This window comes from Bidens hawaiensis, unplaced genomic scaffold, assembly GCF_021521415.1.
Source record: "Bidens hawaiensis isolate Kalapana, Puna unplaced genomic scaffold, B.hawaiensis_p1.1 tig00045232_1, whole genome shotgun sequence".
NCBI classification, from domain to species: Eukaryota; Viridiplantae; Streptophyta; class Magnoliopsida; order Asterales; family Asteraceae; genus Bidens; species Bidens hawaiensis.
The window spans coordinates 32,595-104,683 of record NW_027498024.1 but is presented as its reverse complement, the minus strand read 5'-3'; the positions used below and the strand labels follow the sequence as shown (position 1 = coordinate 104,683).

At 38.9% G+C, this 72,089-nt stretch overlaps 2 protein-coding genes and 5 pseudogenes across 3 annotated transcripts; 3 read left to right on the top strand and 4 right to left on the bottom strand.

The window, feature by feature from the left end:
• Positions 1-37,573: 37,573 nt before the first annotated feature.
• On the top strand, positions 37,574-38,915 carry LOC143595463 (F-box/FBD/LRR-repeat protein At1g13570-like; annotated as a pseudogene).
• Positions 38,916-43,572: 4,657 nt separating this feature from the next.
• Positions 43,573-44,969, top strand: LOC143595466 (F-box/FBD/LRR-repeat protein At1g13570-like; annotated as a pseudogene). The gene is made up of 3 exons (XR_013146533.1): positions 43,573-44,178; positions 44,244-44,369; positions 44,502-44,969. The product of XR_013146533.1 is annotated as an F-box/FBD/LRR-repeat protein At1g13570-like (transcript).
• Positions 44,970-46,366: 1,397 nt separating this feature from the next.
• Positions 46,367-48,488, top strand: LOC143595465 (beta-1,6-galactosyltransferase GALT29A pseudogene; annotated as a pseudogene).
• A 6,031-nt stretch (positions 48,489-54,519) lies between these two features.
• On the bottom strand, positions 54,520-55,478 carry LOC143595462 (cytidine deaminase 1-like). Its single transcript, XM_077074467.1, has 2 exons — positions 55,060-55,478; positions 54,520-54,703 (listed from the first exon to the last, which is right to left on the bottom strand). The coding sequence occupies exons 1-2, from the start codon at positions 55,467-55,469 to the stop codon at positions 54,520-54,522; spliced, it is 594 nt and encodes a 197-aa protein (XP_076930582.1). The 5' UTR covers positions 55,470-55,478.
• Positions 55,479-56,097: 619 nt separating this feature from the next.
• On the bottom strand, positions 56,098-56,469 carry LOC143595461 (cytidine deaminase 1-like). The gene has a single exon (XM_077074466.1). It carries the CDS (start codon positions 56,467-56,469, stop codon positions 56,098-56,100), a length of 372 nt encoding a protein of 123 aa, XP_076930581.1.
• Positions 56,470-60,302: 3,833 nt separating this feature from the next.
• On the bottom strand, positions 60,303-60,725 carry LOC143595460 (cytidine deaminase 1 pseudogene; annotated as a pseudogene).
• A 628-nt stretch (positions 60,726-61,353) lies between these two features.
• Positions 61,354-61,776, bottom strand: LOC143595459 (cytidine deaminase 1 pseudogene; annotated as a pseudogene).
• Positions 61,777-72,089: the final 10,313 nt, after the last annotated feature.

The window sequence follows — 72,089 nt, the reverse complement described above, 5'->3', positions numbered from 1 at the left end:
TCTTTTAAACATATGTCAAACAAAGTGGTTAATGATGTGATGTGGAAAAAAATGGGGTTTTTGAAAAAAATCTGAAATATGATGTGGCGATTTGACGGTTTGTATACATTTGCTGTTGTAGATGCTCTAATAAAGCTTTAATCTTGGATTAGATATAATAAGATTAATAGATGTTGGTTTCAAATAGTCTGCAATGCGCAAGGAGAAAGTAAAGTAATCTTCTACAACTAGATTGAATTTTTATTATCTTTATTTAATCACTAATTAAATTGGAAAACATGATCTATAAAACATAAACAAGGACGTTCCTGAGAACCATTAAAAATTTTGGGCCGAGGGAGAGAAAAAAGTTGGGCATTAAGTAAAAGTGTTATATTATTTTATTTTATTATTATTATTATTTATAAAAATGAGCTTATATAATTCCATTGAGAGACAATCTCTAAGTCAGTCAACATAAGTATGTTTGGTTCACAACGAGGACACATTTGAATCATACCTCTTATCCATTAAGTTTGATGCTAAATGAACAAAAATAACACTTTGTCCCTTTATCTGTCTTTGTAACCTCAGTCGGCCACTCACGCACCTCCTGGTCGACCCGCCAATCAGGCCTAGCCAAGTCAAACCTCTTACTGGCTTAGAGTCTTTACCTAGACATACCTCTTATAGGTTTAGCACTTACTGACGTAGAGGTTGCCAACACCAATAGCCTCCAAGTCGGAGTCAAAGGTTCTAACAAGATAATTGAAAGACGTTGAATACAAAATGGTTATTATTAACGTTCATCTTCTAATATTCTACAAATGCAAATCTTCCTTCCACATCGACTGTGAAGGCCAGAAGTATGAAATGATGAACTGCCGAGTGAAGAGTCAATTATACGAAGGGACGAAACTATTTCTCTGTTAGAATTAGTGAAACTGGAATGACAGCAAAGGGTAAATGATGCAGCGATGAAACGATAACGAAGATCGATTCACGTTGATTCTAAAAATACCCGTGAAGAACTTCCCAAAACTCCCAAATCTCACCCAAAGATCAAGGGAAAATTGAAGAGAAAAAAACTTTATTATCCAACTTCAAGTCTAACTTTTCAGATTACATTACTAGCATATAAAAAGACTTCCAAATACGAAATGGGCTCTAAAAAGGCCATGGGCCAAACACAAACACAAACCTAAAATGAAAAATGCAAAAACTGACAAAAAAACATAAAATGGCCAATAACTTTATTTTGGACGTGATTTTGGGCTTCGGACTTGGGCCAAGTTTGCCACAATATGCTCCTCGTCTCAAGCTTCGATTTGACTGGTAATGGGCCTGAAACGGAGCTTCGTGGGCCAAGTTATGCTCATTTTCGTGGGCAACCTTTGGAAGCACGATCATGGGCCTTCAAATATAACATGACACGTTATTCAATACTTGGGCCTCAATCAGGGTTATTCAATACTTGGGCCTCAATCAGTAAACAACGTGGAACTGTGGAAGGAAGATAAATGAAAACAAAAGATGGACGTTATTAATAACCATTTTGTACTTCTAGGCTTCTAGCCTTCGCTTTTCCCCGTTGAAGTTTGAACATCCTCTTTGTGCTGGTTTACCTCTCAAAAACTTAGACCATATCAGCTTTGTAACAGGTACTCTCTTTCTCATATATGTTAAATCATTTCATAGTTACTTAATTTCAATACACAATATTAATTACATTGTTGATTGCTGATTTGTGTTAATATTGTATGACTTTTGCATTCCATTTTAATTTTTGTGAATTTATTAATACTTGTATGCTTTTGTGGATAACGTTACTGCTTATCTATCAATTGTGTATATGTATTTTTGAGTTATCATTAGATTATATTAATTGTTGATTGAAGTTGCAAGAGTATATTTTTCTATTCCACAAATGTTCAATTTCGTGTATGTTTTCATGGTTGCTAATATTGCAGCATAGTTTCATAATGCTGCAGAAGAGTATCCGAGTGATGGACAGGATCAACAAGCTTCCTCCAACTACAATAGAAAATATGGATCAGTCTAGTACCAGTAGAAGATATAATAGAAAATATTCTGTCTTGTACTAGTTCAACTCATCATGTTCAAGAGGAAGCAAGGACAAGTATATTGTCAAAGGAATGGAGGTACCATTGGACTAAAATTCCTAAACTTGTGTTTGACGAGGATGCGTTTCAATTATCAATATATCAGGATGAACTATCTGCCCTCAAGGTAATGTTTAACAACAATCGAAGTCATAGGAAGTGGATGATCATGAAGAGGTGTAAACTTTTCTATGCTATATATCAAGTTATGCTAAAACACGAGGGTGCAATAGATGAGTTCTCTCTTTCGATGTAACGTTTATTTGTTGAGAAACAATACTGTCAAGAAATTATCACTTCATATGGTAGGGGAGGGGGGTATAGATTACTTTTATTTTTTTTCTTGTTAAATCATTTAACGGATGGACTCACACTATTTCCTCTAGAATCGTTGTATTAGGTTATTCACAGTTTTTAAGCAAAGAAGAAAAGAAGCATGGAACGATACAAAGGAAGATATAAAATGTGTCGGGGTTCGATACAAAACTAACACAAACCCATTTAGACTAAAGTCAAATCGACGAATTTTGTGTTTGGGCACTCTTTTGTACTTGTGTACGCGTCATGTCAAGAATTTACACCGCAAAAAATAATCCCAACGTGATAGGGATCCACATTCATTTCACATCTTTATACATTTACATTAATAGTTAGTTTTCCAGTAATATCCTCAGTCGGCGGTAAATATACCAAAACCAATGGGCCTGCATGAATCAAATGATTCATGGTATGTTATAACTAGCAACTACAACAGGAGCAACATGTAAAACAATGGAGTTAGCTCAAACTTAGACAGAGTCGTAAGCATAATTTATTTATTATATCTTAGCAGAAGAAAGATGCATAAGGAAGATTTATAAAAAAAAAAAAAAAAAGGTTAAAAATTGCATCAGGTCTAATGTGTCACATACTGTTATAACTTAGGACCAACTTGGTTCAATCCATGTATGAGGGAAACAATGATGAATAGTATCCGATAAATTGACACCAAAACTTTCTTGTATATTTTTGTCATTGAGTGTGTGAAACCTGCATGTTTCGAGAGAATAGAATACTATCTCCGTGTCATTGTTAAGCAATACTCTTGGAAAGTAGATCTTGTTCTCCATTTCTGATGATTTGGCTTCTAGGCAAATACATGACGCATAAGAAATATAAATCATGTATTTTCCTAAACTATATTTTTTCTCCCACTCTTTTGTAGAGTGGTTTAGTTTGAACACCTCAACTGTTTCTTCAACCTTACCCACAATAACAAGAAAAAGATGTTGATCACATTCTGATAAGAAGTACTCTGTCAAAGATGTGCTGCAACTTCTAGGAATTTCGTCTGCAACAACCACCGTAGAGAATTTATTTTCGCCCATGTCTCTAACGGCTTCATTCTTTCATTGTTACACAAGACACACATCTCGGCTACTGAATGTTGGAATGGGATAAAAATCTAGATCCTTACTGCAAGAATCTAAATCATATCTACGCCATGATGGTTCCTGAGATACAAAGTAGATGTTGACTACCCGTGGCTCAAATGCAGCAACAATACATTCAGTGGAAGTAGGTGGTGCTGAAAAACAAATGCTTGCTATACCACAACAACGCAGCGTTGGAAGTTTACGAATATCACTTGTAAATGGGTTAAAGAAGCATAGATTGGATGTTGTATAAGTACGAATCAACAACCAACCAAACCTGGAACAGAATATCCTGCAATCACCCTTCAGTTCTCGAGGTGTTTTTATAAAATACTTGTCGCCGCATATTGGATCTATAAAAGTGATTACGCCGCGATAAGTGTCTAAAACCATTAACCATGGTGAAGCAACTGAGCACATCTGACATCTCCTTAAGGTTGTTTCGCTGCTCCATTGAATCAATGGTGCGGCTAAATGACATCGTTTGCATGTAGCACGAAACTTCATGTATTCAACACCAACGCAGTGCTTCATAATTTTCTCCAAAATATGACAGGGAACATTGAGTAGGCGTGGCTCAGTTGTTATGCTATCAAAGTCATTTACGTCAGGCTTAACTGATCTTACAACTAACTCAGTGTCCTTGCCCTTTTCATGTTGCTTAGATTCACGAAGATCAACATAAAACCTACACAAACATTAAGTCTGGCTATAATTAATGAGTTAAAAGAATGTACCTAATTAAATAATGCAAAATAAATACCCGCATTCAAGTATTGGCCACACCAACGCTTGGTTTTCTCGTACAGTACATGAGACTGAAGACCGAGAAATAGTTCTATCTTTGACACAGAATGAGTATATTATTTTTTCCATGTGATCTAGAATATGTATATAACCCCCTATCTCTGCAACAACAGACTTGTAAAATACGGAGCCTGTGGATAATTCAAGGAAAAATATAGCATCTTTGAGGTCTTCTACCTTCTCCCACTTCAAACTAGTCATATCAAGTTTAAACAAACTCACCATACCGATTCTCGTTTGATCATCTAAAAAACACACCACGATGTAGAACAATTCTCTACAAGATCCTTTCAAAAAAAAGTCTATGGCGCAAAAACTATTACGAGAAGGAAAGAACTAGATAAAGCATGAACAGGGGTTTTCACAAATGGCAATAGACCTATCACAACTTCTGTACCTTTAACCTCAATGTCAAACTGTATGACATATGAATGATTCACATCATTGGTCTTTGCACATACCTTACCATTGTAACAAGTTGGTTCTATAAGTTGGTCACCATTTATGCCGCTCATGCTCAGGAGTTGTTCAGCATATGACATCTTAGTCCATTTTAATCTCTTTATTTTATGGTCTAGTTGACAAAATACAAAGCTAGGAGTTGTGTCCGATAACAACACGAAAACCGAATCTTTGTCACCAGGAGGAGATGACAAACAACATTCGTAAGATTCCTCTTCCTCTTCCTCTTCTTTATAAGTCAAAGGTGGGAGACAGATCAACTTAGAGGTGACTGGGTTCCAAAGAGACCACAGGACACTGTCGGTAATATGGCTGGAGAGAATCACCCAGCCATGGAAACATGCTTTGATTTGTCTCCCCTTGAGCTCATTGCTTCCGCGTTGATCAAGAGATTTCAGGTTTTGAGTAATAAACGACTCGTATCTTGCAGGCGGGGAAGTTGACTGATCGCAAGAAATCACCTCCATCTATAATATGTTCAATCATAACAATTCAAACGACATTTAAACATGACTATTCTAATCTTCACACTTAATCATGCATAAAAAACAAATTTGTATGGATATCAAACTGATGGGCTTGGCATAGTTAGTTACCTGTATAAAGAATGGAAAAGCAAACCAACCGATGGCCGAATCACGGAGCGTACGTCCAAGGCTGTGAATGCCGGATAACAAGCAGCACAACCGTGCAATCGTATCTTAAATAACCAAAGCAACCAAAATTGTTCGTATCTCACAATGGTTCTTTTACTTATTTTGATATATTATTCTCTTTCCTTATAATTCTAGCTAAATTCTTGTATTATGAAATTGAAAACAAAACATGCTAATAACAATAAAAAAACGTGAATTAATGAACAAGTAATACCAAATATATATATACATTCGTATCTCACTTAAAAAATATCAAATCTGATTCCTTTAAAGATTTTAATTGCATTCATTATATTGAAAATTTCTTTGTCTTTGGGTTATAACTTATAAGACCATGTGTAGTCATAAAGTCACACCTCTGGGCATTATGCGCAATGTGGCGTCCTGTCAGAGTTATGGTTTTTTTGCAAAAACATGGTGTAGTCATAACTCTTCACCCCAGAAATTTTGCGCCACGTGGCGTCCGGTCACTATTATTATTAAATAATAATTCATTAAATATGTAAATATAAAATTAAAAAACTACATTAAATTAAAAAAAAATACAATAACAATAATAAGACTAAATGTTGTATTTTTCAAAAATTTTATTTTGTCGAATTGCTTTTAGAGATTGGATTCTCGGGTCGTCTTCGGATAACTCGATTGTTAAAACCTCGATGTCGTGGTCAAATTCCTTCCTTTTAAGTACTTCGACGGCGTCCAAATTTACTTGAAGACATTGAGCTAAAAGTCCTTGTATACCTTTGAGTCGAGTGTTCTTTTCTTTTAAATGACTTTCCATTTCGGCATTTGAACCCATTGACGACGACGCGAACCATTCCATCTTTCCTTGCTTCTTCTACCCCCCCCCCCCCGTCGAGGGATCTCGGCAACATCCGCATAGGGATTCCCGTCTTCATTATCGCTTAAGTTGAAGTTTCGAGCATCGGAACTTGGCGTTTCTGGATCAACCGAAGAAGATCTTTTAGACCTTTTGTTAGGTCTAAAACTTTCGGTGTCCGTAACAGGGGCCCCACTCAGGGTGAAGCCTCAGGTGGGATTTCCAACAGTTAAAGTAGCCGAAGTTCCCCGACTTCTGTTGATACTCTACCAACGCCCTTTCCATGATTTCTGTGTCAGAGACACCGCTACGTCACGTTCGAGTCATCCGAGAGTGAACCGCATGGTAAACCGTGCATTTGGTGTTTATATCGGTCCATTTCGACATTACCGAATCTTTTTCCCTACGCGAGTCCCCGCCAAGTTTGTTGAAAAAATCTTTAGTTTTATTCCAAAATACGCCCAATGCTTGAAAGTTCGCTAAAAAGATAAAATATTACAAGTTCGATGTTTGTTCTAAGAAATTTAAAAAAATATATATATATTTCTTTAAAATTAACCGCACTCGGGATCTTCCGATATCGCGCACCACGCCCGAGCAAGTAGTTCACACTCGTCGGGTTTCCACGGTATAGTGGTATTTTTAGTCCGAGGTTCGCTGGCGGGTTTGTTTACGTGTTTTCTCCCATGTCCACCTCCACGTTGGCTCGAACCGCCGCGAGTCTTCGGAACTGGTTGTGGCTCCAGTTGATTTGTGTCTCCGGCACTGTGTCGTCGTCGGTTTGGGAACCGGAACCGGCCATCATATTCGTGGTTGGGTTTTGGAAACCGGGGGCGCACCATATTTGAGTTGGGCCAGAAACTTAGATATTGTATGTACGAGACCATTTGCGGGTCGAACGGATACAGGGTTTGAGGGGTCGGGATTGTTGGCATCAGGATTGTAGATGGGTTCGGTTGTGGATTATTTGGGTCAGGATTGTTTGCGTTGCCTTGTCGGCCGTATAGAGGCAAAACCGAGTGTTTGGTTGTTGTAGGGAAACATATTGGTTGGTGATCTAGAATATATATTTGAGTGTTTTAAAGAGAACTAGTAGATGAAGTGTGTATAAAAATTGAAGTTTGAGTTTGTTTTTATAGGGTGTTAAAATTTTAAAAAGGGAATTTTTTTAGCAAACGATAAAAATATTAACAGTCATATTTTTAAAAAATTGTGTCGTTCTCGCGTTATACACAAAACGCTAAACCAAATTAAACACCCTAAAACGGCCGGGGTGCCCCCGGCGTTTTAGCTCATAACGCGGGCATATCGCCACCACTACGGGTGGTCTAAGGGTTCGAGCCAAAACAACATAAAACTAACGGAAAAAACCCCAAAATAGACATTTTTGACAATGGTTTTTCACAAATAGCCCAAAACCAAACAAAATACCTAAACAAGCCAAAAAATTCCGTTGGATCCGACTAAAACCATTTCTGATCCGACTGAAATTTTGGACCTTTAAAATTGCGCCATGTGTCAACGTTTTAATGGATCCGACCGAATTTCTTAAAATTCTGTTGGATCCGACTGAATTCTTTATCTTGTATCTCTCAAACCCTAAACCTCCATAACCAACATTCACCTCCATCTTTCTTATTTCTTCACAAAATCAAGCAAATCAATAATGCAAATCGCTTAGTTTTTCGAGGAGAACACAACCATAGTGTTTAACTTCACTCCAGAACTCAAATCAAAATCTCCCGAATTGAAAAATATAGGGATCGTTGGACAAATTAAACAATCGGATCCGACGGAATCATGAACTGAACCGTTGGATCCGACTGTCATTTTCTTCGACGGTTCTTAAGGCTAATCGGTCACCCGGGAGGTTAAAGCGTCATATCCGACTTAAAACATCTGGCAACATGGCGTGTCGTGATTGGTTCTAAATTCCGTCGGATCAGTTAGTGTTTTGGTTGGATCCGACCGGAGAATATTGCTCGTTTGGGATTTTGTTTTGGTTTTTGGCTAGATTTGAAAAACCTTGGACAAATATGGCTATTTTGGGGATTTTTCCTAAAAAATAATGAATACATGATATAAAATGTAGCGTTGAACTTAACACATACTACTTTTGTGTTTATTTACATATGTATCAATCTTTTAGACCTTGGCTCTCAAGGGTTATTTTTTACCATAATGGTGGCTTTCCTCCTTGATTTTGTTCTTGAGTGAATCAGGCTTTGAGCGTCAAAATCGGTTAGTATAGATGGTTGGAATCTCGCCTCAACTCACTCGGGGGTATCTGAGGTAGTTGAAAACGCTATTCAAAAGAAAAAATAACAATAGCACAGAAGTAAAATGATTCGAACAAATGAATAAATCATTAGTGTTTGACGAGGCTTCATGTTTTGTATCTCCCTTAAGATGAACGTGTGTCTCACGTGACGTGATAAACAGTTTACAGTTATTGTACCGCTGAAATGGCTCACGAGTCACGCGTCTGAGCTACTACTTGGCTTTTTTAGTATTTTTAATATTTGTGGAAAAAGAAGGAATGTAGTGAGATGTAGGAACAATTTTTTGAGAGTTCGCTGCTCTGTTCTTTTAAAAAATAAAATTGGTTTGTCGTTGGTAAATAAAAAAGAAAATGAACTTACAAGTTCTAATTGCTCGTTGCAACAATAAATTTCGTGCCACTGGCTTTGTCTTTTCTTGAGTTCAAGGCACTGTAATATTGACAGTAGAGATAGGATGTTGGTACTTGGTAGGGTGATGCATAAATTGATTGTTGTTGTTGGACTTAATTACCATCCTTGAGTCAATGAGGCAGGTTGGGCCCACTCATTGAGTCTATAATTAGTTGGTGTCTTGTTTAATTATCAAGTTAAGTATGTTACTTGGTTTAAATGAAATATATTACTTTGTGAACAAGTCGAGCCAATGATTTGAACGAAAATGAATTTATTTCTTGATTATTATTTAAATTTGTTTTTACTAATTAGTATTTGAGTATGATAAGTGTTTGTATTCTAGTCTAATTAGGTTTTAAAGTTTAAACTAGTATATATACCCGAACTTGTGGTTATATCATTAAGAAGAATTAAGTATTGTAATTTTTGAGTTAATGAGAATTACAAAGAACGAGCTTATGATCTAAATATTTTTGTGTTTCGATTCTGGTTATCAATCATAAGTTGCAGGGGTGAGTAGAAAACCGCACTGAAACCAAATTAACCGACATAATCGAACCAAAACCCAAATAACTAACATATAACCAAACCATACAAAAATCAAGGGTTCGCTTTTTTTTTTTTTTTTTTGAAAACCAAAGTTTACGATTTAGTTTCGGTATGTGTTTTCTGAAAACCGAACGGAATAACCTAAAAACCAAAAACATATTGACACATGTTTTTTTCTTTGATTGAAAATAAGCCATAAAAATTATTGCTATTGGTTTCGATAATACCGATCGATGATGGTGTTGTCATTGTGCTATCAGAACTTGTTTGCATCGACAATGCACATGTACGTTACAGTTTACAATAACGTATATTAGTCGTAGTCTAATTATTATTACAGTTAAAATTACTAATTTAAACGTAAACAGGACCAGACCCAAACCCGGCAAATTAACTCAGCCTATCAGAAGTCGCCACGTGTACAAATGTTCTGTCGCATCCGACAAAAAAATCATCTGAGTTTCTAGTGATGAACTGACATTAAATTAAACCATCGGTCCGGAACAGATTAATCTTCCATTGAATTTCTCTAAATTGAACTCAACGGATTGTCACTTTTTTGCGTGAATTTCTCGACAACAAATGTGGTTCATGGGAAAATAAACACCATGGTTGTGTTCTTCTCGAAAAACTAAGCGCTTTACATTATGGATTTACTTTATTGTTGAAGAAATAAGAAAAATGGAGATGGAGGTTGGTTATGGAGGTTTAAGGTTTGAGATGTAGAAGATGATATATTACGTTGGAAGATGAAAAAATATCGTCAGACGACGAAAAATCTTCGTATTTCATTAGAAGACCAAACAACATGACTCGTGGCGAAATTTTAGAGGCTCGTCTAATCCATCGGAGAAAGGTTTTATTTACGTCGGATCCGACAAAAAATGGCTATTTTGGGTATTTTATTCAAAATCATGACTAAAGTTGCAAATTAGGGTAAGAAATGGCTATTTTGAGAATTTTACCTTAAAAATTTTGTTGTATATTTCTTATGGTCCGATCCAATTTTTACGGGCAGTTGCTGCCAAAAACCATGAACTAAACAATTCATTGTAGTTTTCATATTTACTAATTAACATAAGTTGAAACACAATGAAGTATCAACCGAATAACGCACCCAAATTTGTTAGTTCGTATTGGTCATTACCAGTTACCGATATCATTAAAAATTAAGAGAGAAAAAAAAGGAAAGAAGAAATTGGAGTTAATTGAATTTAAGTATAGTCACATGGATCATGGTATGAAAATTGGAGTGGTTCGTGCATTGTAACATGGTAGTTATGCAAAATTGAAACAAGAAATTAGAGTTAATTGAATTTAAAGTATAGTCACCTGGATCATGGTATGGAAATTGGAGTGGTTTGTGCATTTCAAAAAATTGGTACGAGGGCTAGTAGGTTCATCCGGAACGCCATGTGTACCATATAGTCTAGTATATCCTATCATATACAAAACAATTTAAATAGATTTTTGTAATAATTTTTATAAGTTTCTAACATAAGTTAATTAACTTTATATAAACTTATTTATGGTTTAATCTATAAATAACATATATCTACAAAATTAAAGGTAAACTTTAATAAAAACTCAACTTCATGGGTGAAAAGTGTAATTTTTAAACAATAAATTGTCTTAGACGTTACTAATTTCTAAACCTAACGCGTGTTCTTCTCCTCTGTCGTCACCGCCTTCATCCACCGCCGCACCCTCCTTAATCTACCAAATCAAGGAAGTTACTTTGTCGGATGTTCGTCAGGCGTAACCTGGTAAGTCTTTAATAACATTTAATTTTAGAAGATGAAGTTACTTTGCTATTCAATCGGTTAAAAAGAGTGTGAAACTGGTTTTTGGGTTTCCGGTAAGCAATTTTCACGATCCCAAACACCAAAATCGTTTACCGGGAATTCGAATTTGATGAAATTAGCACGCTTCCTTTATCAATCGTACGGTTTATTTTTCCGATCCGGATAGAGTACCACTGGCGATCGATTTTATTCTTTAATGCGATCCGCTATGGACGATTTGGATCGCTTCGTGAGACGATCTGGATTTGATTCTAATACTACCTTGTATCAATACGTTTTAGAGGATTTGAACCAACACACATAAATACTTTCCTCACTCTTTATATATAGATAAATATCAATTATTATTAAATGACTATATATTTTGTAAAAAGGTATAAGTATTCACGCAAAAAGGGTGGAGCATATTCACATTTTGATGAGTTGTTCAATTAACAATTTCTTTGTATCTGATGAACGATTACCTGAGACCTATAGTTCGAAAATAATAGTTTAATAATTTATCTAGATCGAATGATCTAGCCTATAGACATTTACTCCGATTATAGCTTTAACATTTATAAAACATTTCTTTTAATATAAAAGTCATTTTTATTCAAAATGATTACTTTAGTTCGTATGACGTTTGGTGTGGCATGTTTTGGCATAATAGGACCGAACACTCTCATGAAGCTCTCTAGAAAAGTAAACAGGTCTCGCGGTTGATTAGGATTTATACGAATTACCTTCTTAGAAAAAGGCTAGACTACCGGTATTGCCACCCTTCCAGTACGTTACTACATGCCCGTCATGCTTTTCTGTTTTATTATTTATGTTATGTTTCATTTTCATTAAGAACATATTTGTTATAAATATCTTCGAACATATATGTTATAAATATCTTTCATCACAAACATTTATGCTTCTTTCTCAAAAATAATCGTCAATTGACAATAATATTTTATTTTTGTAAACATTTATTTATTAAAAGCTTAAATATATATATAACAACTTTCTAAGGTTTAGGCTATACCCTAGACTAAGGTTTAAGCTATATATTGAAGTGACTTAAGCATAACTTATACCTTAAAATGGGTATAACTCTTAAGGACAAACAACAACACTTCGACTATGCGTAGGGTACCATTAATTGGGGTATGAAATGTCAGATCTCCTGAATGGAGTCGGTATGGCACGAACTTTGAAAAAGTGAGAGTGTCTTTGTGTTTAGGATGCCACAAATCAGCAGCCCATGTCTGTTTGGACCGTCGCTTGCCACCATTCACTCTTGTGATGACACATGTCCTTTCGTTTTGACATGTGGCCACATGTTATTCCATCTGATTAATCATCAGTCATGTGTAGTTTTATCTGATTTGTTATCAGCCATGTGTAGTTTTATCTGATTAGTCATCAGCCATGTGTTGCTTCGTGTGCCTTTTATATTTTTATTTTAGCTAAATGACTAACTACTCTCTTAACTTCCTTGTCAAAATTTGTATGAAAATTTTCAGGATGTTACACCAATGCTTTAATTAATGTAACATATACTTGTCAAAAGAATGTTAAATATTATAAGAACAAGTGATTATACTTGTTAAAGAAGGTTATGACAAGTTTGCATTAGTTGCTTCCACTCACCTTGAGGTAGGTACATTAATCTACTTGGTTTATGATGAAGAGGGTTGCATTATAATGTTTGCAAAAACCCATATATATATATATATATATATATATATATATATATCATTGACTTATAGACTAAGTGTTCTTAACCTTCGATTTAGAACTTTCATGTTGTTTCATAAACATGTAGGTTAGTGTTTAGGAGTTTTGTTTTAATGTTCGTCTATTATGGCTCTAAAGTATTATAAGCCACTAGAACAGTAATGATATTCAAAGAGACATTTTGTTATATTGGTAAGAATGTTCTTCAATAATATTCCCTATTGAGTATAACATTTAGCATTTAGCAATTAGACAGATCTAATGTATTAAGTATTAACGCGTCCATTCAGATTCAGTTTAGTTTTGAACACTCTTTTGATCTTTCGGGCAATTCAACCAAATCTCAAGCGTTATAATGATTAATGGAGTCAAATTTATCAATAATAGTTTTATTCCATTTAAAAGATTGATTTATGCTTGTTAATGCTTCTAAGTTAGAGATATGATCGATTAAATTTTCTAGTATTCATTTCAAGTTCAACCACATAATCATCAAAGTTAGTGGGTTTATTAGACCTAGTCCTAAATGACCTCATGATTGAATATTGGGTTTATAATGTGTTTTAATTTTAAGGTATATTAGGAGCATTATAGATTTTTTAAGTGTCTATGAGTTGGTGTAAAAGTGGTGTAATGAGAGTTAATATTGGAGTAAACTTTAATGAGTCCTCCCCCCACTCCCTTTCTGGCAAGTCATTATGTCATGATAATGCATGACTTTCACTTTTACCACTCCTATTGATATTAGAAATCTTTAGGAATTTAGTGTGCTTAGAGTCAACAATATATTCTAATAGAGAAACAACTTTAATATGTTTACGTTAGTTTCTGTAACATTACGTAAAATTCGGGCCAAAAATGTCAAGTTTCCATAGTCAAGGGACCATTTCTGCCAATCTCCTAACTCCAGGGACTAAAATGAAAAATCTGTTTTCTTGACCCATCGCGCTACGCGACAGGTCAAGAGAGACACCCATCGCGTATCGCAATGGGGTGTCTGACAGATTGTAACACGTGTGCCACGTGACACACGGTGGCAACGGTTGCCGCCACGTGTCACCACGTGGCAGCACATTCGTCACATGTCGCCACGTGGACTCGGTGACTGCCACGTGTCAACACGTGGCAGGTCTACTATCTGACACAGCAGGCCTATATCGCGATACGCGATAGGCTTGCCAAGTGACCCATCGCGTATCGCGATAGGGTCCAATTTTGGCTATAAATAGGAGGGTTATGGGATTCATTCCTCACATCTCAAAATCACATACAATACTCTCTCACTACTCTCTCTCTAAACCTCGTAAAGCGTGCCCTCGATCCGTCTCGATAACGTATCCCGAAACCTCGTTTTTTGTGCCTAGTATCTAGATATTCGTGCCGCAACCCGACGATATTCCAAAGAAGGTGTTGTCCCGATGTCCTGACGATTACCTCGAAGTGCGTGCCGAGAAGTAAAGGTGTCTCGAAAAGCGTGCCAAATGAGGAGGAAGAGTTTGAAAGAAAGAAGGGTTGATTGAGCGGTTTTGAAGTGCTGCCCAAGTGTCTAGGGTATTTCTAAGCCAAGCAAGGTAGGCATGATGCCCGACCAAAATAATAATAAAATATTATAAAGGCTTAATACCCAAGTCAATGTTATTCTCGAAAAACAAAGAAATAAATAACAAAGAAAATAAAGAAAAGAAAGATAATATATATATATATATATATATATATAAGATTATTCTTTGTTATGAAATATATTATTTAAGTATAATGAGTATACTTAAATAATAAAGAAAAGAATACGTTTCTTAAAGAATAAGAAACGTCGGGTTTTATAAATAAAAGGTTTATAAATCACTATTAAAACTAAGGGTTTTAAAGTAAAAAGAGATTATGAACTAAAGGTTCATCGAGATAAATAAGACTAAAGGTCTTAAGCCGGATCATGCATCCGACTAACAAAAGTTATACTCGTACTATAGGTGCGAGATAGCAAGAGGAGAACTCACGGACGGTGTTGGAAACCGATCCCTATCAAAAGGTGAGTACGCCCCACTTTTACAAACTTGTTTTCAAACAATCAAACGTGTTATGTGTAAAACTTTACATGAGGCTACGTGTCTATAAAACATTGTAAATAAGAGTATAAGCCTAGCCCTCAGGCTGTGGTATACGTTTGTCTGGATCCTTACATATGTGGTATGCGGTGGGCACATCGCACCACGCCTGGCCATGACCTCCAGCCACGATGGGCCGAACCAAAGTATGTTCGAGTGAGAATGACCTTGTGTATATTTATGGTACCTAAGTTATGTCGAGACGATGCGGTGTCTTGCTGAGGTGACCTAGTGTAGAGACTCGAATTTATAATGATTGTTTAACTTGATTATTCCTAAGCCAAGATGGGCCGAGGCTTACATGGTCTCTAGGGGTAATTAAGTAAAGAAAATATTTTTAGCGTCAGCATATTCACCAGCATTCGTTGCTGACATATTTATAATAACATTTTGCAGTTAACCAAGACTAAAGCTTGAAGGACGAAGAAGCTCAAGAATCCGATGGCTCGGATAATTTTGTGTAAATATTAAAACATGGTGGTTTTGTAAAACTTATAAAACAATTAAAACTAAACGAGACATTCGTCTCGTCTTTTGTATTGTAAATATTTATAAATATGATCCTTATGTTTTTATAAAGTCTTCCGCATTAACTCGCTACTCTGATTTATTTACAAATATGGTACTGTAGAGGTAGGGTACCAAAACGACCCAAATACCCTTAAGTACCACCCGCGTGTCACAGAGAATCCTCTTATAAGCCACCCGCGGGACACATGGACCACCCGCATATAACGAATGAGGAGGAACGTCCTCACAACACGCGCGGAAGCGTCCTGGCATCCTCAAAAGTCATCCGCAGGACGGGATATCTGTCCGCCTAAACATCCGGAAGACAATGCCAGCGGGACAGCTGTCATACTCTCTAGAAGAAGGTTCATGACTCTTACTTGGGGAATACGTGACTGAACAATCAATAAATAAAGGACACCTGGCCAGTTTGTTATAACCGTGCACATGGCCAGGGTGCAATCTATCCTATCATGAGGCGACGTGTGTCCAGGTTGTTATACCCATGCACATGGGACGCATATCTCAACCTATCACAAGAGGACACGCGTCCAGGCAGTTATCAAAGATCTTCTGGAAGTGGACAGCTGGCCCAATCACCTTCCTACATCCTTCGGCTATAAATACCTTGTCAAACGGTATGAGGTAGGCATTCACTCACTTGTATTCTGACTACACTTAGTCTATTTACTTCAGTACTTTCTCCATTTACGAACATTACTGATTCTCACGTCGGAGGGTGGTTACAGGAAGACCCCCCCCCCCATCTTGTCCTTGTCCTTCCTGTAACGAGACTCACGGTGTCTGTTTTGCAGGTTCCGGTCATTGGACTTTGGGAAGTCGTACTCATATCCTAGTTGTAATTATCATACTTTACCTTGTGGACTCATTGGATCCAGGACCCATACCCAGGGATTGGATCCGTGTTTCTTCATTGGCGCTATTTGTGGGACCCTTAGAACTGCATAATTTTGTCTCTGTTGGTTTTTGGTTCGTTTGATATGAGTAAACTTTCTGAAGGGCCGACGGGAACTGCTGCACCCGATTCACGTGTAACTAACACAAAAGCACCTCCGGGTCTTAATGTTTTTGCACGTATCACGACTCCGGGTGGTCGTGCTCTTGAACGTGTCACTGCTACGGGGTCACGAATCACTGAGGTAACACCTGGGGGTTTTTCCCTAGAAAATGTTACAGCACCAACCGATCCCACTCCCACAAACATGGGACGTGCCTTGGCACCGGAGGGTTCTAATTTGGGTTAAAAACGAATTACGGATGAGACTCGCCGGAAACGGCCAGAATTGGATTTGGAAAATGATTCAGGCGATTCTGACATCGCGAGATCTCATCAACGTAATTCTAGATCCAGAGGAGCATTAACTCCTGAAGAGTGGCTCCGTATGCAACAACAAAATTTGGTGGCTGAATAGGAGCGTAGAAAGCGTAACGAACGACTTTACGCTCGCACTTTGGATTATGAGGAATCCCCTAGAGGATCTCCTTCCCCTCCACCAATAGTGAGAGGAAGTCAGATTCGTTACAGCCAACATGCGGAGCCGGAGTTTGGCGAGTTACCAAGGCTACGCCCTCGTCCTCTCATAGACATGCGGATACAATCTTATTTGGACGAGTTCTTTAGTTATGATTCATCTTACCACCCGGGAGATTACAGTATGTATACCGGGGATAGTAGGATAAGCTCCCAAGTGAGAAGTAGTCGTCCGCATGACACCGTCCGCCACACCGAGTACCATAGCAATGCTGAATGAGACTTTACCAAACCATACCGCACCGCGGCTTTCGTTGAGAAATCAAAGTTCATAGCAAGCATTGCCACAACACCCTTCCCTGTTAATGCTAAGATACCTACATCGGTATGTAAGTACAATGGTATGACTGATCCAAGTGATCATCTTCAGAACTTTGTGGCGGTAGGCGGTGTTAGTGGTTGGACGCTTCCCTATTGGTGTCACATGTTCGCGTTGACACTAACAGGGGCAGCAAGAGAATGGTTCGAAAAGTTACCCAACGGTGAAATTTCTAGCTGGGACGATTTGGTGAAGAAATTTTCTCAACAATTCAGTCAGCTGAAGAAGCATACACGAGACCAGTCAGAAATTTTAGATGTCGTTCGTCGTGATAACGAGTCTATAGAAGATTTTATCACCAGGTTCAATGACGAGAGCCTGAACATCGGTAGAATTAGCAAAGACATGCTTCGGGGTGCCTTCCGCAAAAACGTTAGATGTGATGATTTGGTCCGCACACTTACGGGCAGAGATGGAATGCCAAAAGAGTGGGACGACCTCATGACTGCAGCAAAAGTGTATGCGAACACTGAGAAAACATTGAGAAGTGGTAACTCAAAGCAAAAAATTTAAAGTCGAGTTTCAAACCTCAAGACCAAATAGATAGGCGAAAGGCCCTATTTGGTCGAGGCTTCAGCCAAGTACGGAAGCACCAAAACCATTTGATGCACGATCCCTCATAGGAAATAAAAACAAAACGGGACCCTCAAACCGAGGACCCAATAATTGGACCCCTCTTTCAAAGACTCCCACCGAAATTTTCACCATGGAGAATGTGAATTTTAAAAAACCACAGCCACTGACGAGAAGATCATTCCTTGACCCGAAAAAGCGTTGTTCGTATCATGATGACATTGGTCATAATACGAATGAATGCAAAACATTAAAAAATGAAATTGAAGCGGCTGTAAAGTCTGGAAAACTTGGACACTTGATAAAAGGTGGAAAACCTGACAATGGTAAAGCTCCCGCACGGGATATCCAGGGTCCAAGTAAACCCAGATAAAGTTCAAGCTATAGCCCGCATGCCTTCTCCATCTTCTCTCAAGGAAGTTCAGACACTCAATGGCCGACTGGTTGCTTTGAATCGTTTTTTGGCAAATCATGCAGCCAAGTCCCATCCTTTCATCTCAACCCTAAGGAATTTCCTCAAGAAAGCACAATTTAAATGGACCGCAGAAGCGGAATAAGCTTTCTTGGAGGTTAAAAAATGTTTGATGGAACTCCCAACGTTAACAGCACCTCACGCGGGAGAACCGTTGACGTTATACCTATCAGCTTCAGACATTGCTAACGGGGCTGCCCTTCTAACAGATCGCAAGAATGTTCAAACACCGATCTACTACGTCAGCAGAACACTATCGGACCCAGAAACAAGATATTCCATGCTAGAAAAACTTGTTTTGGCACTAGTCTATGCTACTCAACGTCTCCGCAAATACTTTCAGGGACATCCCATCAATTTCTTGACTGGATACAAGATCAAAAACGTTCTTAGCAAACCTGAATTGTCTGGACGACTGGCTAAGTGGGCCATCGAGCTAGGCGAACACGCAATAGAGTACAAACCTAGGTCAGCAATCAAAGGGCAGGTGTTGGCGGACTTCGTGACAGAGGTCCCGCATCACAAAGAAAAAGAATGTTTGATTGAGCAACAACCCCAAGCACCCCCGGAATCAGGACAGATTTGGTCCTTATTTACGGATGGAGCTTCAAGCAGTGAGGGATGTGGCGCAGGCCTCAGGCTAGTCAATCCCGAAGGCCATGAGTTTACATATGCCATAAAGTTGGACTTCAAAAGTACCAACAACGAGGCAGAATATGAAGCTTTCTTGGCGGGCTTGAGGATAGCTAAAAAACTTGGGGTTAAGCATTTGGTAGCCCGAGTGGATTCCATGTTGATTGCGGGACAGATCAACGGCACATACGAAGCAAAAAATGATATCATGGCTTCATATGTGTCACAGGCGAAAGATCTGATGCTCCAATTCTCTTCTTGCAAAGTCATTCATATAAAGAGAAGTGAGAACAGATCAGCGGATGCCCTCAGTAAATTGGCCTCAACAAACTTCGAACACTTTGCCAAAGACATCCGCATCGAAATATTAGACCGCCCGTCTGTCCCGCAACATCAGGTCTTAGTGATCCAAACGGGAGTAGAATCCTGGATGACACCGATTACAGCATACCTGTCATCCGGAGCACTTCCTGAGGGAAAAACAGCGGCCCGGAAGATAAAGCACAAAGCCTTGAACTATCAAATACTTGACGGTGTCTTGTATCGACGTTCCTTCATCGGACCACTACTACGATGTGTGGATGCTGAGGACGCGAACTACTTAATCAGAGAGGTTCATGAAGGAATTTGTGGTCTTCACGCTGGTCCGCGCATGGTCGTGGAAAAATTAATGAATGCCGGATATTATTGGCCGGGGATGCACTTGGATGCGGTGAATGAAATTAGAAAGTGTGATTCTTGCCAAAGGCATGCCCCTAACACGCTACGACCAAAGAACGAGTTAGTTCCAGTCACTTCAGCCTGGCCATTCCAAAAATGGGCTATTGATATCATGGGACCTTCCCAGAAGCCCCTGGACGGGTCAAATTCTTAATAGTAGCCATCGATTACTTTACAAAATGGGTGGAGGCCAAACCAGTTGCTTCTATAACAGCAGCAAGTGTTAAAAAGTTCTTGTGGGAATTCATCATATGTCGTTTCGGCCTCCCCCTAGAGCTCGTTAGTGACAACGGAACCCAATTCGCGGACAGTGGGTTACAAGAATGGCTAAAAGAATTACACATTTCTCAAACCTTCACCTCTGTAGCTCACCCGCAAGCGAATGGTCAAGTTGAACGAACTAATCGGACCATCAAAGAAGGAATCAAGGCCAGACTAGGAACTAAAAGGACAGGTTGGGTCGACGAATTGCCCCATGTACTATGGGCTTTCCGCACTCAAAGGAATTCCAGTAATTCTGAAACCCCCTTCAGTTTAACATATGGCACAGAAGCCATGATTCCCGCTGAGATTGGTATCCCATCCGCCAAAGTTCTTATGATTGAGGATAATGATCATGAACTCCGGATGAACCTTGACCTCCTTGAAAAAAGGAGAGAACTAGCATCAATCCGTGAGCATAATTACAAACGACAGTTGCAAAAATGTTATAACTCGCGGGTTCAAAGATGTGAATTCGATGCGGGAGACTTTGTCTTCCGCAATAATGAAGCCTCCGGGCAAGAGCCTTCGGGCAAGTTGGCTCCTACCTGGGAAGAACCTTATAGAATCCAGAAAGTTCTATCCATAGGTGCCTACAAACTAGAAAGGTTGGACGGGGCAGAGATCCCTAGAACCTGGAATGGGGCCCAACTGAGGAAATGTTACATTTAGTTGGTTTTTCTTTTGGCCTGCGTGCCTAACCAGATGTTAAGAACCTTTGTAATTTTGTTTCTTGTAATTCGGCTTATGCCTGAACTATGAAAATTTTCTTTTTAGTCGTGTGAGACTTGTATTATTATGTAATCCTTTATTGGCATACAAAGAAGATCCTACAAAATACTTATATTATGACAAATAAACAAAGTATACCGGATAAAAAATAAAACCTTCTTTATTTACACAAATGGGATTACAAACAAACAAAAAAGGATCAAGTTACAAGAACGGAAAAATTCACGGTGTAGCATCATTATGCTCCGCACCTTCGCCTCCCACATCATCAGCATGTTCGTCATCTTCTTCTTCTTTGTTTTCTTCATCAAGTTCAAGAAGAGTCTTTAGCTGCTGGATGCTATCCTCCTTATCAGCAAGCCCGGATATCTGCTCCGTCAAAGAGAATTTCAAAGAATCAAAGTCCTTTAAATTTCTATTTAAGAATGGCAACAGTATCTTGCCCGGCCAAAACATACTCCTCGGGAAGCTTGGAGTTTAATCCAAACTGATAACCTTCTTGAAAACCTAGTTGGCGACCGGCCTGCTTAGAAGCTTTGAGGAGGATAGAAACACAATTCCCAAGCTCATCACTAGCCCGGACTTCAGCAATGAACTGTTAAAATAATCATGCTTAAGTAATTCTACAAATACTTAGATTATTTATGATAAGAGTAAAAGACACATACCTTGGGAATAGCTTCCGCCAATAGCCATTTTTGGTCTGCCTTGGCCTGAATAAGTTCCATCTTGTGTTTAGCACATTCCAGGGCTTGATCACGGTTTCTGGCATTAAGATCAGTCAAGCGCTTGTCCTTGGCCGCTGACTCAGCCTGCAGGGCTTCCAGCAACTTGGTCTGGTCAGCCATCATCTTGGATTGTTCATCCAGTTGCTTTTGGAGAATGATCTTGGCTTCCTCGGCAGCAGACCGGGCAACCTTCTCCGCCTCCAGGGCCTGGCCGGTTTCTCTAGATTCGTTTATAGCTTTAAGGGCTTCTTCTTTAGCATCAGAAGCAGAGGCCGCCAGTTCGTCCCATTCTTCATTCATCGCCAACCAATCCCTGGTTATTTCATGGGTAGTAGAAATAGAGTTCGCCAAATAATAAGAGTGGGAGTTTAGCAACTCTTGGAAAACACTAAGGCGACGCCTCTCCCTTTCACCAGGCGGAAGACACTCCCCCAGGAAATCAAAACATGCGTCCACGTCGCGAAATATTGAATCCCGACGTAAGGACCAGTTAGGTTGGTGTGGGGTGGGGTCTTCCCCCCAGGAGGAGGAGAAGTTGGAGAAGCGTATGGAAATGTGCTCACACCCCCTTGATCTCTGAAGTGGTGTACATTTTGAGAAGACGACACCTTAGCGTGAACAGTGGTGTCGGCCTCCTCCTTCTTCAGTGGGGAATCGTCCGCCACAATAACTGGATCTTTAGCAGTGTTAGGAGGCGGTGGTGGCGGACGAACAGGAGAATCCTTCAAACCGGAAATACTTTCAGAGAGGTTATCCAGGTTCACTGAAAAACATCAACAAATGAGTTAGAAACATTCCAATCCACAACAATTAACAAGTGAAAAGATTTAGCTTACCTAACGAAGGATCGTCAGCGTCGAGTTGATCCAAACGAGCTTCCAAAGCAGCAAGGTTTGTCTTTTTAGATTTCTTCTTCTTTAAGACAATCTTGACTGGATTAACCTTGCGTTTTCCAGCCGCTTTGGAGATGCCCGCCTCACTCGCTCGACGATCACCCTCAGCAGTGACGTCATCAGACGCAGGTCTCTTACCTTCTGCTTCAATTGTAGCATCATCTTGATCCGCTGTTTGGCTAGACGCAGCTCTCTGGCGAGTGAGACCTGCAGATGAGTCCACAGCTCTATTAACATCAGTTGAACAAGCTTCTTCACAAAGTGATGACTTCTCGCTAGACGAGAAGAGCACAATCACTCCGCTGGAAGTAATAGCAGTCATAGGTTTGGGTTTCAAAATGCCCTCACCTTTTTGGATGCAATCTTTAACGTATGCCTCACCTTTGGCATACATCGCTTCGTAAACTTTGGGTTCCGAGCGAAATGCTGTGGGAAACACGAAGTTCGAACTGGTGCGCTCAAGAAAAGGCGCATCCCTCTTATCGATTGGGTGGCGCACCATCATTCCTCCCCTCGCGATCCAACAAAGTGCTATAGGCGGAACCTTCACCTACAAAGAGCAAGAAAACAAGGTTAGAAAATACTTAATGACAAAACAGAGATAACAACAAACTTACTCTTGTTGGTCTCCTCGTAGTACGGTTCCAGACTTGGAAACGACCACAGGCGGCTCATCTTTGCACACACCATCGCCCCTTCATGAATTGGGCGTAGGGGAGTTGGCGTGGAGATCAGTGTTTTATACCACGCCTGATCCTCATGAGCACTGGCAATAACTACGGGCATGGGAGCGTCCGCTTTACGCTTCGACATATTGAACGGAATGACGTCCTCATGAATCCAGAAAAACTTTGGCTTCCAGCCATGAAGGCTACGGAACCACTCCGTGCCTATAATCCTCTTCTCAATGGAGACAAAACAGTACCATCCATCACGAAAGGTCATCTTATAAAAAACGGCAAACATACCAACAGTCGGTTCTAGGTTACAAGTTTGGCAACAAAATTCGAAATGTCGAATCCTCAACATCCCAAAGGGATGGATCTGGGACAGATGAATCCCATAAGTTGTTAAGACCGATCCGACAAATTTGGTAATCGGAATCCGGAAGTTCCCCGTGGTAAAATGGTCCACATAGACAGCCATTTTATTCGTAGGAGGACTAGTGGCAATAAAACCACTAGCAGGACGTTCCGGTTTCCACTCCGTCGTTAATCCGTAAACATTGACAACGTCATTATAATCTTCTTCTTTAAGACAGACGACAACGTCGTTGATGGTGGGGGTATTCTTCTTCTCTTTAGCCATTTCAGTTTCAATAAAATTAAGAAATCTCAGAAAGTTGCAGAAAAGTTTCAAGTATTGAAAGAAATTATGAAAGTAATAAAGGTTAAATGGAAACTGCAAGGGTCATATTTATACCCATCGCAATTAATGCGAGCCACAAAGTGACAGAGGAGAGAGAAACGAAGGACTGCCAGATGGTTGACACGTCAGGCGGGAATTCAAGATAGTGCAAACAGACTGTCAACTACGTCATACACGTCTTGTCAGTTGCCCTCAAGAAATTTCTCTCTCCGCCACATCAGCATAGTTATCCGAAACTTTCAAACATTTCAAAAAGTTGAGGATTTCAAAGATATCTTCTGAAAGATATTTTCTTTAAACAAAAGAATATCCACACAAGACAAGATTTTTTTCTCATTAATTACTCAAAAAATAATTACAAAAAGAGAAAGGAAAAATTACAAGTAATAAAAACCTACGAATCTATCCTGAGGGTTTGTGGAAGTTTCGCCTTTCGGAGCCTCTGACGAGGTATCTTCCGAGGAATCGTCCTCAGACTCTTCACCAAGATAGATTTTCAAGAGTTGTAAGCCATCATCTGTGGATGCAAATTCCGGAAGCATTTGCTGAAGCGGGAACACTAGATCGTCATGTTCTTTCACCCGCATAGCTCGGGCTTGCTTGACGTCAACTCCGTGAAGCGGATGATCTTTAAATGTGCGGTTATTTTGAGCATACTTCATCCCTTCATGAAATCCTATCACACGCCCAAGGGAAGAAGAAGCAGTCATCACATTAGCAAAGCTGTCAGTAAGTTCTTTGCTTCCCTTGACATGGCGGACGACCTGCAAGGACAAAAATACATAAAGCCTTCAATATCAAGTAATAAGAAATAAGAATTGAACATTCAAAGAAGGAAAACTCACAGCATCAATTCCTCGGGTGAGGAACCACTGACGATCCTGTTCTGCCTGCTTGGCTCGCGCCTGAAGCTTTTGGGATTGCGATACCATATTCTCATGAGCCTGCAGAAGAGAGTCATAAGCAGTCCGAACCTTAAGGGCACTTTTATCTTTAAGTTCATTTTGCTCTCTTTGCAACTTTAACTCAGCCTCAAATTCCTGAATTCTAATATTTTGAAGAGACACTTGATTTTCTAGAGCTGAGTTTTCTTCGTGCGCTCGGGCCAAATCATCTTTCTCCTTTTGAGTTTTTGCCCGAGCAGCCTCAAGAAGGGAGTTTTGCTTTTCACAAGCTTCCTTCCATCGGCGAACAGCTACAGCGTTACGATCTTGTTCGCTCTTGAGGGCATTCTCCGCATCGACCTGTCTCCATTTGGCAGTTTGAGCCGCGACACGGTGCTCCTCAGCTTCCTTCTTCGCAGCTTCAGCAGCTCGGCGAGCTTCCCCCACCTTCCCGCCTAAAGTGCGCCATTCACTTAAAACCTCTTGGTTGCCGGCCAAGGCATTAGCCAGATGATAAGCTACACTTGTGTGAAGATCATGGCGGGAAAGGTCTCGTTGATATGCCATAACAGCAGGTGGCGTGGAATGCTCAACAAAATCCATGCAAGTTCCAGGGTGAGAAAACCGAGACCCATTAGTAATACCCCATGGAGGGACAAACAGCTCATGTTTGTCACCCAGACCCGTATCATCGTAATAACGGGAACCCGAAGGTTTAAGGTGAGCTGGGGTAGAAAAATGTTGTTGTGGAGGAGGACGAGGAGGAGATTCCACATTACTGAACTCTTATTCGGTAACAGCAGGGTCGTCCTGCTGACCACCAACACCACCCCCAGCCTGAAAAAGATAGTCAAAACGAGTATCAAACTGGGTATTGGTTTCCTCCGTTGCAATATCAGCCGGCGGAGCCGGCATCCTATCTTCCACGATAGTCTCAGTTGGAGGAAGGGTCGATTGACTTCCCACATTAAGATCACTCGGTGGAGTAGGCTGCTTAGTCTCAACATCCTCAGTTGAAAGAGGAGATGGTGGCTTTTCAGAATGAGGAGTTGGCGTAGGTAGCTTTTCCGATATGTCCTTGCTAAATAGAAAGGGATCTGCATAACAAAGTTATACTTAGCCAAACACTCATAGAAAAGAATACAGTATTTAAAGAGGGACACACACCTTCAACGGTATCAATGCGGTCAGAAAGGTAATATTGTGGTTTCTTGGGACGGTGCACGTTTCGCTTTTTCTTCGATGGCCCCGCCTCAGTATCTGCAACCTTCACATTTGTGTGCTCCATCTGAGAAGCTACAAAAGCACTCTTTTTCTCCAATTCTGCCAATAAAGACGAGACAGAGGAACGTTTAAGAATATCCTCATCAGAATCCTTCTTTTCTTGAGAAGCAGAAAACTCAGAAGAATCGCCACCTTCATCACCGAAGGATAAGATGGCGATCATTCCGTCGGAAGTAATAACATTAAGAGGAGGAGGGTTTAAAACATACGCACATGTTTCAAAGGTGGCATCCGAAGTGATAGTCTCAGCCCGAACCTTTTTTGGAAAAAGGAATCGAGACTTAGTCTTAGCAAGGATGGGTTGGTCCCCCGCCTCGCGGATGCTTTTACGCACGCACCCTTTGTCCTCAAAAAGGGCATTAAGCATGGAGCTCCGACCTGAAAACATAAAAGTTGATCTATAAGAATACTCAAGTAAGAAAAAAGACAATAACAAATAACTTACGTTCATGCATATCCACAAAAATAGGTTCCATAAATTCTGCTAGCCACAAACGGCTCATGCCTGCCCACGCTAGGGCTTCCTCTGGCAATGCACGCATGGGTGTTGGTTCCGTCATGAGAATACGATACCAGTCACGACCTTCGTGAGCAGCCGTCACAACGTCCGGGAGAGCAGAATTTACCGGACGGCGGACCATAGATAAAGGAATAACGTCTTCAAAAATCCAGAAGAATTTGCTCCGCCAATCCGTAGAAAGCTTTTCAACTTCGTACCCAATATGTCGATCGGAAACTTCTTGGCATGTGTACCAGCCATTACGGTTAACAAGACGATAGAAAACTGGAAGTCGATCAGCATGAGGTACAATATCACGTGCTATACATACGAATTCGTAGTGACGAATTTGCATCATAGCACGCGGATGCAGTTGGGATATATGGATCCCATAGACGGTTAACACTTTTTCAAGGAATTTCGTTATAGGTAAACAGAAGTTCCCATGAACAAAGTAATCAGAATACAAAGCCATTTTCCCAGGCGGTGGGAAACTGGCTATCGAACCAGGGCCTGGGAACTCGGGTTCCCACTCTGGTGGAATACCATAAGTCTCTAACAACTTCTCATAGTCAGAATAGTCCCATAAAATTTCTATCTCGTCAACCTTTGTTTGAACGTTCGACATTTTAGGAAGATCTAAGGAGGACATATAAGAAAGATTCGATACTTTATCAGAGAGAAAATAAAAAGATGACTAGAGAATAAAGACGATAAAACTTAAATTAGAAGATACATCTCATTATTTATACCATCGCAATTAATGCGATGAGATATGAACAGTAGAGAGAGAAAAACATCACCTAACCAGCGACAGACACATCACGCGGGAAATTCGAAAAAGAGAAAAAGTTGTACAGTCGGGTACAGTGTCAGCCGTAAAAAACGTCCCATCGCCTGTTCATGCGCCTGCGAGTGGTCAACTTGTCATTTTTCATGATTATCCAAACCATCAGAAGATATTTTCTACCTAACTTCTGAACAACAAAAATCCCCAACATGCATTAAGTCCAAAATTTCACCCGCATAAAGATTTCATACGGAAAAAACACTGGACTGGGGGGGCTTGTAGAGGTAGGGTACCAAGAAAACCAAAATACCCTTAAGTACCACCCGCGGGTCACAGAGAATCCTCTTATAAGCCACCCGCGGGACACATGGACTACCCGCATATCACGAATGAGGAGGAACGTCCTCACAACACGTGCAGAAGCGTCCTGGCATCCTCAAAAGTCATCCGCAGGACGGGATATCTGTCCGCCTAAACATCCGGAAGACAATGCCAGCGGGACAGCTGTCATACTCTCTAGAAGAAGGTTCATGACTCTTACTTGGGGAATACGTGACTGAACAGCCAATATATAAAGGACACCTGGCCAGTTTGTTATAACCGTGCACATGGCCAGGGTGCAATCCATCCTATCATGAGGCGACGCGTGTCCAGATTGTTATACCCATGCACATGGGACGCATATCTCAACCTATCACAAGAGGACACACGTCCAGGCAGTTATCAAAGATCTTCTGGAAGAGGACAGCTGGCCCAATCACCTTCCTACATCCTTCGGCTATAAATACCTTGTCAAACGGTATGAGGTAGGCATTCACTCACTTGTATTCTGACTACACTTAGTCTATTTACTTCAGTACTTTCTCCATTTACGAACATTACTGATTCTCACACCGAAGGGTGGTTACAGGAAGACCCCCCCTTATGTCCTTCCTGTAACGAGACTCACGGTGTCTGTTTTGCAGGTTCCGATCATTGGACTTTGGGAAGTCGTACTCATATCCTAGTTGTAATTATCATACTTTACCCTGTTGACTCATTGGATCCAGGACCCATACCCGGGGATTGGATCCGTGTTTCTTCAGGTACCAACTATGGTTCATACTCCTAGGCCTAGATTGGGGGTGTGACAGTTTCTTTTATTGAGGATTACTTTAGTTTTGGAAAGAAATCTAAGAGTGCTCACACTTAAGTATCGCTGAGATTTTGTTAGGAGCAACATTAAATTCTTGATGAGATAAGTTGTGAGTGAGTAGTGTCTTATACAAGATGTTTAAAGAGGTGTAATCGGAGGTAAGATCAAGTTGTTCTTCCCCCACCTCTTGCAAGTTACGATTAAGACACTTAACTTAAAAGAAGGAAGACTTGTGGCAGCTAGGGTTTGGTGCTAGCCCATATCGTTCTTTCTAATAAACTCTCTCTATCTATCTATTTATCTGTCTGTCGGTCTGTCTATATATATATATATATATATATAAAAACACCCAATGAGAAACCCTATATATGACAATAAGGGTGATAACACCTATCAGATACTTACCGGTCATCGGGTATTTAGTTGATTCAACGATCTATTTATAATTAAATAAATAATCACATTGGCCATATATTTGATTAATATAAATTAATTACCCCTCATGTGTTTCCGTCCAAGCTTCGTCACTACGAAAGTTGGTTGATATTCTATAAGGTTACGACTTACCTTGTAAATAGTTTTAAGTATTTAATCAATCTTATAACAAGCCAGAAAGCAAGGATATGAGAGAGATATTGAAAGAGAATAATATGATTATATTATGAAATACTTAATATATGTAGGGAGTGAAACTTCATGACCGAACTGATAATTATAATCCTGATTCGTTAAAAAACAAACACGAGGGGTGGCTAGGTGGATCTCAAGGGGAGGATAAAGAGGAGATCAAATTCAAATATATTATTATTTAAGTTTTTATTTATTTGAAAGTTTAGGTTTATCTTTTAGTAGTTTCCTAGTTCTAGTCCAATTATAATTGTTAGGTTTATAAATACTTGAGTTTGTTTTCATACTAATAATAAGAAATGAGAGTTGAATCTTAAACAAAAAATCCCATATGTGCTTTCTTCCGATTTCTCAACATCAAATTATACCACTACAAGTTATATAATATTATTATATTAAAACCCACTTCCAAATTCCCTTCACTCTAGCCGACGTTAAACTTCCGTTATCGTCTTACGATTTTAGAATATAATATTTCAAAATTATTAATATCAATTAATCTCCAACAATTGGTATCAATAGCGTAGGCGATCTACGATCTTTGGGAAGTTCAAGAACGGTGTGGGGCGAATAACCACATTCGACCAACGGAAAACAATTTAGCCGTAAGGAGTACGACTCACGTTTTTCCGATCAATCAACAAAGAAGACGTTGACTATGGGAGACGCGGTATCGGGTGCGAACCAAGTTGTGCAAGCAAGGGAACCAAGTTCAACTTCGTTGCAGTGTCCGAAGTTAACAAAAACAAATTACAACACGTGGGTTGTAATTATGGAATCGATCCTTGATGCTCAAGGATTTTGGGAGGTGGTGTCCGGAGAAGCCCTAGACGAAAGAAAAAACAAGGTAGATAGGGCCATTATTTTTCGAGTCTTACCGGAAAACGTGTTAATGCAAGTTGCAAGAACCCGTGATGCTCATGAGATTTGGGAATCACTACGAGTTAGATTTCTCGGTGCTGATCGAATGCAACAAGCTCGCTTACGTTCGTTAAAGTGAGATTTTAATCAATTGAAGATGGGAGAAAAAGAATTTGTTGAAGACTTTTCCGGGAAGGTAACAAAATTCGCCTCGCAATTTGATAGTTTGGGTAGTTCGATGGAAGACCATGAACTCGTAAAAAAATTGCTCGATAGCGTTCCGGACCGTTTTATTGCTATTGTAGCAACTATCGAACAATGGGCCAATCTTAACACTATGGTGTTTGAAGATTGTATAGCAAGGTTAAAAGCTTTTGAATAGAGAATCAAAGGCAAGGAAGCATTGGCCGAGATGGGAAAATTATTGTATGCCAAAAACGATAATCAAGGAAAAAAGGACACCGATCATGACCGGAAAAATTATGCTAGGGGTCGTGGCTCCTCGGGTTATGACCAACAGGGCCGTGGAAGAGGCCGTGGTCGAGGTTCGAGTAGAGGAAGGGGTCGGTTTAATCAAAGCAATGATAATCGAAGAGACGTTAACCAACCGAACACGAACAACCAAGGAAAAGATAGCAATCAAGGTAATAATTATAATCATGGTAGAGATAAAAGCGGTGTTCGGTGTTATAATTGCAATGTTTTGGGCCACTTTGCGTGGGAATGTCCGAGTCCACTGACTCAAGAAGCGAATCTTAACTAAGCTGAGGCTAAGCCGCCAGCCCTTATGATGGCCTCAGTTGAAGTTGGTAAATATCATGTCATGTTAAACGAAGAGAAGGTTCATCCAATTCGTTACGCAAACAACTCGGTAAGCGATTCAATTTGGTATTTAGATAATTGATGTGCTAAAAGTAGTCAAATAATTATTAACTAAAAATAATCTAATCTAGACACTAAGTAATACTCTAGACTCTTAAACTTAACTTAAATTACTAACCGGCAAGTGTACCGGACGACTCTAGTACAGCTAAGTAAGTCCGGATATCGAACCCACGAGAGTATACTAGCTAATTAGACTCGACTTACTGGCACGACTATTTAATAATAATGTTTGAAGGGGGAGTTGTAAACTATTTAATTAAAACCTAACTAATGATTAACTAATTATTACCTAAATAAACCTAATTATTAAACTAATACTTAATTAATTAAAACTAACCCTAATTTATATAATAATAATAATAAAACATAATCATTACTTTAAAACAAATTAATTAAATATACTAAACTTAACCCTAATTAAATAAAATATAATAAACTATTAAATCACTTAGATTAACTCAGATGATGAAAATAACTACCTAGGCTAGAATCCCCTAAGTTACGGCAATCAATTAACTGGGAAACTTAAGTTATGGAACTGGGATCGTAAAATAGACCCTTGACAGAAAACCCGAACATGACCCTTGACCTTCAAGAAGACACCTATGGATTTCTATCAAGTTTTAAGACTCACCAGTTTTATGAATTAAACTTCCTTACGGTTATTTAATAATTTATGTCTAAGTATCTTTATGACGAAATCCTACCTTACAGCACGGAAATCAAAGATAGTTAAGTAGACTCAGTTGACTTAATAGACTAAGTTGTAAATCAAACCTAGACGGACTCCTTACGAAGAACTAAATCTAGCAATCCTGACCAACAAAGATCTATCAAAAACCTATCACCTTACAGCTTTCTAGGCTAGCAGCTCACTTTTATCTATTTACTTGATTTTATTGTTTCTATAATCTTAATCGATATCAATCATAAACTAGTCAAGAACACACAGTAAATGACCTAACAAAACCAATCCTATGAAACAATCACCAAGGGTAATATGAAACAGTAAATCCAAGTAAATAAAACCAAGCAATCATACGCATCAATTAATTCAAACTTAACAGTTTACTTAAAACATAAAATCCATAACGAAAAGAAATCCCAAACAAAATCAAACCAAACAAAGGTTCATCACGGCCTAGGTAGTTTATGAAGTTTAGCCTAGCATCATATTATATAAATCAAACAAAGAAAATAAAACTGAAAACATGGTGAATGAACGAGAAACCCGTAGTCTTCGATCTTGGACGTAAAGCTCTTCACCGGTTGTTCTCTTGCCTTCAAAATCACCACAAGACTCAAAAGTATGCTCTCTAAAACTCCAAATTCGTCTGGTGGCAGCAGGGTATTGCCAGGTTTAAGTTAAAGATGTTTAAATACCCAAAACAAGGCCCAACATGTAGCAAAAACAAAAATAAAAAATCCTCTAGCAACCCCTAGGCGCCGCGCGACGGGCTTTGGCCTCCCCGGTCGCGCAGCGCGGCGTGCTCCACCAACTGACCGGCCCGGTCTGACCGGTTCTCTGTTCTGACCCTTCCTGACGCGTTTTGGATCTCCGTTTCTGCTCTTTTTAGCTTGTTTTTCATCCTTTTTTATCAAGATCAACTCCCGGAACCTACGAAACATAAAAGTGTTAGTAATATATAAATCTCAACTAAAAACAAACAAAAACTATTAAAATATTAAATAAAATATACACGGGAAACATAAACATTTAGCATTATATCAATAATGGGGCGTCTAATCACATGACCGAATGTGAAGCCCACTTTGCCCAAATTTATTATCGAGTGAGCGGTTTGGTGAAATTTGGAGATGGATCCAAAGTGAATATTAAAGGGAGAGGTTCCATTATTTTCGATTGCAAGAATGGTGAGCAACGGGTTATGAATGATGTTTATTACATACCCAACTTATGTAGCAACATATTGAGCATCGGTCAGTTGACCGAAGAAGGGTGTAAGGTTTGGATAGCAAACGACCACTTGTGGTTATACGAGGAAGGAGATCGCTTCCTAATGAGAGTCCCGAGAAGTCCAAACCGTCTTTATAAGATCAAGCTCAGAATTGGAACCCCGGTTTGTCTTTTAGCTTTCGTTAAAGACCAAGAATGGCTATGGCACGCTAGACTTGGTCATGTTAGTTTTGAAACATTAACTAATATGAAGTCTAAAAATATGGTACGTGGTGATATCCAAACTTTACATGGTGAGCATGTTTGTAATGCATGTATGCTAGGCAAACATAGTAGAAACCCGTTTCCTAAAACCACCATGTTCCGTTCCACGAGACCATTCGAGTTGGTTCACACCGATTTATGTGGGCCAATCTCACCTCCTACCTTAGGAGGAAACCTGTATTTATGCTTCTTGTAGATGATCATACAAGGTACATGTGGGTTTATACCATTAAAAATAAGAATGATGCTCTGGGTATTTTCAAAAAGTTCAAACATGAAGTGGATTTAGAGCATTCGTTAAAGGTTAAATCTCTAAGAAGTGACCGAGGTGGCGAGTTTCTCAACAAGCTTTTCACCGAATATTGTGATCAAGAAGGAATAAAAAGAATGTTTACGGCTCCTTACTCTCCTCAATAAAACGGTGTGGTCGAAAGGCGAAACCGAACGGTCCTAAATGCAACAAGAAGTATGATGAAAGCTATGGACCTTCCACAAAATTTATGTGGAGAAACAGTGAGACACTCGGTTTACGTGTTAAATCGGGTACCGACTAAAGCATTGAAGACGGTAACCCCCTATGAAGCTTTGACTAGCCGAAAGCCCAACATAACACACTTACGAGTGGTTGGGTGCTTAACGTACATGAAGATACCCACCTTCAACCTTCAGTTAGATGATCGGAGTATGGAGGTTGTACATCTCGGAACCGAACCGGGATCAAAAGCTTATAGATTGTACGACCCGACTCAAAACCGTATTTATGTGAGCCGGGATGTCCGTTTCGAAGAAAGTTAAAAATTTGACTAGTCTCGACATACCGGCTCGTTTCAAGTCGGAACCGGACCCGAATGGGTTGAATTTATAATCGAGCATGTCCAAGAAGAAGTTCAGAAAGAAACTCCAGTTGAAAACGAAGACACAACGAGCCTGAATTTGAAGACCAACCGGAAGAAAATCTTGAACCTGAGCTGCGAAGAACTGGTCATCAATCGGTCCCTCCTAAAAGGTTTGAAGATTATGTAATGTTGAGTGAAGGAGAATGTCTTCTCCTAAATGAAGAGCCAACTACCTTTGAAGAGGCAAAGAGTTCTAAGAAATGGCGAGAAGCAATGACATCTGAATAAGTCTTAATTGAACAAAACAATATGTGGGACTTATGTAACCTACCAGCGGGTCACAAGGCGATTGTTTTGAAGTGGGTGTTTAAAACCAAACGTGATGCAGACGGGTCAATAAAAAAGTACAAAGCACGACTAGTCGCGAAGGGGTACGTGCAAGAGCACGGGGTAGACTTTGATGAGGTTTTTGCCCCGGTGGCGAGAATGGAAACCATACGCTTGATTTTAGCAATTGCAGCAAATTATGGTTGGTTTGTTTACCATTTGGACGTTAAATCGGCGTTTTTAAATGGCGAGTTGAAGGAAGAAGTGTACGTAAAACAACTTGGTGGATTTGAAGTTCCGGGAAACACGGTATGGTTTATAAGTTACGAAAGGCTTTATATGGTCTTCGCCAAGCTCCACGAGCTTGGAATGAAAAACTCGACAAAACATTGAAAGGTTTAGATTTTATTCAATGCCCGAGAGAACCGGCGGTGTACAAGCGAAATACGAGAACCGGCATTCTCATTGTTGGTGTATAGGTCGATGATCTTATCGTGACTGGGTCGAGTCAAGCCGAGATTGAAAAATTCAAAAGTCAAATGAAGAATGAGTTCGAGATGCAAGATCTCGGAATGTTATCATATTACTTGGGCATTGAAGTAACCCAAAAGAAGCATGAGATAAAGTTGAAACAAGAAGCTTATTCTAATAAAAATTTAATGAGTGCAGGTTTAAGCGAGTGCAACCCGACTCGATTTCCTACGGAACATCGGTTGCAAGTGACGAAAGATGAAGATGGTGTAACATCCGGCCCTCGCACCACCAATATTGTCCGCTCTGCCCACGAAGAGCTCACGGATTTGTTTTTGGTTGCCCAAAACGCGTTGGTGATTGAAGAGGCAGGACATTACTTATGAACCAGTGATCTCTCTTGTCCACGGCCGATGTGGGATAGCCTAAGAGTGGGACGATGTTGTGTTTGCCAAGGGTGTTACAGACAACCCCCCTTTGGACTCATCGTCCTCGATGAGGCGTGTCCCAACATCCCGAACGGCACAAGAGTGGCTTTGATACCAACTGTAACATCCGGCCCTCGCACCACCAATATTGTCCGCTCTGCCCACGAAGAGCTCACGGATTTGTTTTTGGTTGCCCAAAACGTGTTGGTGATTAAAGATGCAGGACATTACTTATGAACCAGTGATCTCTCTTGTCCACGGCCGATGTGGGATAGCCTAAGAGTGGGACGATGTTGTGTTTTCCAAGGGTGTTACAGACGGAGAACCCGTTGATGCAACCGAATATCGAAGAATAATCGGTAGCTTAAGGTATTTAACGCACACGAGGCCCGATTTGAGTTACTCAGTTGGAGTTGCTAGTAGGTTCATGCAAGAACCGAAACAATCCCATATGCAGATTCTAAAATATATATTAAGATATGTACAAGGTACGAGTGGATATGGTTTAACGTATGGATGCGGTAGTAGAGACTTGATTGGTTTTTGTGATAGTAGTTACGGTATGGATCAAACTGATGGACGAGGTACCACCGGAATGGCGTTTTATTATGGTGGTGCATTGATCTCATGGCTCTCACAAAACAACAAACCGTAGCCTCGTCATCGTGTGAATCTGAGTACATGGCAACAGCAACCGCGGCTTGTCAAGCTATATGGTTAAGGGGATTGTTAAGCGAGTTGACCGGGCATGAAGAAAAGGTGGTGACTTTATATGTGGATAATAGATCAGCTATTGATTTGATGAAGAATCCCGTGTTTCATGGAAGAAGTAAGCATATTAATATTAGATTTCACTTCATTCGTGAATGTATTGAACGTGGTGAAGTCCAAGTTGAGCACGTTAGTGGAGATAAACAAAAGACGGATATTCTTACAAAAGCACTACCGAAGTTAAAGTTTGAAGAGATGAGGAAATTGCTCGGAATTGAAGATCTGAAAGGAACGAATCAAGATTAAGGGGGTGAATGATAATTATAATCCCAATTCGTTAAAAGACAAAACCGAGGGGTGGCTAGGTGGATCTCAAGGGGAGGATAAAGAGGAGATCAAATTCAAATATATTATTATTTAAGTTTTTATTTATTTGAAAGTTTAGGTTTATCTTTTAGTAGTTTCCTAATTCTAGTCCAATTATAATTGTTAGGTTTATAAATACTTGAGTTTGTTTTCATACTAATAATAAGAAAAGAGAGTTAAAGTTTAAACAAAATATCCCATCTGTGCTTTCTTCCGATTTCTCAACATCAAATTATACCCCCAACAAGTTATATAATATTGTTATATTAAAACTCACCTCCAAATTCCCTTCATTCAAGCCGACGTTAAACTTCCGTTATCGTCTTACGATTTAAGAATATAATATTTCAAGATTATTAATATCAATTAATCTCCAACACAAACTAATCTATATTAGTGGTTAACAACCATAACAATGAATACAACAATTAATGCCTGTATATATATAGCACAAAAAAATCTAATATTTAAGAGAAGTATAATTACCCTATGGTGGGGATCACGGGTCCTTTATTCTAATTTACTGATCAAATCCATTAACCCTATTCGCAGTCCACGTTGCACTGTCTGGTTCCACCATATTTGTCCTTGACACGACAAGATCAGCCGTTTTGCCAAGTATGATTGACAGTTAACAATTTATATTTGAAATTGGTTTGGTGTAGGTATATATCTGTCACATTGATAAGATAGGTACCGGATCAATACAAAAAAACACTGAAACCGAAAAGGAGTAAAACTATAAACTTCCGATTATGGTTCGGTTGGTACCTGTGGGTACCGGTATCATTAAAATATGGAAACCAAAGTGTGCTGATACCGAAAACCGAATACCAGTATTGATATGGTCGGATATTGATGATGTATCGTTGGTACTTCGTACTGGTGTGGTTTGGCACAGTACCTGTACTACAAAAATTTCATTCATATATATGTCTGTGTGACATTGGCAGTTTTTACTAGTTGAAACTAATGAATTGTAAGACTATATATGCAAAAGTATTGGATTTAAGATTTAATTGAAGATGTGAGATTTATCTTTATTTTTTTTATTAATTAAAGTGGTTTACATGCATGTATCCTCGTTCATCAACAAATCATACCTTTCATTTTATTATTTAGAATAAATATACCATTTATAAGGGTTTTTATACATGTAACTATTTAAAGAGGAATTATTAAGTATCGTCTAACAATGAGGTTGGTGGTTCATTATCAAAAGCAAAACCTTTTAAACACGAAGGGTTTAGGAGGCTGAGTTCAAGTCTCCAAAAAACAAAAATCAGACATCCAAAAAACAAAGTATCATCTACATTTTATTTTAAATCGATATTTACTCTTTACAGTAACTATTTTTGCAGCATTAAGTATCGTCTCCAAAAAAAAATAGCTCGGAATGGAAGCAAAACGTTTGCGTTCTGATATGATAAGCAACCTTCCTTCTTCCATAATAGAAACCATCTTATCTCTTCTTCCATTCAAAGAGGCAGCAAGGACAAGTATCCTCGCTAGGGAATGGAGATATTATTGGACCAAATACCCGAAACTTGAATTTGTTGCAAATAAAGTTAAATTTTCAAGTTGGGATGGTGATGAGGAACGCATGACTTGAGAAGATCGTAAAATTGTAAATGCTATAAACCAAGTTATGTCAATTTACCGGGGTCCAATACAAGAGTTTTCCCTATCCATGTATGCCTTTGACCCGTGTGTTGAAGTCGATCGTATTTTAGATTATTTGCCAAGGAACAGTACTACTCTCAAGAAATTAACAGTTGATATGTGTGGGTATTGTTTACCTAAATCTATTTTCTCCTTGTATAACTTAACGGACCTGTATCTCCATCACTGTCATCTTGATGTTCCGCCAACATTTAGTGGTTTTGGTAGCCTTGCAAACTTATACTTGGAGAATGTAATCATCAATAAACAAATGCTTTTGCTTTTCCTATCTAGTTGCCCATTACTTAAGACCGTCATTCTGGTAAGTTCTTACTACAATTTAAAATCGATTCTCATAGGCTTTCATCTTATTTGAATGACGTATGTTGCTGCAGACTCCTTATCTTGAAAGCTTGCCAGACATTGATGATTTCACTGTCATCAAGCTGTTCGAGTGTTTGCCTATGATTGAAACTTTGACAATTGATCTTCTAATGTTAAAGGTAATATTATTCGCATGTACGTATATAGTTGATTCAACTTTTGCGCTTATGGTTAATCTTTTGTTTGCTATGGTTCAAGCATTTTGCCCAAGGCAAAGTTCCCAACAAGCTTCCAGCTGCATTAGTCCACCTTAAATACTTACGTATTATAGATATGCCTTCGTATTACATGTACAGAAATCCTTGTTATGCTTTTTTGATCAGAAGCAGCCCGAACCTGGAGAAACTTAAGCTGAGGGTAAATGACATAAATCTATCCTGTGTGTATCTTGTTTATTTATAATAATAATAATAATAATACATTACTCATGACTCTTGTAGATTTATCCATATCTATACTATGGGGGATTAGATAAAGCGGAAAGTTATTCGGATATGTGGTTGGAACATTTAAATGAGTTAGAGATTGAAATTTGTGCAAGGAGAAGGGATGGCTTGGATTTAGTGAAGTTTATCTTGGCTAAGTCACCTGTGTTGAAGACGCTAAATATACTGCTTCGGTACAAAGTTACTAATGGTGAAGCGTTGGAGTTTGCTGAAATGCTTTTACGATCTCCACATGCATCACCGGTGATTGAAGTAATTGTTGAAAGAGTTTGAGTTTTCTGAAATGTTTTAACCTCGGTTAATGTATTGGATTTTTTCGAAGTATTTCACCTGTTGGATGTTTACAACTTTTAAAGTGTTAACTGGTTTAGGAGGGTATGTGCATTTTATATGTGATTCTACTCATTTGACCTGACTGGCCAGTTTTCCTTTTTACTTCGGCCCTGTTTGTTTTTGCCTCTTTTCTCTGAATAGAGGAAAACGTCTGATTCGGTCAGACGTAATCAGACGTGGGGTTGTTTGTTTTTTTTCTGGCATTAAGAGGTTCAGCGTCTTAATAGCATCTGAACCAGTAAGAGCTTTTAGTGGGTCTAAAAACCTCTTAACCCAAAAAAAACATACGTTTGTGTCCGGCCTCCATTAACTTCTAACCCGGAGACTAGGCTCCATCTCCGACGACTAGAGGTTCGTCTCTAGCCTCCACCTCTTAATGATTCAGATTTCAGACATTTGAACCACCTCTTAACATTCAGATGTGGTATTCAGATTCAGACTTAAATCTCTTAAAAAACAAACGGGGCCTTCATGTTGACAGAGTCATATTGTACATCTTTGCTTAAGCAAATTGCACATAACAATCAACACTTCGAGCAATGAATTGTGTGCGCGCACCGACAACTTATTTTACTATATATAAAGAATAATGAGCAATATGAAATTTAAAATGTATGTACATTATACCAAGTATCAAAATATGTACTTCTTTAAATGGTTGAGAATGGTTGAGGGTCTAGCTTCATGATTATTAAAAACATGTAAATTTAAGACTAAGATTAAAGGATGTGTGTGACACTATATACGTATATTTGAGTATATATGTAATCAAGAGAGTATATTAAAAACGACTTTTAGTTGGTGCTGACCCTGAGGGTGTGCTGGCCTGGGTGAACGACCAGGCATGGCCTAAACGTTTGAGGGGCCTTGTATTATTTTTCCTTCTTTTACATATATAAGATAGTTCGGTTATTATTTAACAAGTTTTAGAGCCTGTATAAAACACGGGATGATCTAAATAATTAAGTTTAAGTTACAAATAAAGCAATACATAATGTATATTGAAAAAAATATAACATATATATTTGTATCATTATACATAATTTGATTTTGTTTATATCACAAAATGATTTTTTCAAAAAAAAATGAACTTAATAGAAAAAAAATAATGTACGTACAAATACATATTCAAGAACATTCGATATATTGAAAATTTATTCTCAGTATCATATATGTATAATTGAATAAAGTTTGGTCATGAACCAATTTCAAAGAATACTTCTCATATAATAATAGTTTTGAGCTACACCATGATAAAGATTTTGATAAGTTTGAGGAACTTCTCGACTTTGCCAATTGACAAAAAAAAATAACATATTAACCCGTTCAATTTTGTGAATGTTTTGCTTCACTTTAGCATAATTTTGTACGGCATGCTTCACATACAACATTCTGATCACTATTTAAGGAAAATTCAATAATGCTGACACAAATGTTTCTAATTAGATAAAAGTTAGAAGCACTTATAGGCCTAGAGGTAGCATGTCGGTGTCATTTTTTCTTAAATTTTAACAGTCATGGGAAAAATATTCATTGTTTAAAATCCCAAATCTTTTAACTATTTTAAAAAATGTCCTTAAAAATAAATTTGAAACTCAGTCACATTTAAAATTCTAACTCTCATTTGTTTTATATTTTCAAGTCAAAACTTTAAACCTGTAAAAAGTTTGACGATAAATCTATTTGCATTCTCAAATTTTAAAATATTCAGATTACCCCTTGTTTACCCGTAACAAATTTGAGTCAAATGTAGTTTATTTGTACCAAACGATCTATTTACCAAACTTTTAACCCGTAACAATTAAATTTAAGTTCCACAAATTACCCGAAGCAATCCTTGATAGAAAAAACCCAATAAACTAAATACGATACACTTTATCATATTTGAAAGTGATTGGTATATACTATCCTTACAATTTAACACATATATGTATAGGTTACTAAATTAAGCAAATAAATAAATAGATAGATATAAATCATATATTTATAATTTATAAATTTAAATGACAATGTACAAAAAAAAACAATAGATAAACTGATTTGTTTTTAAAAAATGGATCAACTTTTAAGCATATATTTATAACTTAATGATTAAAAAAATACTTCGTAAGTTGAAATCATATTAGAGTCTTTTTTATTATTTTATTTACAATCCTCAACAATATACATAGTATAATATGTTAATAGATAAGATTTAAAAATATATTTTTTTCAATAATTAACAAACACGGTTTGTTGTTGATTTTTGAATTTCACAAAGTATGTTGTGAAATATATTTTAACAATGTATAATAGTATAATATGTAAATATTTATTTTTATAAAAGTGTATAGATATATTATAAATAGAGTTTAAAGAAAAGTAAATAATTTAATCATGGTATAGATATAATATAAATGGAGTGCAAAAGGAAAGTGAATAATTATTTATCAATGACATATACTCCCTCCGTCCCTCTACAAGTGTCATAGTTTGAAAAACACAAAGTTTAAGAAAGTTTGAATGATTGTACTTTTTGATTAACAAATGACTATAATGCCCTTGGTATATATAAAATGACAAAATTTTAAAAAGTTTGAATTATTGATTTGTGTAAGGGTAAACTTAGAAATTAGTTAATAAATTTTGAAAGTAAACATTTGTAATAGGACAAACTAAAAAGGAAATGTGGACACTTTCAAATGGACGGATGGAGTATTAGTTTTGGAGGGAAAAAATTATAATTATTAATAAAAAACTGACACGTATCTACTATTATTTTACTTTATTAAAATAGGTAGATTATTATATGACTTTTTATCGAAATGGTCGTGAAAGCTTTCCAATAGGTGTATGATTCGGTTAGCTTAACCAAAGCATTTTCTACATTTGGATTGTGATCTTTTGAAAGTGAGAACCCGAACTCAGTTGTGTCCTTGCTGGGGAGCCAACCGAAGTGACTCTTTCTTGAGATTGATTTTTTACCATTACTTGCTTCACTTTATTTATTTAGCTAAATATCATACTAATCCTCACGCCCCACCCCCCCCCCCCAACCCCCCACCCCCACCCTTCTTATATATACCACCACGACTCACGAGCACAATGTAGGGACTTTTCATCCTCATGTAATTTAAATTCACCTTTAGACTTTTGCCTATTAGAAAAATTCGATGAGTTTTCATTTTCTTCAACCATTGTAAAACTAGTATAAATACCACACTTCATAGATACTACTAGGGATGAGCTCTGACCGGTAACGGTTTCAAATTTCCCGATCTTGTTTTTTTTAAAAAAAAACTTGGCATCGGTAGGCAAAAATTCAGAAAATAGCGTTACCGATTCCGAATCTCCCGATCCCGATGTTCTTAAAAAACTTAATAGTTGTACCGAAATGCTTGGTTTGGTACTGGTTTTGTACCATTTGCCCATCCCTAAATACTACCACCTTAGCCAAAGACAATCATTTAAAAGTAGTATTGCTTAATATTTTAAAAAAAATCAAATAGTTTTTGAGTCGAGATGAGATTGTTCTCTTACATTTCAAGCAGGGTCGACCTTAAGGTATGGCATAGTAGTCAACGGCCACATGCCCGACACCCGCTAGGCCCAATTTTTTTTAAAAAAAAATATATGTATTTTTATGAAAAATATATACATAATCAATGTTTCCACACAATACATAACCACTAGTTTGGTCTAGTGACAAAGGGGGGTATGACATCTAACCAAAATGTTATGGGTTTTAGTCTTATTTGAGATGTTTGTAAGCTTATTTTTATACAAAAGTTTTTTACACAACTCAAATCATAATCAAGTAACTAAAAAAATTTTCGCCTTTAGCCCAATAAAAGTTTCGCCTTCTCGGAGCAGGCCCTGATTTCAAGCATAGACAGGCTCGCTCGGCTTGGCTCGCTTAAGTCCAAATTTTAACCTTTAATAGCCAAAATCAGAAGCCCAATTTCAATCTTTTATAGCCCAAGTAGTCATTCCAGATCCAGCCCAAATCAGCAACATTCAGTACTCCAGTTTCTTCTATATCAGCCTATGTATCAATCATTGGTGCCCTAACTTAAATTTTGCAGCTTGGGTGGTTAGGTTACCGCAAGCTGCATCTTCTAAACTGCTTCAAATTAAACTGGTAATCTTCTGACTTGTAGTCTTGTACTGATTTACTCCAACTCTAACTAAAACACATCTACAAGTGTATTGATTTGTTTAATTACTTTATTTTGTCATTTCCAAAAAGTAAAGAATTAGAAGAGTCATTTTGACCTTGTCATTTTGATAAATAAAACATAAATTTGTTTTACAATATTTTTTAAATTTCTGATTAAGAAAATGTAGAATTAATAACTTAATAAATCCAAAAAACAAAGTCAGTAACTTAAAGAAGTAGATAGATTCTCAGTTACACAACAAACACTAAAATACATTGATTAATTAGTTTTTATAGCGGAGTGAAATTATGTACTCTATTTAATAAATGGCAATCCTGCATCAAACTACATTATTCAAATAAATTATCAAGCCCGTATTAAACATAGTCTAGTCGATCGTGTATGATGTATCTGTTTTCACGGTTGCAAATCTTGCAGCATCGAGAATATATTCTTAGATGGACATGTTCAACAAGCTCCCTCAAACCATGATAGAAAACATTCTATGTCGTATACCGATTCAAGAGGCCGCAAGGACAAGCATCCTTGCTAAGGAATGGAGGTACCTTTGGACCAAAATCCCTAAACTTGTGCTTGACGAGCATATGTTTAATGTATCAAGTTGTGTGGATGATGTGCCGCCACCAGAGGAAAGGATATATAACTTACAAACTTTAAGGAAAGGGAAAAGCTATTGGTGTAAACTATACTATGCTTTTTTATCAAATTTTGTTAAAACATGAGGGTCCAATAGATGAGTTCACCCTTAGGGTTTGTGCATACGATGAATGCGTTGAAATCGCATATATAGTATCTTATTTATTAAGAAACTATAGTGTCAAGACATTAACACTAGAACTTTTTTGGGGGTATGTGTTACCCTTATCTGTCTTCTCGTTTCAACACTTAACGGAACTGCATCTCATTGGCTGTGACCTTGCCTACAAACAATAACATCCAATGTATTCGATAGCCTTACAAGCTTATACATGAGTAATGTAATCACTACAAAAAAGGCGTTTCTACATCTATTTAGATGTCCATTGCTTAAGAGCTTGACTATTGTAAGTTCTTGTAAAAATAGAATATTGATCCTCATAGGCTTTCATTATGTACCTCAAATTGCAAGTTGTTGCAGAGTACTGATTCACAAGCTTTTGATTATTCACAAGATTTTGACGATTACACCATCACCGATGTATATGAGTGTTTCCCTATGGTTGAAAATTTGTCTACTTGCCTCTCGATAATGGAGGTAACTGATTCAACTCAAATTTTATTTTATTTTCTGTATGTATTCGATATTTGTTTTGGCAAAGTTTCAAGTTTTTTCTAATAAATCTTTTATTATGCATATAATCAACCGTTGTATTGGCTATGGTTCAAGTATTTTGAAAAAGGCGGGGTTCCAAAAGTGCTTCCAACGACATTAATCCAACTCAAATACGTGCATATTGATGAGATGAGTTTCATGTACGAATATGGGTTACCTTTCCTTCTCTTTCTGATCAGAAGCTCCCCGAACATGGAAAAGCTTAAGCTAAGGGTGAATGGCTATTATTATTGTGAGGATCCAGTTCTTCAGTCTCAGAAATGCTCTTCTACACTCATAGATTGTTCGGATGTTTTGTTGGAGCATCTTAACGAATTAGAGATTTTAGACTTGAGGGATGAGAACACGAAGCCTGCATTGGATTTTGTGAAGTTTATCTTGGCCAAGTCACCTGTGTTTAAGAAAGTGAGGGTATCCCTTATGAAGAGCTTTCACAAAGATGACGACGAGTTTCAGGTTTCCGAAGGTCTCTTGTCGTCCCAAAGTGCATCACCAATGGTAGAAATCATTGTTGAAAATTGAAGTTTAGTTAATGCAATTTAGTTGTAACGACTAATTGTTAACTAGTTAAGTAGAAATACTTTCATGGACTTGTGTAACCGTAGGCATCAAGGAATGTAACGGTGGAGAATAACAATTAGAACTTATCATATATTCGGATAACAATTTTTTGAAAGTTTCTTTCCACCATTATTTGATATTGTATTGGGTTGGGCTATATTTCTTGGCTAAAGTTGTAATTGAATTGATCTGAATGACAAAACTTAAATAGCCATTTTGTGATATGCGGTTTAAAATTGAAATTTAAAATATGATATGGTTGAAGACAAGTTTACCCCTTTTTATACATGTATCTTATGCATTAAAATGTGTAAAACTCTTAAAATCAAGTGTCTTAATTTGACATTATCTGATGTATTATATATAGTATATATATATATATATATATGTAAAAATTTCATCACATATCCACTTTTCTGTATTACGTTTAACATGCCTATTTTATTTTAGTACATCTACTGTATGTTTGTAATAATACATAATAAACTCATAGTAAATAATGTAGGTGTTCATAAACGGCTGATAAGGACCTAATCGTTCAAATCGAAGCAAATCGATCAATTTAAGATTCAGGTTGTTTGGTTTTCACTTTTTAACGGTCTGGTTTTGTCTGAAACTTTGAATCAATGTTTAACCTTTTAAATACTTTAACACAAACTAATGATTTTGAAAAAAAATGGATCAAACTCCTAAAACAGAAAAACCAAAGTAGTTCGGTTGACCCACCCAACCCAGGTACTTTGACTTGTTGCTCTTCAAAACCGTGGTTAGTAATTCAACCTAAAATTTTCGTCAAAACCAGTCTCATAAGCATCTATATAAATAATGACAACATTCATTATAAAACATCACACGCTTAACAATACTCCTAATTCTACATAAATTATTGAAAGTGTGTTCTAAATGAACAACTCTATTTTTCTTTTCTTAAAAACACCTAACTAACAAACTCACACTCTAATCCTACTTCTATCTATACATCAATATTCAACATTTCTCTACTGATGTGATTTCCTGGTATTCGACCATATATAAAGAGCATATGTTCGTAAACCAAACGGTATTCAAAATTATATGCTCGTATACCAGAACTATACATCTTTATACAAGATCTATATCTATATACGCCTATACAAGATATAATGATTGGGGGAGAACAAAAGAAATTGTGTAAATAAGATATGTTTATTATTATATACCATTATTATATTTTTATAGATTTAGATCCAACCACAACCATATGTGTTTTTAAACATGTTATTGCACATTGTCCTTGTCTTCATCTCTCCCCCACATATAAGTTCTAAACAACAACAAAAACGATAATAAATGTTTTCTAGAAAAATGGAAAGATAGTGACAATCAAGCAGCTAATCACACTCACACCCTTTTAAGTCTTTAACCACACAAAACATTCAACTCATGTTCCATCTACTTCACCTCATAACATCTTTAACCCTCAACACCCACTTGCTAGATTCCCCATATCTTCACATTCTCCGATCCAATCTCCACTCATTTTACAATGAACAACAACAACCCAACAACAGGTTTGGTTTCTTGCTTAGATCTAAGTTGACTCACCGTTGACCCAAGAAAAAAAAGTAGTTGTTAATAATAATATTAATACTAATACTACTACTAATATTATTAATAATAATAATAATAATATGAAGAGATCAGTTCGTCCTATATTTAGTATTGTGTTTCTTCTCACCGCCGCTGCCACTCTATGCTTTAAAATCATGGTTTCCGCCGGCGGCGGCGGCGGTAGAGAGTTTGTATACAATGGTTTGGCTGAGCGAAAGCCTTTGCCGATGGTAAATGAGACTATATTAAAATTTGCAGCTATAGATTTAGCTGAAGATTCATTGAGGCAAGATGTAGAGCACTTGATAGACGGTAATTTCCGCGGGTTAACGAGCGGTCGCCACCGCTCGTTCCTGTGGTCCGGGAAGTACCGGATCGATATTCGGGCTCGGTCGGCTAGAGGCGTCCCGATTCAGCTCAGGTCCCCTGAGTTTTACCGCCTCTGGTTGGATTTCCGGGGACATTTGCAGAATTGGTGGCGAAACCATCGGTTTCGCCCTGATGTAATGTCGGGTTTGGTTAACATTGTCAAGGTTTTAAACCCTGGGAATGTTAATGTTAATGTTAATTCAAGTAGGTATAAGACTTGTGCTGTGGTGGGAAATAGTGGGATTTTGTTGACTGCTGAGTTGGGTCATGTGATTGATGGGCATGAGTTTGTTATTAGATTAAACAATGCGAGGATACGCGGGTTTGAAAGGAATGTGGGTTTGAAGACGAGTCTCTCGTTTGTGAATAGTAATATTTTGCATTTATGTGCGCGTCGAGAGAGTTGTTATTGTCACCCGTATGGCGAGAAAGTGGCTATAATGATGTACATGTGTCAGATGGTTCATTTTCTTGATTATGTTGTGTGCAATTCGTCACACAAGGCGCCGTTGTTGATAACCGACCCGCAGTTTGATATCTTGTGTGCACGGATCGTGAAGTATTATTCGTTTTCTAGGTTTGTGAAAGAGACCGGGAAGGCGTTAGAGGAGTGGGTGGGTTCACATGATGGATCGAATTTTCATTATTCGTCGGGTATGCAGGCGGTGATGCTTGCGTTAGGGATTTGTGAAAATGTTAGTATTTTTGGGTTTGGGAAGTCGGATTCCGCTAAGCATCATTATCATACTAATCAAAAGGGGGAGCTTCATTTGCACGATTATGAAGCGGAATATGATTTGTATCGGGACCTTGTTGAGAGGCCTGAGGCGGTACCGTTTATTTCAGATAAGTTCAAGTTCCCTCGCGTTGTTATACATAGATGACACATTATATATACATGTTATTGTTGTTACAAGTGGTTCTACATGGTTGAACTTGATGAATTGTTTTTGTTAAATTCTCTCAATTGTAAGTGTCCCTTTGGGGAATTAGTTACCAGTTAGTGATACTTGTAAGAGGATGGTGAAGGTGTACAAGAATACAAGATGTAAAAGTGAACATAGAATTTGAAGAAATTCATGTTTCTTGTTGTGAATTAAATCTTGTTGAAGATTTTTGTTTTAAGGATTATGACAAAAAAAATAACCTGGTTCCACAATTGTTTGTCAGTTTGTTTTCTGTCTGTTTATTGTGCACAATTGTTTACTCATTTTAACCCTAATCAATTACCAAAAACCACCTAATTAACCCAACTCGGCCCGAAGCACTACAAAACCAGGTGAGCGTGAACAACACCTGATTAAACAACACCTGACTTACCCGATTAAATATAAAAAGCTACCAATCCTGACCTGAAACAACTCAAAACCCGAACAACCCGACCTTAGAAAACCGAAATGAGTTTCTCTTTTTTTTCTTTTATTTATATTAACCCGATTAAACCATCATATACTGAGTCGGTTTGTTGTTATAATATTAGATTTGTATAATAAGCTTATGCTATCATGTAAGTTAGATGATTTGTTTTGTATTAACAGTATTGAAGATTAAACAACTGTATGTTATTTTTAAATTTTTCTTCATGCTTGTTAGGTAGGTTAGACATGCATTTATGTTTAGGTATTACCTACTTTTGTAGAACATGAGATTGATTGTCATTTGCAGTTCTTTTAATCTTTATTAATAGTTTGAGTTTCTTCATGTTAAGGATTGTTGTTAAAAGTTTAGCTTTATGGGGTTGTTTGGGATTCCTTATTTTACTTTCTTATAATTTTTTATTAAGTTAATAAGTAACAAAACTGTAACTTATAAAACTTTTTCTCTCACAATATAAGCAATCTCAAACACCTTATTACTTCTCAAAAAGTTTATAAGTTACAAGTTGATGAAAATAAGCAATCCCAAACACCCCCTATATATAGCTTTACTTTCGTACTGACCTTTGAGTTTTGAGAAAATCTATAATGGCTTCTACTCAAGTTCTAAAGAAGCATTCCAACATGAACATTTTAAACATCCGAGTTAATTCACATCTAACAATATAAACCAGAGTTTACAACTTTCTAAATAGATTATCGGTGATAAACTTTGTTGTTTCTTCTCTTTGCCAAACAATAAATAAACAACCAGAACATATACAAAAATTAAACGCCAACCATTTTTAACCCCGCCACGAAGCGCGGGTAATTATACTAGTTGCGTAAGATAAATCAATAACTAATAATAACCCATAATCAACTTCACTTTCTAACCATCAACCATCCAACTTTAGACCATTTTTACATTTCCATAACCACCAATAAAAATGATTACCACCCATATCCAGTAAATCGCACAAATAGTTAAATCGATAAATAGCTAACCACATTAACATTACAATTAATATTTATCTATAAAGACCAAAATCTGAATGTCGGTGCCACACATATTTTGGTAGGATATTCTGTTTCACCTTTAATGCAATAAACTTTAGGATTTTGATGGTTTGTTAATTTAGTCTAGTGGTTGAATGTGTCATTTATGGCTCTGATGTATTCCATCCATGCTAGTTCGATTCACTCACTGTTTTTTTTTTCTTATTAATGTTTCTATATGTATTTATTTTTTTATAGTTTTATTAGTTCTCTTTTTTTTTTATGCTTATTCTTCAATGTTCCTATATTTATGTATATTTTATTGTTTTATTAGTTTTTTTTTCTTTCAAATTTTAAGCATGTTTTATCTCTTTTAAATATGACAACTTAACGAAATTATTGCTTAGGTTTAGTTTACGTACCCGTAATGAACCTAATTGATACTGATCGAATTCACGTTAATTCGTCGTTGTGGCGCCTGTGTTTTTAACATGTTAACATGACATGATTTTTGTTAGCGTAGTTCTAGTACCATAACAAGCGTAGGCAGATTTTTTTTTGTTTTAAACATGTTAATATTTTGTATAATTGACTATACGAGTGTCACTACTATTATGGATGTTTCCGTGTTTACTAATTTATTTTTTAGGTTTAATGCATATATCGCTATGAAACTGACTGATAGCGACCACATTCATGTCACTTTGATTTTAAGTTGTATGTGTGTTGGTCATGTTTTGGGTGTTTACAAAGTATAGTCTGGAAACTCTGTATAACATGAAACCACTTTCATGCTTCACAAAACATACTTTGAATGCTCAACTATACGGTTTAACAAAATCATCAAAACGACAAACAAATAAGAAACAAATAATAATAATAATAATAATAATAATAATAATCACAATCTGCAATCCTCATAGAGACACCAAACTTTGCCCTAAAACACTCTAATCCAAACATCTTTTAATACGAATATAGAATCAATCAATAAAACCTATAAAAATCAAGACTTTATAAGCTATAAAGATGAGTTATTTACCAACCAAGAAATGATACTCTGTAACAATTTTTCCTGCTTAGAACATCTAAAACTCATTGCATTTGCATATATGTGTGTATAGTATATTTAGCAATCAATCAATCAATCAATCATACCCAGTAAAATCCCACCGACAGCAGAGCTATAGGTAGGGTCTGGGGAGGGTGGGATGTAGGCACACCGTACCTCTATCCAAAGGAATCAAGAGGTGGCTTCCAGAGAGACCCTCGACTCTAAGAACATGTGTATGAAGCAAAAAAAGGAAATCAAAGTTTAACAGTTATATAAAAAACTACTACTAATTATAATAATATTAATAAAAAGGTCACAGTTTAACCGCAATATAAAAGCTAATAATAATAATAATAAAGTATGTAAGGGAAATACCATTATGGTATGTGACCTAAATAAGTTAAGTCTAAGCCCTAAGGTATTCAATTCTCTCTAAAAATCCTTAACTTTAATTCTACTTCTCCACGAATTCCTATCCTCAACCATGTCCTCAGAGAGGTTTAGGTCTATCAAATCATGCCTAATCCTCTCATCCCAAGTCAATTTCGGTCGTCCTCTACCCCTCCTCCCCTCTATAGTAATGTTTTCTACTGATTTAACAGGATTCGTCGTCTGTCTTCTCTTTACATGTCCAAACCATCTCAATCTCCACTCTCTTATCTTGTCTGCTATGTTCGCCACCCCTAATCTCTTACGAAGCACAACGTTTCTTATTCTGTCTAGCCTTGTGTGCCCACACATCCAACGTAGCATTCTCATTTCTGCTACCTCCATCTTCCGCACTTGTGCCTTCTTGATGGCCCAACAATCTGTTCCATATAGCATTGCAGGTCTAACTGCCACCCTATAGAATTTTCCCTTCAGATTAGTCGGGAAACTCTTGTCGCATAATATACCTGTGGCTGCTTTCCATCTACACCATCCTACCTGAACTCGGTGGGTCACATCACTGTCTAATTCCCCATCGCTCTGTACAAATGATCCTAAATACTTGAACTTCGTTACCTGCGGGACCACCTGCCCTTCAATTGTGATGTGTGCGTCTTCACTGTCGTTTATCTCACCAAAATCACAGTGTAGGTACTCCGTCTTAGATCGGCTAATCTTTAAACCTTTTGTCTCTAAGGTTGTTCGCCACTCCTCAAGCCTCATGTTTAGATCTTGTTTTTTCTCAGCAAGTAACACAATATCGTCTGCGAACATCATGCACCACGGGAGAGTCCCCTGAATCGACTTTGACAACTCATCCAAGACTACTGCAAAAAGAAACGGGCTCAACGCTGACCCCTGGTGAAGACCTACCTCTACAGGAAAGAAATCAGTATCCCCCACTGGCGCACGGACACTTGTTTCACTCCTGGTATACATATCCATAATTATCTCTATGTATTTCCTGGGCACTCTTCTACCCTCCAAGCACTCCCAGAGCACCTGTCGTGGCACACTGTCGTAGGCCTTTTCTAGGTCAATAAACACCATATGTAGATCACGCTTCTTCTCCCTATACTTTTCCATTAATCTTCTTATAAGGTGTATTGCCTCTGTGGTGGAACGCCCCGGCATGAAGCCAAATTGGTTGACCGTAACCTGAGTTTCTCGTCTAAGTCTAACCTCAATCACTCTTTCCCATAGCTTCATAGTATGACTTAGTAGTTTGATTCCTCGGTAGTTACCACAACATTGGGCGTCTCCTTTGTTCTTATAGATAGGAACTACAACGCTGCTCCTCCACTGGTCTGGCATCTTACCTGATTTGAGAATACTATTGAACAGGGTAGTTAACCACATGACTCCTTCCTCCCCCAGACACTTCCACACCTCGATGGGTATGTTGTCTGGGCCAACCGCCTTAGACCTTCCCATCCTCCTAAGTGCGTCCTTCACCTCTTCTCGTGTGATCCGTCGGCAGTAGCAGTTATTCGATTGTTGTCGATGAAAGTTTGTGTTGTCATGTTCTTCTTGGTAAGCTCTCCCATTGTTAAAAAGATTGTGGAAGTAGGTTTGCCATCTTAGCTTGATGTCCTGCTCCTTGACCAGTACATGCCCATCTGTATCCTTTATGAACTTCACCGGTCCTAGATCTTGCCTTCTACGCTCCCTGGCTTTGGCAATCTTAAACATAGCATGTTCCCCCTCTTTTGTTTCTAGACTTTCATACATCCGTTTAAAGGCCGCCTTCTTTGCTTCCGCCACTGCCTTCTTTGCCTCTATCTTGGCCGTTTTGTAGTTGTCCCTCAAATCCACTCGCTCCTCCTCATTCGTGCACCTCATTAGCTCTCTAAAACATCCTTGTTTGTCCCTTATCTTGTCTTGCACTGCGTCATTCCACCACCAAGACTCCTTATGCCCACTTGACTTTCCTGTTGTGACCCCGAGAGTCTCCTTTGCTACCTGGATGATCTTTGTCTCCATAGCTTCACATATATGAGTTGAGTCCCCATTTAGTCGAGCCCGCGTATGCAGTATGAGTTTATCCTTAAACAGAAGGAGATTTTCGTCCTTCAAATTTCCCCATCGAATTCTCGGTGTACCTTTCTTCTCTCGAACAGTCAGCTTATTTCTGAAGGCTATATCAGTCACTAGTAGTCGATGTTGAGTCACAACTGCCTCCCCAGGTATGACTTTGCAGTCCTTCCACCAACGTCGGTCTCCTCGCCTCATCAAAAGGTAGTCAATTTGCGTGTCGCGTCCGCCACTGCTAAAAGTGATTAAATGAGAATCACGTTTCCTAAAAAAAGAATTTATAATACCTAGGTCATGTGCCACCGCAAACTCTAGAAGATCTGTTCCGGTCTCATTCCTATCACCAAAACCGAAACCCCCATGTACGGCTTGAAAACCATCGTTAGCCTTACCAATGTGTCCATTAAAATCACCTCCTATGCAAATCCTCTCCCCCCTAGGTATGCCCCCTACCACTGCGTCTAGGCAATCCCAAAATTCTCTCTTTTCCTGATCCCCTAGGCCTACATGAGGCGCGTAGGCGGAGACTACTGCCACTACTTCCTCTCCTAGTACTAATTTCAACACCATAATCCTGTCATTATGTCTTATCACCTCCACCACACTAGTGTGTATTTCCTTAGCCACTAGAAACCCCACTCCATTCCTAGCTCCATCAGACCCCGAGTACCACAACTTATACCCATTACACTCAGCCCCTCTATGTCCTTTCCACTTAGTCTCCTGGAGGCATGCTATCTGAACCTTACGTCTTTTAAGCACATCTACCAATTCTAACAACTTACCATTTAATGTTCCTACATTCCAAGAAGCCAAACGCAATATACGCTCCCTATCTTTACTCTTTCCTACACCCCTCGATTCAGGACATGGTCTCAGGTAATAGTCATGGTTCCTACGCTCTATGGTTGCAACTAATCACACAAACACAAGCAATAGAACACCAAATCAATAATAATAATAATAATAATAATAATAATAGTAAAAAACTAATAATAATAATAATAATAGACACACGGCACACAGTAACAGATAAATTGGACTGACTACTCTAGCAGCATCAAGGCCTATTGCCAACAAAATAAAAGATATGAAACGATCTCACCGGGATTTTAGCAAGTCACCAATATTGAAACCGGGATGAGACACCGTGAGCTAACGAGAATAAGCTAGAAACGTGACACAATCTACAACCCTTGAGTTTCGGCGGCGGCGGCGTTGAGCGGCGGCGACGGCGGAGCTCCGGCGACGTGTTACGGTGGCGGCAGAGGGTGAATCAGCTAAGATCCAAGAAGCTGCCAACAATCAGTCGTCAGATTCTGAGAAAAGAAACCAAATCCCCCCAAATGTTGGTCGCCTGAATCCGGGAAGGAGCCCAACTAAAAATCTTTCCGGGGATGTCTTTTCGGAAACCTTATATTTAGCAAGCAATAGAACACCAAATGTTGCTAAAAACCTTATATTTAGCAACTTATATATAAAACCGACGATAAAGATAAACGAAGGTGATATTAAATTGCCCACAATTTACAGCTGTTAAGTTGCAACAACGATTATCAACAAGAACAAACTCTACCATAACTAAAAGCTTTCACATAACCTCTAGTTAATATTAATAATATTGAACCCAAGTTATCTAACCTCACAAACCATAATCATCAATATGATGTCTCAAATCAAATCAATGACAATGAACCACCAATATCTCGCATTTTGGCGAAATATGGTTCAGAATCAACCTCGCCGTCTTCTCCTGCGCCACCACCACCTCTTCCTTCTCCACCAGCACCGCCGCCACCATCCTCTCAAACCCACCACCACCACCACCCACCATATACGCCACCAACGCCGCATGTACCCTCTCTCTGTCAACCATCAAGGACGCTAAATCAATCGTATGTACAAATTATAAAACCTAATAACTATCGTAAACAAGCCGATCGGATTTGCTCTTTAAAAAGAGGTCGCGGTTCAGTTTGTTGTCTGTTTACTTGCCACCTTATTGTAATAATTTAAATTTACATGATTGCCAATGTGTAAGTTGATTAGATTACATATTACAGTAAATTTAAAACAATTATACATTGCATGGATTTTTATTTTTTTTTCTTTTAAAATTACAGTTCATGGTTTAAAGTTCAAAAGTATATAGGCCTTGGCTTCATTAGATTCAAAGGTGTGGTGGATGTACAAGGGTTCTTGGGCAAGCTAAACCGTGTACAAATTGGGGGAGCAAAACTGGATGTAAGTTACTTCTAAGATCTGTGTCCCGTTGACATGTTGAGGAAACTGAATGCAGTGTCCGCAAGTTGCGGCGGCGGAGACGGCGGCGTAGACGAGTTTGGTGTCGTCGGCGTTGCGGGCGGCGATGTTGGCTATGAGAAACTGTTCGGCGTGGATGCTGTTGTAGACTGGGAGGCCTGGGAACTCGACGTTAGCGCCGAGGAAGATGCGGTCGTCGGAGAGGATTCCGGCGGCGTCAACGGGGCGGTTTGAAATGGGGGGACGGGCGAGTGTTTGTGCGAGATTCACGAGGGATGGGAGGAGGTGAGGGAGGCTGAGGTTTTGGGTTTTCGACATTTCTTCAGATTCGGCTGATGAGAATACGTATTTTGGTGCTTGTTGATTCATCTTGAATTAGGGTTTCAAAGAGGCAGATTGTGAAATTAGGGTTTTGAATTGGGGGTGAGATTGAAGATAGTGAAAGCAATCAAAGTGTAGAGAGAGAAACAAAAGGAAAATATTATGTTTGAGTGTGAGTGGGGCTTGGTAGTTGCTTCTCTCGTTTATTTTTAAACTCACTTGACATGTTAGGTACGCTAACAATAATCTAATGCAAATTAAATGTTGTAAATTTTAACACATTATACAAATCTGTTAACTCGGGTATTGATCGATCAAAACTCTCCCCTCTCTATGTCAACCATCAAGGACGCTAAATCAATCGTATATACAAATTATAATACCTAATAACTATCTTAAACAAGCCGATCGAGTTTGCTGTTTAAAAAGGGGTTGCGGTTCAGTTTGTTGTCTGTTTACTTGCCACCTTATTGTAATCATTTAAATTTACATGATTGCCAATGTGTAAGCTAATTAGATTACATACTACAGTAAATTTAAAACAATTATACATTGCATGGATTTTTATTTTTTTTTCTTTTAAAATTACAGTTCATGGTTTAAAGTTCAAAAGTATATAGGCCTTGGCTTCATTAGATTCAAAGGTGTGGTGGATGTACAAGGGTTCTTGGGCAAGCTAAACCGCATAAAAATTGGGGGAGCAAAACTGGATGTAAGTTACTTCTAAGATCTGTGTCCCGTTGACTTGTTGAGGAAACTGAATGCAGTGTCCGCAAGTTGCAGCGGCGGAGACGGCGGCGTAGACGAGTTTGGTGTCGTCGGCGTTGCGGGCGGCGATGTTGGCTATGAGAAACCATTCGGCTTGGATGCTGTTATAGACCGGGAGGCCTGGAAACTCGACGTTAGCGCCGAGGAAGATGCGGCCATCGAAGAGGAGTCCGTCGGCGCCGACGGGGCGGTTTGAAATGGGCGGAAGGGCGAGTGTTTGTGCGAGCTTCACAAGGGATGAGAGGAGGTGAGGGAGGCTGAGGTTTTGGGTTTTCGACATTTCTTCGGATTCGGCTGATGATCATACGTATTTTGGTGCTTGTTGATTCATCTTGAATTAGGGTTTCAAAGAGGCAGATTGTGAAATTAGGGTTTTGAATTGGGGGTGAGATTGAAGATGGTGAAAAAATCAAAGTGTGGAGAGAGAAACAAAAGGAAAAGGTTATGTTTGAGTGTGAGTGGGGCTTGGTAGTTGCTTCTCTCGATTTTTTTTTAAACTCACTTGACATGTTAGGTACCCTAACAATAATCTAAAACAAATTAAATGTTGTAAATTGCTAACACATTCTACAAATCTGTTAACTCGGGTATTAATCGATCAAAAGTGTCCCCTCTCTATGTCAACCATCAAGAAGGCTAAATCAATCGTATGTACGAATTATAAAACCTAATAACTATCGTAAACAACCCGATCGGGTTTGCTGTTTAAAAAGAGGTCGCGGTTCAGTTTGTTGTCTGTTTACTTGCCACCTTATTGTAATCATTTAAATTGACATGATTGCCAATGTGTAAGCTGATTAGATTACATATTACAGTAAATTTAAAACAATTATACATTGCATGGATTTTTATTTTTTTTTTCTTTTAAAATTACAGTTCATGGTTTAAAGTTCAAAAGTATATAGGCCTTGGCTTCATTAGATTCAAAGGTGTGGTGGATGTACAAGGGTTCTTGGGCAAGCTAAACCGTGTACAAATTGGGGGAGCAAAACTGGATGTAAGTTACTTCTAAGATCTGTGTCCCGTTGACTTGTTGAGGAAACTGAATGCAGTGTCCGCAAGTTGCAGCGGCGGAGACGGCGGCGTAGACGAGTTTGGTGTCGTCGGCGTTGCGGGCGGCGATGTTGGCTATGAGAAACTGTTCGGCGTGAATGTTGTTGTAGACTGGGAGGCCTTGGAACTCGACGTTAGCGTCGAGGAAGATGCGGTCGTCGGAGAGGATTCCGGCGGCGTCAACGGGGCGGTTTGAAATGGGGGGGACGGGCGAGTGTTTGTGCGAGCTTCACGAGGGATGGGAGGAGGTTAGGGAGGCTGAGGTTTTGGGTTTTCGACATTTCTTCGGATTCGGCTGATGAGAATACATATTTTGGTGCTTGTTGATTCATCTTGAATTAGGGTTTCAAAGAGGCAGATTGTGAAATTAGGGTTTTGAATTGGGGTGAGATTGAAGATAGTGAAAGCAATCAAAGTGTAGAGAGAGAAACAAAAGGAAAATATTATGTTTGAGTGTAAGTGGGGCTTGGTAGTTGCTTCTCTCGTTTATTTTTAAACTCACTTGACATGTTAGGTACGCTAACAATAATCTAATGCAAATTAAATGTTGTAAATTTTAACACATTATACAAATCTGTTAACTCGGGTATTGATCGATCAAAACTCTCCCCTCTCTATGTCAACCATAAAGGACGCTAAATCAATCGTATATACGAATTAAAATACCTAATAACTATCTTAAACAAGCCGATCGAGTTTGCTGTTTAAAAAGGGTTGCGGTTCAGTTTGTTGTCTGTTTACTTGCCACCTTATTGTAATCATTTAAATTTACATGATTGCCAATGTGTAAGCTAATTAGATTACATCTACAGTAAATTTAAAATAATTATACATTGCATGGATTTTTATTTTTTTTTCTTTTAAAATTACAGTTCATGGTTTAAAGTTCAAAAGTATATAGGCCTTGGCTTCATTAGATTCAAAGGTGTGGTGGATGTACAAGGGTTCTTGGGCAAGCTAAACCGCATAAAAATTGGGGGAGCAAAACTGGATGTAAGTTACTTCTAAGATCTGTGTCCCGTTGACTTGTTGAGGAAACTGAAGGCAGTGTCCGCAAGGTGCGGCGGCGGAAACGACAGCGTAGAAAAGTTTGGTGTCGTCGGCGTTGTGGGCGGCGATGTTGGCTATGAGAAACCATTCGGCGTGGATGCTGTTATAGACCGGGAGGCCTGGAAACTCGACGTTAGCGCCGAGGAAGATGCGGCCATCGAAGAGGAGTCCGTCGGCGCCGACGGGGCGGTTTGAAATGGGCGGAAGGGCGAGTGTTTGTGCGAGCTTCACAAAGGATGAGAGGAGGTGAGGGAGGCTGAGGTTTTGGGTTTTCGACATTTCTTCGGATTCAGCTGATGATCATACGTATTTTGGTGCTTGTTGATTCATCTTGAATTAGGGTTTCAAAGAGGCAGATTGTGAAATTAGGGTTTTGAATTGGGGGTGAGATTGAAGATGGTGAAAAAATCAAAGTGTAGAGAGAGAAACAAAAGGAAAAGGTTATGTTTGAGTGTGAGTGGGGCTTGGTAGTTGCTTCTCTCGTTTTTTTTTAAACTCACTTGACATGTTAGGTACCCTAACAATAATCTAAAACAAATTAAATGTTGTAAATTGCTAACACATTCTACAAATCTGTTAACTCGGGTATTAATCGATCAAAAGTGTCCCCTCTCTATGTCAACCATCAAGAAGGCTAAATCAATCGTATGTACGAATTATAAAACCTAATAACTATCGTAAACAACCCGATCGGGTTTGCTGTTTAAAAAGAGGTCGCGGTTCAGTTTGTTGTCTGTTTACTTGCCACCTTATTGTAATCATTTAAATTGACATGATTGCCAATGTGTAAGCTGATTAGATTACATATTACAATAAATTTAAAACAATTATACATTGCATGGATTTTTATTTTTTTTTTCTTTTAAAATTACAGTTCATGGTTTAAAGTTCAAAAGTATATAGGCCTTGGCTTCATTAGATTCAAAGGTGTGGTGGATGTACAAGGGTTCTTGGGCAAGCTAAACCGTGTACAAATTGGGGGAGCAAAACTGGATGTAAGTTACTTCTAAGATCTGTGTCCCGTTGACTTGTTGAGGAAACTGAATGCAGTGTCCGCAAGTTGCAGCGGCGGAGACGGCGGCGTAGACGAGTTTGGTGTCGTCGGCGTTGCGGGCGGCGATGTTGGCTATGAGAAACTGTTCGGCGTGAATGCTGTTGTAGACTGGGAGGCCTTGGAACTCGACGTTAGCGTCGAGGAAGATGCGGTCGTCGGAGAGGATTCCGGCGGCGTCAACGGGGCGGTTTGAAATGGGGGGGACGGGCGAGTGTTTGTGCGAGCTTCACGAGGGATGGGAGGAGGTGAGGGAGGCTGAGGTTTTGGGTTTTCGACATTTCTTCGGATTCGGCTGATGAGAATACATATTTTGGTGCTTGTTGATTCATCTTGAATTAGGGTTTCAAAGAGGCAGATTGTGAAATTAGGGTTTTGAATTGGGGTGAGATTGAAGATAGTGAAAGCAATCAAAGTGTAGAAAGAGAAACAAAAGGAAAATATTATGTTTGAGTGTAAGTGGGGCTTGGTAGTTGCTTCTCTCGTTTATTTTTAAACTCACTTGACATGTTAGGTACGCTAACAATAATCTAATGCAAATTAAATGTTGTAAATTTTAACACATTATACAAATCTGTTAACTCGGGTATTGATCGATCAAAACTCTCCCCTCTCTATGTCAACCATAAAGGACGCTAAATCAATCGTATATACGAATTAAAATACCTAATAACTATCTTAAACAAGCCGATCGAGTTTGCTATTTAAAAAGGGGTTGCGGTTCAGTTTGTTGTCTGTTTACTTGCCACCTTATTGTAATCATTTAAATTTACATGATTGCCAATGTGTAAGCTAATTAGATTACATATTACAGTAAATTTAAAACAATTATACATTGCATGGATTTTTATTGTTTTTTCTTTTAAAATTCCATTTCATGGTTTAAAGTTCAAAGGTATATAGGCCTTGGCTTCATTAGATTCAAAGGCGTGGTGGATTTACAAGGTTTCTTGGGCAAGCTAAACCGCGTAAAAATTGGGGGAGCAAAACTGGATGTAAGTTACTTCTAAGATCTGTGTCCCGTTGACTTGCTGAGGAAACTGAAGGCAGTGTCCGCAAGGTGCGGCGGCGGAGACGGCGGCGTAGACGAGTTTGGTGTCGTCGGTGTTGTGGGCGGCGATGTTGGCTATGAGAAACCATTCGGCGTGGATGTTGTTGTAGACTAGGAGGCCTGGAAACTCGACGTTAGCGCCGAGGAAGATGCGGCCTTCGGAGAGGAGTCCGTCGCCGCCGACAGGGGTGTTTGAAATGGACGGACGGGCGAGTGTTTGTGCGAGCTTCACAAGGGATGGGAGGAGGTGAGGGAGGCTGAGGTATGGGGTTTTCGACATTTCTTCGGATTCGGCTAATGATAATATGTATTTTGGTGCTTGTTGATTCATCTTGAATTAGGGTTTCAAAGAGGCAGATTGTGAAATTAGGGTTTTGAATTGGGGGTGAGATTGAAGATGGTGAAAAAATCAAAGTGTAGAGAGAGAAACAAAAGGAAAAGGTTATGTTTGAGTGTGAGTAGGGCTTGGTAGTTGCTTCTCTCGTTTATTTTCAAACTCACTTGACATGTTAGGTACCCTAACAATAATCTAAAACAAATTAAATGTTGTAAATTTCTAACACATTCTACAAATCTGTTAACTCGGGTATTAATCGATCAAAAGTGTCCCCTCTCTATGTCAACCATCAAGGAGGCTAAATCAATCGTATGTACGAATTATAAAACCTAATAACTATCGTAAACAACCCGATCGGGTTTGCTGTTTAAAAAGAGGTCGCGGTTCAGTTTGTTGTCTGTTTACTTGCCACCTTATTTTAATCATTTAAATTGACATGATTGCCAATGTGTAAGTTGATTAGATTACATATTACAGTAAATTTAAAACAATTATACATTGCATGGATTTTTATTGTTTTTTCTTTTAAAATTCCATTTCATGGTTTAAACTTCAAAAGTATATAGGCCTTGGCTTCATTAGATTCAAAGGCGTGGTGGATTTACAAGGTTTCTTGGGCAAGCTAAACCGCGTAAAAATTGGGGGAGCAAAACTGGATGTAAGTTACTTCTAAGATCTGTGTCCCGTTGACTTGCTGAGGAAACTGAAGGCAGTGTCCGCAAGGTGCGGCGGCGGAGACGGCGGCGTAGACGAGTTTGGTGTCGTCGGTGTTGTGGGCGGCGATGTTGGCTATGAGAAACCATTCGGCGTGGATGTTGTTGTAGACTAGGAGGCCTGGAAACTCGACGTTAGCGCCGAGGAAGATGCGGCCTTTGGAGAGGAGTCCGTCGCCGACGACGGGGGTGTTTGAAATGGGCGGACGGGCGAGTGTTTGTGCGAGCTTCACAAGGGATGGGAGGAGGTGAGGGAGGCTGAGGTGTTGGGTTTTCGACATTTCTTCGGATTCGGCTGACGATAATATGTATTTTGGTGCTTGTTGATTCATCTTGAATTAGGGTTTTAAAGAGGCAGATTGTGAAATTAGGGTTTTGAATTAGGGGTGAGATTGAAGATGGTGAAAAAATCAAAGTGTAGAGAGAGAAACAAAAGGAAAAGGTTATGTTTGAGTGTGAGTGGGGCTTGGTAGTTGCTTCTCTCGTTTATTTTTAAACTCACTTGACATGTTAGGTACCCTAACAATAATCTAAAACAAATTAAATGTTGTAAATTTCTAACACATTCTACAAATCTTTTAACTCGGGTATTAATCGATCAAAATTGTCCCCTCTCTATGTCAACCATCAAGGAGGCTAAATCAATCATGTGTACGAATTATAAAACCTAATAACTATCGTAAACAACCCGATCGGGTTTGCTGTTTAAAAAGAGGTTGCGGTTCAGTTTGTTGTCTGTTTACTTGCCACCTTATTGTAATCATTTAAATTGACATGATTGCCAATGTGTAAGTTGATTAGATTACATATTACATTAAATTTAAAACAATTATACATTGCATGGATTTTTATTTTTTTTTTCTTTTAAAATTCCAGTTCATGGTTTAAAGTTCAAAAGTATATACACCTTGGCTTCATTAGATTCAAAGGTGTGGTGGATGTACAAGGGTTCTTGGGCAAGCTAAACCGCGTAAAAATTGGGGGAGCAAAACTAGATGTATGTTACTTCTAAGATCTGTGTCCCGTTGACTTGTTGAGGAAACTGAAGGCAGTGTCCGCAAGGTGCGGCAGCGTAGACGAGTTTGGTGTCGTCGGCGTTGTGGGCAGCGATATTGGCTATGAGAAACCATTCGGCGTGGATGCTGTTGTAGACTGGGAGGCCTGGGAACTCGACGTTAGAGCCGAGGAGGATGCGGCCGTCGGAGAGGAGTCCGGCGGCGCTGACGGGGCGGTTTGAAATGGGCGGACGGGCGAGTGTTTGTGTGAGCTTCACGAGGGATGGGAGGAGGTGAGGGAGGCTGAGGTTTTGGGTTTTCGACATTTCTTCGGATTCGGCTGATGAGAATACGTATTTTGGTGCTTGTTGATTCATCTTGAATTAGGGTTTCAAAGAGGCAGATTGTGTAATTAGGGTTTTGAATTGGGGTGAGATTGAAGATGGTGAAAGAAATCAAAGCGTAGAGAGAGAAACAAAAGAAAAGTTTATGTTTGAGTGTGAGTGGGGCTTAATAGTTGCTTCTCTCGTTTATTTTTATACTCACTTGACGTGTTAGGTACGCTAACAATAATTTAAAACAAATTAAATGTTGTAAATTTCTAACACATTATACAAATCTGTTAACTCGGGTATTGATCGATCAAAACTGTCCCCTCTCTATGTCAACCATCAAGTATGCTAAATCAATCGTATGTACAAATTATAAAACCTAATAACTATCGTAAACAATCCGATCGGGTTTTGCTGTTTAAAAAGAGGTTGCGGTTCAGTTTGTTGTCTGTTTACTTGCCACCTTATTGTAATCATTTAAAGTTACATAATTGCCAATGTGTAAGTTGATTAGATTACATATTACAGTAAATTTAAAACAATTATACATTGCATGGATTTTTATTTTTTTTTCTTTTAAAATTCCAGTTCATGGTTTAAAGTTCAAAAGTATATAGGCCTTGGCTTCATTAGATTCCAAGGGGTGGTGGATGTACAGGGGTTCTTGGGCAAGCTAAACCGCGTAAAAATTGGGGGAGTAAAACTGGATGTAAGTTACTTCTAAGATCTGTGTCCCGTTGACTTGTTGAGGAAACTGAAGGCAGTGTCCGCAAGGTGCGGCGGCGAAGACGAATTTGGTGTCGTCGGCGTTGTGGGCGGCGATGTTGGCTATGAGAAACCATTTTGCGTGGATGCTGTTGTAGACTGGGAGGCCTGGAAACTCGACGTTAGCGCCGAGGAAGATTCGGCCATCGGAGAGGAGTCCGGCGGCGCCGATGGGGCGGTTTGAAATGGGCGGACGGGCGAGTGTTTGTGCGAGCTTCACAAAGGATGGGAGGTGTAACACCCTTGGCAAACACAACATCGTCCCAATCTTAAGCTATCACACATCGGCCGTGGACAAGAGAGATCGCTAGTTCATAAGTAATGTCCTGCCTCTTCAATCACCAACGCGTTTTGGGCAACCAAAAACAAATCTGTGAGCTCTTCGTGGGCAGAGCGGACAATATTGGTGGTGCGAGGGGCGGGATGTTACAGTTGGTATTAAAGCCACTCTTGTGTCGTTCGGGATGTTGGGACACACCTCATCGAGGACGATGAGTCCAAAGGGGGGTTGTCTGTAACACCCTTGGCAAACACAACATCGTCCCACTCTTAGGCTATCTCACATCGGCCGTGGACAAGAGAGATCACTGGTTCATAAGTAATGTCCTGCCTCTTCAATCACCAACGCGTTTTGGGCAACCAAAAACAAATCCGTGAGCTCTTCGTGGGAAGAGCGAACAATATTGGTGGTGCGAGGGGCGGGATGTTACAGGAGGAGGTGAGGGAGGCTGAGGATTTGGGTTTTTGGCATTTATTCGGTTTCGGCTGATGAGAATACGTATTTTGGTGCTTGTTGATTCATCTTGAATTAGGGTTTCAAAGAGGCAGATTGTGAAATTAGGGTTTTGAATTGGGGGTGAGATTGAAGATGGTGAAAGAAATCAAAGTGTAGAGAGAGAAACAAAAGGAAAAGGTTATGTTTGAGTGTGAGTGGGGCTTGGTAGTTTCTTCTCTCGTTTATTTTTAAAATCACTTAGACATGTTAGGTATGCTAACAATAATCTAAAACAAATTAAATGTTGTAAATTTCTAACACATTCTACAAATCTGTTAACTCGGGTATTGATCGATCAAAACTGTCCTCTCTCTATGTCAACCATCAAGGACGCTAAATCAATCGTATGTACGAATTATAATACCTAATAACTATCGTAAACAAGCCGATCGGGTTTGGTGTTTAAAAAGAGCTTGCGGTTCAGTTTGTTGTCTGTTTACTTGCCACCTTTTTGCAATCATTTAAATTTACATGATTGCCAATGTGTAAGTTGATTAGATTACATATTACAGTAAATTTAAAACAATTATACATTGCATGGATTTTTATTTTTTTTTCTTTTAAAATTACAGTTCATGGTTTAAAGTTCAAAAGTATATAGGCCTTGGCTTCATTAGATTCAAAGGTGTGGTGGATGTACAAGGGTTCTTGGGCAAGCTAAACCGCGTAAAAATTGGGGGACCAAAACTGGATGTAAGTTACTTCTAAGATCTGGGTCCGTTGACTTGTTGAGGAAACTAAAGGCAGTGTCCGCAAGGTGCGCCGGCGTAGACGAGTTTGGTGTCGTCGGCGTTGTGGGCGGCGATGTTGGCTATGAGAAACTGTTCGGCGTGGATGGTGTTGTAGACTGGGAGGCCTGGGAACTCGACGTTAGCGCCGAGGAAGATGCGGCCGTCGGAGAGGAGTCCGGCGGCGCCGACGGGGTGGTTTGAAATGGGCGGACGGGCGAGTGTTTGTGCGAGCTTCACGAGGGATGGGAGGAGGTGAGGGAGGCTGAGGATTTGGGTTTTCGGCATTTCTTCGGTTTCGGCTGATGAGAATACATATTTTGGTGCTTGTTGATTCATCTTGAATTAGGGTTTCAAAGAGGCAGATTGTGAAATTAGGGTTTTGAATTGGGGGTGAGATTGAAGATGGTGAAAGAAATCAAAGTGTAGAGAGAAACAAAAGGAAAATGTTATGTTTGAGTGTGAGTGGGGCTTGGTAGTTGCTTCTCTCGTTTATTTTTAAACTCACTTGACATGTTAGGTACGCTAACAATAATCTAAAACAAATTAAATGTTGCAAATTTCTAACACATTCTACAAATCTTTTAATTCAGGTCTTGATCTAAGCTTTAGATGGACTCATTATTTGAATTATTGACTTTCTTCCATCATTGTTGACCGAGTCTTCAACATCCATGACCATTTATACTAAACTTTTTCCAATTTATCGGCTGCTACCACCACTTGAATAACATCAAGTTATGATTGCCAATGTGTAAGTTGATTAGATTACATATTATAATAAATTTAAAACAATTATACGTTGCATGGATTTTTATTTTTCTTTTCTTTTATAATTCCAGTTCATGGTTTAAAGTTCAAATGTATATAGGCCTTGTATGGTCACGATCTTAATTGATTTACCTACCAATAGGTATACATCTTGATTGCTAGTACAACTTTGGTCACATCACACACACTGAAAAAGTGATAATAACATTACATCTCACCAAACCAACTTTTCATGGTCCACAACTCATTTACTAAGGCCGAGGGGTGCGGAGCGCTAGGAGGGGCGCGAGAAGGCGTTCGATAGCGCCCCGGGGCGCGAGAGCCACACCACCGGGGCGCGAGAGGGGCGCGAGAGGGGCGCGAGAGCGGAAAACGAGGCAGGCGCAAGGGAGGTAGCGCTCGTGACCGGCTTTGGGAAGAGTGAATTGAGCCGTTGGGCTCTTGGATAAATAAAAAAAAAAAAAATTTTCTTCTGGGCATATAACATATTGTTGTTTGTTATTGTAATCATATTTTCCGGTGAAGTTTTCTGGGCTAAACGAACCGGCTTTGTTTCCATCTTTTCCGGTGAAGTTGGCTCTTCAAGCTCCGTTCACGGTGGTGGTGGTTCAGTGCAGCCGAGGGTTGCAAATGAGTCTGAAATTGGACCGGAGTCAAATAATAATAATAATAATAGTAATGAGAGTGAACCCATTTTACAAGAAAGAGGTGAAGATCATGGAACTGGTAATGCTGGTGGTCCAGTTATTATGGAGAATAATAATAAGAAAAATAAAAAAAAAAAAAATTTTCACCAATTATCAATCTCTATATATATCACTTACATATATCAAAAATATATACTCACTAATACATAGCACACCCAAAACCATTCTCACACACCACACCCAAAACCCAAAATCACCCTATATTCGAAACCTAGATTCAGATTACAGTTACGACGATTTATGGTCGGCACCGGACCAACCGATATTTTATTCGGGGTCGCAACAATCATCCGGCTTTCAACCATCCAACATACAATTTTTTTTTATATATTAATGTGTTTTTTTAATTAATGTGTGTTTGTTTAAATAATTACTAGTTTTTTTAATAATACGTTTTTTTAATACATTTATAAAAAAATTAAAAAATAAACCGCTCGCGCCCCCTCTCGCGCCCCCTCTCGCGCCCCTCCACACCATGCCCCGGGGCGCTATCACCACTACCAATACCCATCTAATCAAGTTTCTCTCTCTGCCACACGTCACAATATTATTGGATGACGCCCCCACTCACGCCCCCCTCTCGCGCCCCCCACACCCCTCAGCCTAAGGCTGAGGGGTGTGGGGGGCGCGAGAGGGGGCGCGAGTGGGGGCTCCAGCCAATAATATTGTGATGTGTGGCAGAGAGAGAAACTTGATAAGATGGGTGTTGGTTGTGGTGCTCGCGCCCCGGGCCCTGGTGTGGAGGGGCGCGAGCGGTTTTTTTTTATTTTTTTATAAATGTATTAAAAAAACGTATTATTAAAAAAACTCATAAATTATTTAAAAAAACACACATTAATTAAAAAAACACATTAATATCTAAAAAAAAATTAAAGTACTAAAAAAAACATTATTCTTATTCTTCGGCTTGGTCTTCTTCGATCAACCTCTTCCGGATACGTTCCTTTTGTTTTTCCATCAGCATTTGGTCGACCGGATTTAGGTTACTGAAGTCATTTGTAAGGAAGTCCAAATCTCTCATTCTTTTTTTTTCCTTTTTGTCATTAGAGACCACCTCCATGGTTTTGTTGAATTTATTGAGGGATTCAACAAGATCGGTGATGTTTACGGCTTCCCCCTCAGCCGGTTTTTTCCCCCTGGCGTCCCTTCCCAATGGCCGCATCCTCGGCGGTGAAGACGTTTCCTCCCCCGCAACGTTTAGGTCGAATCCAACCCGGCAATCCGACCCGGCGGAAGTGCTATACGCTCCAGACGAACTAGTTTTAGTCCGTTTCGGCCCTACTTCCGCATCAAGGTCCGGCGCCACCAGCTCAACCCACTTAGAACACCTTCTCAACCTCTCCCACACATTTACACCGTCCCACGTCTTCACCGTCCCATACCTCCGCAGGCACTCCTGCTTCCACTCTTCGACAGTGAAATTATAAACCGCCAAATCGTCACTGCCACTTGGTCTCATACGACCGGCGTTCCTGTTGAACAGATTAGTAAACAAGCCGACAAATTTTCTGATTTCGGTCCACCGACCCGAAATCATATCGGCGTTCCGCTCTGTACTCCCAACGAGCGAATAGAACGTCTCCCTAACCTTTGTCCAAAAGACATTGCTCTTTTGGTAGTCCGCTGCAAAATGCATAAATAAATTTGTAAGTCATTTAACTTTTTTATTTAACTTTTTTATTAAAAATCATTTTTAAAAACGTTAAAACAATTACCGCAACGCCGATCCTCAGAAATGACTATCCAAGCCCGACACAGGGCTTCCTTCTCATCCGATGACCACGGAGTGGTTTTCCGTTTCGTCCTTCCAATCGAAGCCGAACCCGACCCGTCCGTTGCAACTTGTTTTTTCCGGTGGACGCGTCTTCTTTGTCCCGCAGCTTCACCTTCTGGTTCTTGTGTCTCCGGAACAACAAAGTTAGGAGACGGTTGTATGTTGGATGGTTGAAAGCCGGATGATTGTTGCGACCCCGAATAAAACATCGGTTGGTCCGGTGCCGACCATAAATCGTCGTAACTGTAATCTGAATCTAGGTTTGGGTACCAATTTCCAGCCATGTTTTTAAAAAAAGGTTTGGAAGATGGGGTGATTTTGGGTTTTTTTGAGGTTGTGGTAAGTATTTTATGTGATTTTGGGTGTGGTATGTGATATTGGGTTGATATTGGTTTATATAGAGAAATTTTTTTTTTTTTTAATAAACTTAAAGAGCCAACGGCTCTATTTCTAAGCCCCAACGGTCATGCACGCATTCCCAAGCCCACTTTACGCCCATTTTCAGCCGTGACTGGCCTTGCGCCTGCCTTGGTCTGCGTGCTCGCGCCCCTCTCGCGCCTCTCTCGCGCCTCGGTGGTGTGGTGCTCGCGCCCCGGGGCGCGAGCGGATGGGTTCACGCGCCCCCTCTCGCGCTCCACACCCCTCAGCCTAAGAAATTATTTCGTTTCATGTCATATAAAGTATAGCATGTGTTCTAATTACTAATTATGATGGTATATATAATAACTATTATTCTATTAAACTTGTATTTCCAGGTAAAGATGTTCAAACCATTCTAAAGAAATTATGAAAATAGAAGTTTTTAAAAAAATCATCACGAGTCAAAGAGGTGTAAACAACTCGGATTTGAGCTCATAACAATTTCATTGTAAAAAACTGATATTTGATTTATCGTTTTAGGTTATGTATGAGTTTGGTTATAATTATGCCTCGGTTTTATGTCTGCGTTTGAAATTTTTCGGCATGAAATAATATTTGCTCAAGATAAACATAGGACCAGAACTTTGGTTTAGAATTTTGTTGGTGTTTATTTGTTAGTTATGTATAAGAATAAAACTTTTTACCCAAAATAATTATTTGTGCATAATTATAACAAACATGAAATAAAATTCGGTGCTTTTTGTTGTTTGGTTGGTAATAATTTGTTCATTTTCGCTGCGAGTTGATTCGTACCAATATCGGTTACATTCGTGACAATATCGGAACTAAATTAAATAATATCTTAATGACGTGGCATTGGTAAAACCCACTCGTTGCAGTTGCAAGTCAACACGAATTCGATCGGTATCGGTTAGATTTTTTATAATACCAAAACTAAAACCAATGATAAATCAAATACAGAATTCAAAAATATAAATAACAAGTACTGTAATAAAATCAAAAGATTAAAAAAAATAGTAAAAAACTAACTTAATGGCTAAAAATCAAATAAAAAAAGTCTATGATTAGGTTGTCCTTTATGGTGAGGGGCTTCGAAGCCCTCTCCAGTGTCACGTCAGCACCACGTGGGCACTGGGGGCTTCAAAGCCCCATCCCAAAGATGCCCCTCAATGGTGAGGGGCTTCGAAGCTCCTTAATTTTTTTTCTTTTTTATAAATTTAATAAAACCAACAAACTTAATATAACTTAATAATAAAATACAAACTAAATTAAACTAAATAATAAAAATCAAACTTAATTAAACTAAAAAACATAAAAATAGAAAAAAAATACAACTAATTTTCGGCGTCCGAGTCCTCGTTTGCGTATTTTTCCATTATCCTTTCTTTCTTTTTCTCCAAAAACGCTCGCGTGATATTATCTAGATGCGAGAGATCCTTTGCGAGGAGCTTGAAGTCCTTCTTTCGTTGCCACGCCGATTTAGCCTTTTTTCTTTCTTCATGCATGGCTTTGTATTCCGCATGCATTGCTTTTCTTTCTTCGTGTATTATCTTGAGTTCCTCTTTCGAGTGATTTTTTTTCCTCGCGAAACTCTTTAAGTGCAAGCTCCAAGTTGTCAAACCGCGCGCTCACGTCGGAACTCATCGAGGATGTCGTTTTAGACGAAGACACCCCACCTCTAGCCACCGCCTTGGCCCTTTCTCTTCTTACCGGACGTGGCAACTCATCCGGTTCATCAAAAAGAAAATTGGGATCAATCTCGTTTAAGTTAAACTGAGAACGAGCATCCGACACGGCTTGAGACGGCGATTAATCGGCCGAAGTAGACGTTGTTTTTGACTGTTTGGACGGTCGCGGTGAAGATGTCGGGATCGGATACCACTTTGGCGAGCTCGTGCATTTCTTCCAAATTTCAAACATCCCCACGCCGAAGTGGTGACCATGAAGGCCCTTGTATTGTTTCAACATAGCCTTCAGAAGGTCGGCGTCGTTCGTGCCGCTTGGTTTGTTGTTCGTAAGGCGAGTGTGAAGTGTGGAGAAATGGTTCATTTTTAAAACCATTGTCTTCCATTTGTTGGAGACGGAATCATCCCCGCGGTAGCGCCCTCGACCCATTATCTCAAAAAACTTATCACGTATTTCTGCCCAAAATATTGCGGTGCGTTTACCATCACCTTACACCGAGTCTTCGGATGAGTCGATCCACGCTTGTGCCAACGCCGCTTCCTCATCGTCTTCCCACTTTTTCCTGTCGTACATTTCACTTGGTGTTTGATCGGCAACAACCTTCTTTTTATGGCTTCAATTGCGACGAACTTGGGGTTCGTCGCCTTGGGTTTCGGGAATTTGGGTTTCGACAACTTGGGTTTCGGGTGTTCGGGTTTCGGGTGTTTGGGTTTGGGGTGGCGGAGGCATAAACGGCATTGGCATTCGATAAAACATATCGTTTGGAAACGATTGTACGTTTGGAGGCATTGCGGGTACATGCTGGTTGGCAAAGTAAGTGTTGGTAGGGTCAATGTTTGCGAGTAAACTAGCCCACCATCTTTGAGACGGATCCCACGGTTTTGGGTTGGTGTTCGGGTTTTGGTTAGGGTTTGAGCTCGAGCTCGTGTTCTGGTTTGGGTTCGGGTTTGAGCTCGAGCCGGTGAAATTTGAGAAAGGATTCATGGTAGAGAGTTGAGAGTTTTTTTTGTTATGAAATTTGATAGTAATTTGGTATTTGTTTGAGTATAAAATGATAAAATGAGTTAGAATTTATAAATAAAATAATTAGTTTTTTTTTAAATCTAGCCGTTTTTGAACGTTGGAGGGGGGGGACCCACCAAAACTTTCAAAGCGCGCCGGCTGTTTGAACAACCAAACCATCGGCGCCCGCCACATCACCCTTTGAAAAGGAGCCCCATAGCGACCAGTCTTAAGGCTATAGATGAAACAAACGTTTAGCGAATAATTTGTGAACAGTTCGGTGGAAAATCCATTCATGTTTGTTCGTTTAATCAATGAGCGAACGTGAACACGAAGTTTTGTTCGGTTAATTAAATGAACAAACACGAACAAATGTCACATCCGTTCAATTGTGTTTGTGAACGTTCGGTAATGTTTTCATAAACATTCGTTCATGTTCGTTTGTATATGTTGTCATAAAAGTCTTTTTATTTTTTACATTTATTTATTTTTATTTATTACATTTATTTATTTTATATTCTTTAAATTATTTTCCATAACATAAAATATGAAACCATTTTATCACCCTATTTTTGCATGTTCCCATTTCTTTTTTCATTATTTACATTAATAAAATACATCGACATCAATCTCTAGTCTCCATCAATTTTATTTATATTCTTAATCCGTTAATGAACACAACATTTTATTATGTTCATTTAGTTCGTTTACCGCGTTAGTGACACCGAC

Excerpts from the sequence above, each read along its gene's own strand:
- LOC143595462 (XM_077074467.1), bottom strand. The coding sequence starts at position 55,469 with ATGAATCAACAAGCACCAAAATACGTATTCTCATCAGCCGAATCTGAA. Across the intron at positions 54,704-55,059 it reads CAGTTTTGCTCCCCCAATTT|AGAGAGGGTACATGCGGCGT; the intron begins GTACACGGTTTA and ends GATGGTTGACAG.
- LOC143595461 (XM_077074466.1), bottom strand. The coding sequence starts at position 56,469 with ATGTCGAAAACCCAAAACCTCAGCCTCCCTCACCTCCTCTCATCCCTT.